At 34.9% G+C, this 69,635-nt stretch overlaps 6 protein-coding genes and 1 long non-coding RNA gene across 9 annotated transcripts; 4 read left to right on the top strand and 3 right to left on the bottom strand.

The window, feature by feature from the left end:
- Positions 1-7,457: 7,457 nt before the first annotated feature.
- Positions 7,458-9,529, top strand: LOC140821792 (salicylate carboxymethyltransferase). The gene is given in 5 exon segments (XM_073182436.1): positions 7,458-7,689; positions 7,903-8,087; positions 8,089-8,317; positions 8,426-8,686; positions 8,992-9,529. Coding segments are annotated over 5 exon segments (1,104 nt in total). The 5' UTR covers positions 7,458-7,614; the 3' UTR covers positions 9,346-9,529.
- An 853-nt stretch (positions 9,530-10,382) lies between these two features.
- LOC140821676 (protein MICRORCHIDIA 2-like) lies at positions 10,383-21,767 on the top strand. 2 transcript variants are annotated; one of them, XM_073182246.1, is made up of 18 exons: positions 10,383-10,782; positions 10,886-10,960; positions 11,227-11,261; positions 12,290-12,368; positions 12,450-12,539; positions 15,165-15,240; positions 15,714-15,792; positions 15,914-16,042; positions 17,644-17,742; positions 17,843-17,950; positions 18,440-18,589; positions 19,491-19,583; positions 19,866-19,917; positions 19,993-20,104; positions 20,758-20,908; positions 21,101-21,174; positions 21,323-21,365; positions 21,551-21,767. In XM_073182246.1, exons 1-18 carry the CDS (start codon positions 10,449-10,451, stop codon positions 21,659-21,661), a joined length of 1,890 nt encoding a protein of 629 aa, XP_073038347.1. In that variant the 5' UTR covers positions 10,383-10,448; the 3' UTR covers positions 21,662-21,767. The 2 variants fall into 2 exon arrangements, with proteins under 2 accessions (XP_073038347.1, XP_073038418.1); XM_073182317.1 differs by lacking the exons at positions 10,383-10,782; positions 10,886-10,960; positions 11,227-11,261 and adding an exon at positions 12,065-12,084.
- Positions 21,768-28,364: 6,597 nt separating this feature from the next.
- On the bottom strand, positions 28,365-30,541 carry LOC140810400 (protein SHORT INTERNODES-like). The gene is made up of 2 exons (XM_073168268.1): positions 29,382-30,541; positions 28,365-28,993 (listed from the first exon to the last, which is right to left on the bottom strand). The coding sequence occupies exons 1-2, from the start codon at positions 30,037-30,039 to the stop codon at positions 28,596-28,598; spliced, it is 1,056 nt and encodes a 351-aa protein (XP_073024369.1). The 5' UTR covers positions 30,040-30,541; the 3' UTR covers positions 28,365-28,595.
- A 1,301-nt stretch (positions 30,542-31,842) lies between these two features.
- On the top strand, positions 31,843-37,099 carry LOC140821864 (probable methyltransferase PMT27). Its single transcript, XM_073182558.1, has 8 exons — positions 31,843-33,464; positions 33,673-33,822; positions 34,243-34,513; positions 34,614-34,724; positions 34,804-34,978; positions 35,461-35,733; positions 35,832-36,026; positions 36,116-37,099. The coding sequence occupies exons 1-8, from the start codon at positions 32,100-32,102 to the stop codon at positions 36,330-36,332; spliced, it is 2,757 nt and encodes a 918-aa protein (XP_073038659.1). The 5' UTR covers positions 31,843-32,099; the 3' UTR covers positions 36,333-37,099.
- Positions 37,100-37,672: 573 nt separating this feature from the next.
- LOC140821944 (glutaredoxin-C3-like) lies at positions 37,673-39,949 on the bottom strand. Its single transcript, XM_073182665.1, has 5 exons — positions 39,831-39,949; positions 39,465-39,723; positions 38,394-38,467; positions 38,158-38,256; positions 37,673-37,914 (listed from the first exon to the last, which is right to left on the bottom strand). The coding sequence occupies exons 1-5, from the start codon at positions 39,910-39,912 to the stop codon at positions 37,859-37,861; spliced, it is 570 nt and encodes a 189-aa protein (XP_073038766.1). The 5' UTR covers positions 39,913-39,949; the 3' UTR covers positions 37,673-37,858.
- LOC140822017 (uncharacterized) lies at positions 38,498-39,458 on the bottom strand. Its single transcript, XR_012115893.1, has 2 exons — positions 39,319-39,458; positions 38,498-39,091 (listed from the first exon to the last, which is right to left on the bottom strand). It is a non-coding gene; the product is annotated as an uncharacterized lncRNA (long non-coding RNA).
- Positions 39,950-59,162: 19,213 nt separating the features above from the next.
- On the top strand, positions 59,163-60,698 carry LOC140822161 (GATA transcription factor 7-like). Of its 2 annotated transcripts, XM_073182925.1 has the most exons (3): positions 59,163-59,318; positions 59,445-59,749; positions 59,853-60,698. In XM_073182925.1, the coding sequence occupies exons 2-3, from the start codon at positions 59,447-59,449 to the stop codon at positions 60,477-60,479; spliced, it is 930 nt and encodes a 309-aa protein (XP_073039026.1). In that variant the 5' UTR covers positions 59,163-59,318; positions 59,445-59,446; the 3' UTR covers positions 60,480-60,698. The 2 variants fall into 2 exon arrangements, with proteins under 2 accessions (XP_073039026.1, XP_073039077.1); XM_073182976.1 differs by lacking the exon at positions 59,163-59,318 and having other exon boundaries at positions 59,347-59,749.
- The last annotated feature ends 8,937 nt before the right edge of the window (positions 60,699-69,635 follow it).

The following is a 69,635-nucleotide window of genomic DNA, read 5'->3' on the forward strand; positions in this document are numbered from 1 at the left end:
ATTCATGAAAAGAACTACCCTACGCATGATCTTGAGCTTGCAGCAGTAGTCTTCGCACTGAAAATTTGGAGACACTACCTTTATGGGGAGAAGTGCAAGATATTCACTGATCATAAGAGTTTGAAGTACTTCTTCACCCAAAAGGAGTTGAACATGAGACAACGCAGATGGCTCGAGTTAGTGAAGGATTATGACTGTGAAATTAGCTACCATCCGGGAAAAGCTAATGTTGTGGCAGATGCGTTGAGTAGAAAAGCTGCAGTTATTACTCAATTATCTCTTCAGAGACCGTTGCAGTCCGAGATACAGCGGTTTGAGCTTACAGTCTATGCCAGGGGCGAGGCCCCTAATCTTGCCACACTCTCAATACAGTCGACTTTGAGGGATAGAATCCGAGAGAGTCAGTCCACTGATGAACAGTTGCAAAAGTGGAGAGCTAGAGATGAGGCCAAGGGCCGGAACTTGTATTCAGTGGTGGATGGTTTAGTTCGCTATCGAGATCGTCTATGGGTTCCTAGCGACAATTCTTTGAGAGAGCTTATTATGAAGGAAGCCCATGACTCGCCATATTCCATTCACCCGGGAACTACGAAAATGTTCAAGGACTTGCAGTTGTTATATTGGTGGCCAGGGATGAAGAGGGACATCTTGAGGTTTGTATCCGAGTGTTTGACTTGTCAGCAAGTCAAGGCAGAGCATCAGCGACCGGCAGGGAAATTGAAACCACTCCCTATTCCCGAGTGGAAATGGGAAAACATCACTATGGACTTTGTAGTGGGACTGCCGAAGACGGTTAAGGGTTTGAATGCCATTTGGGTGATAGTTGATCGTCTTACGAAATCAGCTCATTTTCTGCCTATTAAGACGACATTCACCATGGTTCAGTTTACAGAGTTGTATATTCGAGAGGTAGTTCGCCTGCATGGGATTCCAGTTTCTATTGTTTCTGACAGGGATCCGAGATTCACGTCATCTTTCTGGAAAAGTCTGCATGCAACGATGGGGACCAAGCTACTGTTCAGTACAGCGTTCCACCCTCAAACCGATGGTCAGTCGGAGAGAGTTATTCAGACTTTGGAGGACCTTCTGCGAGCTTGTGTTATCGATTTCCAAGGCAGTTGGGAATCGAGGTTACCTCTAGTGGAGTTCGCCTACAATAACAGCTTCCAATCATCAATTGCGATGGCTCCTTTTGAGGCACTCTATGGAAGGAGATGTAGATCTCCTATTCATTGGGACGAGGTTGGAGAAAGAAGGGTTCTTGGTCCGGATGTTATTGAAGAGACAGCGGAGTTGGTAGTCAAAATTCGTGAGAGAATGAAGACTGCACAAAGCCGACAGAAGAGTTATGCGGACAAAAGGCGAAGGGACTTAGAGTTTGCAGTGGGCGACCACGTATTCGTGAAAATAGCACCTATGAAGGGTGTTATGCGCTTTGGCAGGAAAGGCAAGCTTAGTCCAAGGTTTATAGGTCCGTTTGAGATATTGGAGAGGATTGGGACACTAGCCTATAGAGTGGCGTTGCCACCAGCGCTTTCAGGAGTTCACAACGTGTTCCATGTTTCTATGCTTCGAAAGTACATGTCTAACCCATCACATGTACTTAATTATGAGCCTCTTCAATTAACTCCTCATATGACATACGAGGAAAGACCTGTCCAGATCTTAGCACGTCAAGAGAGAAGACTGCGTAATAAAGTCATTCCAATGGTCAAGGTCAAGTGGCTGAATCACTCGGAAGAGGAAGCTACTTGGGAAACCGAGAGGGACTTGTTGAGTCGCTATCCAGATTTGTTCGGTAAGTTCTAAATTTCGAGGACGAAATTTTATTTAAGGGGGGGAGAATTGTAAGGTCCAAAAATTTAGACGACGTAATCCAACTGCATGCAAATCTAGAAATTTTGAAAAAATGAGTATTTTATTCTAATTACTATTAAATTATGTGACGAACATGCTTATTATGATTTTATTGTCATTGTTGCATGAAAATACATTTTTTTAAAGGTTTATTCAGGTGACGATCGAGGAACGGAGACCGGGGGCTGTATTATGTGGAAAAAATGTTTTAATTAAATAATTAATTTTAATTATTTAATTTAGGGGAGTTGTTTCTTATTCTTTTTAAAATCAAGAATTTTGAGGTGATTTAATACGCCGGGACTAATTTTATCGGTATTAGAATTTTTAACAAAAACTCGATCTTTTAGCAGTCCGGCTATTTAATTCACTAATTTATTTTATTATGAAAACTTTTTTTAAATTTTATTTAGGCCTAGCTTGCACTAGTGGGCTTAATTAAATTTATCTAGCCTTAAGCCTAATTATCTTTGAGCTAGCTTATAAATAAAAGTGAGATTAACCTAAACCTATTCACTCTCACTCACTTTCACGCCGCCGAGAATTAGACAAGAAAGAAAAGAGATTTCTCTCGGCAGCTTCATCTCTCGGCGTGAGTTTGTGGCTTGTTCTTCACGGTTTGTGTGCGTATAGCCTCGGTTCCTCTCCGTTCATCGTCGTCGTCGGTATATCGTGCGTATATTACGCAAAGGCACGCTAACATCTTCCCTTTTCTCATCCAATACATCATATATCGATCGCTGAAATGCATGTGTACAAATTGTGAAGTTTTATTACGGTTTTTACGTATTCGTGTTGCGATCTAACATGTTCTTGTATCGATTCATGTCATGCTTGTTTTAGGGGACTGCCATGGTGTTACTTGTTGTCTAGATAATGTTTTCGGGGCAAGACACAACCTCTTGAACGCACCACAACCAGCAGAAACAGAAAATAACCGAGGGAACCATAGGCAGTGGGTTGCTGTCTTGAGTGTTGGGGTTCGGGTTCCATGAGGGGGTGGCGGGCTTCGCCTAGGCAGGGGCCAGGGCTCGGCCAGGGGCTGTTCTTGGTCCAGGGAGGGTCCTAGCCATGCTAGGATTCAGTCTGAACAGCAGGGAGGAGTCCTTGCAAGCAAGGACTCCCACCCGTGAAGGGCACAAACCTGTGCAGTTTTCGTGAATCAGTCCAGGGGTGAGGGCTCGGTCCAGGGTTCAAGGGCTGGGCTGGGACGAGTCTTTAGGGTCTTAGGAAGGTGTGGGGGTGACTGGTTGGGGGCCTGGGCTCGTGGGCTGGGTCCTGGAAGCAAACCAAAGAAACCTGCCACACTAGAACTCTCGGCCAGCATAGGGTATTGTTGAAGGCTCACGTTTTCTTGGTGTGGGTCAGGGTCTTGGCAATTTTTAGTGACCAGTAGGCTAAACAAACATGTTGGGCACCTTTGGGCTCGGTTTGGTTCGGGGGTAACTCGATAAAATTAAGAGATGGCTCGGGGTTGAAATTCGAGTGTCAAAATGAGTTTTAAAAATAAAGAAAATTGGAAAACGGCTCACGAGGGTCGGGTCGTGGTCCATAAAAGCTAAAATAATATAAAAAGACTAAATTTAGAATTTAGGAATTTTATATTAAAGTTTGGTATTTTTCGGGATTAAAACACCGTTAAAATATCTATTAAAAGATAAATTGAAAAGTCTAAGTTTTAAGCCAAATAAAATTACGAGAAAATTCTTATAAGCTTAAATATTTATTTGGGACATGTTAGAGTCATGAAATCAAGAAAATAGTCGATTTTTGTAAAAAGTCGAGTCCAGGGGTAAAGCGGTCTTTTTACACCTAAAATTAGTAACGGTCATGGCAGTGCCCTAAATGCAGTTTTTATGTTATTATGTGAATTTTTAAATGCTTATGAATTGTTCATGATTTATTTATGATTTATTCATGATTTATTTTAAATGTCCATGAAATTTTATAATTAAAATTGACATTTAAAATACATGGTGCATGCTTGGTTTCAAAGGAAAATATATTCATGCATAATTTTATAAGGTGATGAAAACATGAAAAATATTGAGGAAAGTGAAGTAATTGTGACTATGAGGAATTCAGGATTCAAGTTTATGATCAAGATTAGGCCAAGGCTCAGTTGACGATCTTGTGTCGCTGATGTCCCCGCCGCCCAGTACTGTGGTTTCACGTAGATGGTACCATCGTCATGTCATGTCATGTCATATCACGTCAGGAAAGTCACAATTAACGATCTGAATTCAATCAAGAAAAATATAATGTTATGATCATGAAAAGATTCACGTCATGTTATCACGTCATGTTATTATATCATGTTATCATGTCATGTTAAGCTCAAGGAAAGAGGTAAAGGTTCATGTTCCTGTTATGCATTTCATGAAAATATTTACGAAAATGTTCATGCTCAAGTTTATGCATTTTCATGAAATGCTATTTTAAGTACAAGTAATTTCACTGCTGCATGTGATTTTATACACGTATTACTCGTTACAAAGATTTGGTGTGTTGAGTCTTTAGACTCACTAGGTGTGTTGGATGCAGGTGATGTTGAGGGAGGGCTTGACGTATGAGATGACTGGACTGAAGGTGCACACAACCCGAGGACCAGCGCTTCTATTGTTTTTCCGCACTCATGATATTGATTATGATTTTACGTTAAAGGATTTTTAAACCATTTATTTATGCCTTAGAGTGGTTTTGGAGAGGAAAATACGTTTTCCCGGTTATTGCTTTTTAGGTTCGGTAACTCATGCGATTATTTTGATTTATGACGATTGCAATTGATTTTTAAATGCTAGCTAGCGAATGTTCTAGATCATGGACAAAAATATTTTATTAAAATATTTTACAAGGACGAAAAAAAAAAAAAAAAAAAATTTCTAGTACTTTTTAAACACAAGAGCATGGGACGTTTCAGGGCCTATATCCATGGTTAGATCACTTCCCTAGCATGTCTAAGACGTGATTAAGTCGCCCTTTTGGTGGCTTTGTCCATGGTGCATCGGTTTTTAAATCAAAAGCAAGAACATCCCCCATTTTGAATTAAGTCGCCCTAACATTTTTATCTGTTGTTGAATATTTTCAACTGGTTATTTCTGCAAACAAATATTTACTTCCGCTGCCATTTTGAATATCAAACTTTGTTTATCGGTTTAGTTGTGAATGAGGCATTTTAATTATTTTAAAAAGAAAAATTTTTAATTTTCCGCAAATTTTCAAGTAAGGATTTTCGGGCCGTTATATATATATTATTTATCTTTCATCATCAACTCTTTCAAACCAATCGCAGAATAATACATATATTTCTTGACTCATGAGAGTGATGACGAGAATCTATAAAATGAGATAATAAATTGAATATATATAAGAGTCAAACTCATTTTACTCTTTCGTGAGCATACCTTAGTTTTCCTAGTCGATTAATAAAATTATTTTACTTATTGATATCCGAAGTCAATTTTGTTTAACCTACTGAATCATGATTGGAAACTACAAACATTAGGTCACGATCAAGGAGATACAAACTTATAGTGTTCGCAATAACATCTATAAGTTTAAACTAATATCGATTTGTCTTCTTCTGATCGATGAACTTGCAGACACAATATCACACTCACACACACATGAAACAATATAAAAATATGCAAAAAGATTTATGTTGTTCGACGAATTATGCCTACAGCGACAAGAGGGTAACTAATATTTTTATTGATGAACAAAGATTACAATTACGTAACCGATATCATTCAAGAACAAATAATACAATCTACTCCTTTCCAGGTGCCAACTCGTGAGACATACCTTTACACATCTCACATTGTTTGAGAACTTTCTCGATACATTCTTTCTGAGATAATCCAAGAATACTTCGAGAACCTCGAGAGCGATCTCGATGTATATGGATATGTAGTGCAAAAGATGCATCACCAATATCTTTTATCTCAAAATTATTAGCTAGAAATATTTGAGTGCCGTGTAACAATTCTATATTGTTGCTAACAAATATGATGTCATAACATTTAAAACTAGAAAAATATGCTTACACCCACAAAATTTCACCATCCCCTTACGTGCAGCACGTTGTTGTGAGCATTTGGTGGTTCTCATGCATGGACCACAAGTGTTTAAGGTCGTCGTGTCACAATATAGTCTCGTTCATTCAATGAATGAGACTCTGCGAGGGAGAGGGTCTCGACAATAAATATATGGCTAGCTCAACATGCTTGCATGATAAGCATGTGATTTAAGAATATCGTTCACAACAATCAAAATCATACTTGAATAAAAACGAAATAACATAAAAAAAACCTTAAAAATATATTTTTTTAACGGTTCAGTTCCGCTAAAACCAAGATTTTTTGGTTTAACCGAATTTCTATTTTTAATTATTTTTATTCATTTTATCATAACAAAAAAATAAAAAATTGATTTAATTTCGGTTCAGTTTGGTTAACCGAGCTAAAAAATTGAATAAACCAAAAATCCAAAAAAATAAAATGTAAAAACCGAACCTCAAACGAATTTTTATTTTTTTTTTAGTTCGAACAGTACTTAACCGAGCCGTGAACACCCCCCTACACGAATGTAGGATTAATGAATTTTAAGTACTTCAGTATTATAAAAAAGCCAATTCAACAACAAACTCCTTGGCTTGGACTGTCAAAGATGACAATGTATTATAGAAGAGTTTTAATGAATCACGCAATACTCATCACTCTACCTAGTAGATTTGCAAGGACCAATCGTTTCACCTGGGTTGGGGCATGACATTGTCAGGGTTCTAACTACATTTGCAAGGACCAATCGTTTATTGAAAAATCTAGGACGTGCTTTCTATCTGATATATATCTCTCTCACTCGGTGCTACAGAAAAATTTAACCTCAAATCACCACATAATTTTGCAGTACTGATTCATGAAAAAAAAAATTGAACCATTCATGATATCTCTATTTCAATAAATAAAATGTGTTAAGAGGGTTAGTTCAAGTTCTTGATTAACAAGATGACAAATTAATTCGATGTTACTCCCATTAAATATTATATTTTTAATAAATAACTTAAAAATTGTAAAATTTCCAGTAAATTCATTAATATATTTTAAATTTTATAAATAACAAAAGAGGTTCAGGAAAAAATAAATATATATATGTAAATGTTTGTTCTTTAATTTTATAATTTTTAAAGTAATTGACATTGTTAAGTTTAAGAAATATAATGGTTTAGTATTGCAAAATTTGTAGTTTCTACGTCTTTCTTAATTATGTATCTTTCAATTTTTGATAATTTCAATCTCTTTTCATTGGGATTGCTAATGTATATTGGGGAAAATTTGTAAAATAAACTCGATCGATTATTTTTTTCAAGAAAATGACATCCTCAAATGTATTTGAAAATGTATTTGAAGAGATCATTTTCCTAAAAAAAATAGTTGACAAAAGGTTAAAAAAAATATCTCTGTTATACTTTACACACCAACGCCATGTTGGTTCCAGATAGTTGTCTTATCAGAAAGGACTAAAATTAAAAATAATAATAAAAATTGTGGACTATAACTGAAATTTAATAACATAGAACATCAAAACCGTAAAAGATAAACTGCATGACCAAAATGCAAATTTCAGAAACAATTATAATTGGAACCACGAACGATATGCTCTCGATACCTTGTCCTTGCATGGAACATCCATCTATAAATAGCCCAATGCCTCCTCCTCCTTCGGACACACTTTACCAAAAATAAAGAATAACTAATAATGGAAGTAAAGCAAGTGCTTCACATGAATGGAGGTTTTGGGGACACCAGTTACGCCAGCAACTCCTTGCTTCAGGTATCATGCATTCTTCATCCAAAGCCTGTCAACCCATAATTCGCTTAACTTTTTCTCTGTAAATCTCGAATAAAAACGTGATTTCGTTCTAAATTTGAAGACCCGGCCCATTTTACTCGTTGAAAGCCAATGTTTCGGCGTGTGGACTCAATTTATAGTTTTCAAATAGCTTTGTTATTAATTTAATAATATTGACATGCATGATGAGTGCAGCGAAAGGTTATATCCATGACAAGGCCAATAACAGAGGAGGCCATAACTGAACTTTACATGAGTATGAATGCCCCCAAGAACTTGTGCATGGCTGAATTGGGCTGTTCCAGTGGACCAAATACGATGGTTGTGGCGACGGAGATTGTCAAAATCGTTCGCAAATTATGCTTGGAAATAGGCCAGCTAGCCTCCTGAGTTTCAGATACATTTGAATGATCTGACTGGGAATGATTTCAACTCTATTTTCCGGGACAATTTACCGATGTTTCGACTGGAGTTACAAGACGAAACGAGTCGTGGCCAATTCAGTCCATGCTTTGTGTCTGCGGTTCCTGGATCATTTTATGGCAGGCTTTTTGCTGCAAACACTCTGCATTTTATCCATTCCTCTTATAGTCTTCATTGGATTTCCAAGGTTCGTGGAACACGTTTCGGACCTTCAAACTAGAGCCTGATACTTTAAATATTAACAAGTCTGGACAGAATCCCTTAATATAATTTCCAGTTGTTTCCTTTTTAGCAGATTCCAAAAGAGGTGGAATTGCTGAACAAAGATAACATTTACATGGCAAGCACAAGCCCACAACAGGTGCTCGACGCATACTACAATCAATTTCGAATCGATTTTTCGACTTTCCTCAGGTGCCGTTCGGAGGAAATCGTATCCGGTGGAAGAATGGTGTTAACTATTCTGGGAAGGAAAGGTGAGGATGCTTGTAGAGAGGGATCATGCTGCTATATTTGGGAGAGTTTGGCCCTCGTTCTCAAACAAATGGTAGCTGAGGTATCCTATAAAGACTTACCTTGTGCATAATTTAATGTATTTGTTTGGCATGTATAAATTTATGATCTACTAAGGATTCACAAAAGTGGTAATAAAAATAATGGAAAAAGTATATATTTTTTCTATTGTATTGGTTTTGATACATTGAGTCGAAAAAATTTAGTTTCGGTACATAACTTTTAATTTCCAATTTTTGAGAAAAATAATGTATTTTATTTATATGTTTCTTTAACTCAAAAAATATGGATAAGGATATAGAAATATTCTAGCAATTTCAATAAACCGTAGTCAAAATTTATTCGTAGGGACTGATAGAAGAAGAAAAGCTGCATTCTTTCAACATCCCTAATTACGCACCATCTCCTACAGAAGTGGAGGAGGAGGTCGAAAAGGAAGGTAGCTTCGGCATCAACCACCTCGAGACTTCAGAAATATCTTGGGCCGACTGGAGCAAAGGCTTCCGTTCAGCTGAAGAGCTTGATTGGCACAACGTGAGCCGTGGCATGAGAGCCGTGTCGGAACCACTGTTATCCAAACATTTTGGAGGATTCGTAATGGATCAAATATTTGAAAAGTACAGCGAAATTCTCCGTGATTGCTCGAATAAGGAACCGGAAACGATATTTGTCAATGTCACTGTCTCCGTGACGAGGAACTGATCGAAAGTAATTAAGATGGCCGAGGGCCCATTATATATAATTATCGTAATATATATATGATATGGTTGTGATGCATGCAATATTTCTTTGGTGGCAGTTTCTTTTCTCTTGTGAAATATCATTGAATTGAAACAGGTTAGTTGTGTACCGTTTAATCATGGAATAAGATCGAAATTATATGGAATCTCTAAGCTCGTCTACATGCAAGCTTAGCTTCTTTGATTGTGAAATCTTATGTTTTTATTAAATGAAATTACAAGAGCGAGTTGTAGAGAAATTCATATGCATTTTACTCTATAATTCAACGCTTTGGCTTCGAGTGTCACGATAATACTTGTGTGTCAAGGGCAAAAGAAGGGCTTTGGTTGTGGTTTGAAGAAAGGCTAAATAAATTGACACTAGGCAATCCAAGCTCTGACCCATGGCCAAATCATATAACCATGAATGAGACTAACTATTTTTTTAAAACATTTTAACGGGAAATATAAATATTAAAGCTCGAATTCATTCAAAGGACATTTGCAACTCAGGTGTACGTAGGCTAGGGGCTTGGGCGAGGAAGATAACACGAGTTCGAAGCTGATTGATTCATGACGTCTTTCATAACGAAATTTTCAATTTTTTTCTTCTGAGGTCTTATTTTAACAATAAAATCTAGCAAAATATTTAGTTGCGAATTTTGTATATTGACTATTTATCATACATATATCATTCACATATCAATTATTTATCTAAAATAAGTCAGATCATTAAATTAAAATTACAATATTATATATTTATATTAATTAATTATTGGAAATGATCTATTATATTATACATTTAATAAATATGTCTCTTAAGTTCGAGTGTTGTTGATGACGAATATTTTTTCTAATTTATTTAGAGAGATTTAATTTATTTATTTTTTTTTGTTGTAATTTTAACTCAAAATAAACATATCTTGGGTATATGCTCAAATACAATCCAATCAGCCCAACTAAACCGATACTTAATATAACAAGATAGGTGAGCCGGAAAAGAGTTTTAAGATAAAAAAAAAAACAAAAGAATAATTCCTTACATAATAAAAAGCAGAAAGGGCGCACCAAACATCCCTCGATTTCATGTATTTCGATTCAAAATTCCACAAAATGCTGCCTAGACAGCACAAGCAAATACCGACCGCCGCCGATATAATTGATATCGACAGCAGCGACGATGAGTCCGGCAGTGGCGTAGGCGGCGGACGCGGTGGAGGAGTTTATGCTGGACTAAACGCTGACATTGCTAAACTATCAAACGTAGTAAAATTGCAGACCAACGAACGTTTCAATAATCAGTCTCCACCCGTGATCAATAGCAGCGCCTCTGAAGCCAATTATCGACATCTAGACTCTCGAAGTTTCTGGAAAGCTGGAGATTATGAAGTTGGCCCAACTAAATTTACTTCAGCTCAAGGTCAATTCTGTTTTTTTTTTTGCCTGTATTATTTTTTCGTAACTTCTTGCTTATTTCTGTGATATAAATTTTGGGGCCTTATGGTTTATAATGTGCATTGCAGGTGATCTGGAGCATGCACGTGTGCACCCGAAGTTTCTGCATTCAAACGCTACTTCTCACAAATGGGCATTCGGAGGTAATTGATGAATTGAGGCTTATCTTTTGTTGAAGTTTTACCATTTCTAAGAGTAAACAACTTGCAGTGTGTGTGTATTTCATCTAACGCGAGGCGCACTGTGATTTCCTGTTTTCTCCCCAATTTGTGTACTCTTAGGAGATTTTAATGATCTAGCTCTACTGGAAACAGGCCAATATCTGGCACTCCTATAGAAATAGGAGAAAAAACAAAACACGACAGACTAATTATGAGGGAGATTCTAAAATCTCAATTCTTTGTTGCAGCCATTGCCGAACTCTTGGACAATACAGTTGATGAGGTAACCATATTATCACCCTACTGTTCCAATCAATTTTTGAATGAAATGATATAAATTACATATAATTTATGAGGCATAATGACTAACTTAGCATGAATGCTAATGGGTGGGCCTTAAATGTTTCTTCTTTGGTTATCTTGTCAGGTATAATGATTACTTATATGCCTCTTGTTCTTGTTTTATTTTGTTACGAGACATGTTTTGGTGGTCTTGCTTTGTGCTTATGGAGCTTGTTATGTTGTAATAATCCTCTCTAATTTCATCTCTTATTCCTTATCTGGATGATATCAGTTTTTAAAACTTGTCACTGTGACTAGAATCATCATGCAAGCTTCTAATCTGCAGTGACTAGAATATATACTTTAAATTAGAAATGTGAAACATACAGGTGCATCTTTTAGCACGTGCAAGCATCTTCTTGCTTCCTCGAGTTCAAAGGCTCTTTATAGTGGCCATTATATCATATGGTAGTATTTTCATTTCTTTTTTTCCTCTTAAAATCAATTCACTGATCTTATAGAATGGGCCTTAAATTGTCATCTGTAATATGTATTTTTGCCATTTTGTGATGTTTGGGCTTTATTGAACTTACTGCTTTAACCGAAGCAAGTTTACTCAGTTGGGATTTTTGAATCCCGAAATTGTCATCGGACAGCATGACAATGGCGAGTTTCCATGTAATGAGTAAGTTATGTTCGTGAAGTTTCCTCCTAGTCCTAGTCTGGAAAAAAACGATAGAGTTGTATTGAGTTGATGGCAAAGCATATACTCTCTAGAATTAGAGTCGTAAGCATTAGTTGGAATCTTGAATAAGCTATTGGAGGTAACTCTTATTTCTGTCTTGAACACGTGCTGTGAAATTGGTGTTGGCGTGGGTATGATCATTATAAGGATATCTGTGCGGTGGAATGTTTAGAGCTTCACTAAATAAATTGAGCAACCATATAAGAACTGAATTGAATTAAAAAGTTTTCAATTGGTATTTGGTGGGGTTTGTACGATTTATTTCGTTTCTGTTTGTTATCCAGATAGGCAATGGTGCAACTTTTGTGAAGGTTGACCGGACGTATAATACGAAGGATAATTCTCCTGCCTTACTTTTCCAAGGTACTGATCATTCCGATTTTAACTTCACTATCTATGCGTTTTTTCAAATTTCGGATTTAAAGTAGTCAACATCTTTTGCAGATGACGGGGGTGGAATGGATCCAGAAAGCATGCGTAAGTGCATGAGCTTGGGATATTCTTCAAAGACGTCAAACACCACCATTGGACAATGTAAGTGTTGCTTCTTCTGCAAATCCCTGCTAATTACTACTTTTTCATTGTTATATTTATGTGTGCACCTGTACCAATTTCTCAGCTCTTATTTGTGCAAATGTATGTCGACTAATATTCCTACTAAGGTTTGACTTGGTTCTCCGACACTGTAGGCTTTGTCCCCTTTGTGAATTGTGAGTGTGCATCCTGTTTTTGTGTTTTACACGATCAATATTCGTGAAAGCATTAGTTTATGAACTATCATCTCTGTTCGTGCCATAATCGTTGATTATAGATCAGTTCAGGAATCTTAAATATTTTTAAATTTTGCGTGTGCATAACTAATGATTTTTTTTATGCCCATAATTTATGATGATGTTTATCATAAATATCATAAGTCAGAAACTCAGAACCAAGCATTTGGGACACCCACCTCGCGATAATAAAGAGTCAAATAGAGTTAAAGTGCTTTTCCAAAGGACATTACGCCAAATGAGAAGTGATACCGGCCAAAAGTGGAAAGCCCGCCAATTGAAAAAACGCATATTGCTAAAGGGCAAGCAAAGCACAGTATGAAATGACAAACCACGGTCCATACGTATCCCAATTCCTCACTTTGGTCAATTATCCTACACAGCAAAATCTCTATGAAAAGAAGGCTTAATGGAGCATACTCATATGAATCAATGATGAAACATCGTGTCTGTCATACTCAATTACTTATCAATAGCTAGAAAATTCTCAAGCATCATTATTCAGTATTCACTTAATTTCTGCAACTTCATACTATTCAATCAATGGCACATTCAAATCTCTGTAAATACTTGTTACCTCTCGCATGTTACCAAGCTGTAATGTATCTTGAATGCAATTAGGGTTGCCTAAAAACTCACTCTTCAAGGGGTCTCTTTCTACATCAAATTAGACAAGGCATAATCATCAATCATTCTCATAATGTTATCAAGTATCGACCCACTTCTTAGTGACTAGACGTTAGCACTAAAGTATAGCATTAAACCCCTTGTTATCTTTATTATTATAAGGTTACACAATTTAGTGGCTATTCAAATTACTCATACATTTCAACAACACAATCTCAAGTTTTGATAGCTTTGGAATTTATACAATAAACCAATCTCTCCAGCATATTTAAGCAAAAATCCAACTCAGCAAAACCTTACCAAAATTCCTTTGCTTCTTTTGCTAAACTGGAAATGGTCTTCCAAATCTTGCACAAGTATCAATGCAAGCTCAACATGTCATTACCAACTAACCTTCAAAATGAGACTCTTATGTAAGACATACTTGTGTCAATATGTAACCTATGGGCTATGGCACATAGATCATTGTTCCGAGTTTGGATTGTCAAGGATGTTAAGTGTAGAGGATGATGTGCTAGAGAGGAGGAAATATGCTGGTGTCTATCCCTAAAGCTTTTGGAAGTTGGCTATGGTTGAAAAGTGACACGAAGTACACTTATATTTTTTAAAATCCTGGAAAAATTAGGCTTTTAAAAAGATCTGCAGGCAGGACCACAAAATTAAGCCATTTCCATGGCAGGTCCGTGATAGTTCGAGAAATAAAACCCTAGAGGCAAGGCCCCACAATCACCTTCATATCACTTGCAGCCTATTGGTTTTGATACAAACCTCCCTTACCTTAGTGCATGCACCTCTGTGGTTGGACAAAGTAGACCACCGTGGACCCATGGCACGTCCATACCTGGTCTGTGGCACGACTCTGACACTGATCCATAGACCCATTTCAAATTCATGGCATGTCTGTGGTCGCTCCAGTGGCTAATACATCTGAGATACAACTTTCCACATGCACAAGTGTGTACAGGTCCTGTGTCAGAGACGTGTGAAATATACATGATTGCATGAACTCATGCACACATATGTTGCATTGTGCCTAATGCATTGGAAATTAAATAAGAGCAGATATCACAGAAGTATATGCCTTTGGTCATGAAACTTGTCTAAGCATGTCAATGAGAATAAGCTATCCTGTTTGAATCATCTCATTCTGAACTTCTTTAGTGGATATTACTCTCTGTTAAGAACCTTCTGTTTGGGTTGAGCTATGGCATATTGAACTGAGATTACATAAGTAAATCAAGTGGCTCTAGATTTCAAAGCAAACCCTGTGCCAAACAGTTCTTTTATACTAGGATTTTTGTTTTCATTTGGCGCATATATACTAAAGATTGCAGTTAAGGTTATCTAATCAATGAATTTCAGTATCAACTGAGCTAGTTGGACTAAGAAAGTATTTTGCTGTGAGGTAGATTAGAAATCTCTATAATGTTCCAGGTCTTATAGATTCTAATCTTCACCATGGAAATTGGAATCTCATATGCCTTTTTTTTTCATTCTTTGTATTTGTACTATTTTCTTGTATTGTTTTGTTTCCATTTCTTATGGTCTTTGTAAAACTATCCCAAACAAATTTTTTGGTTATTTTGCAGTTAATGAAGATTCCCAGTTAAATAGTTGAATACAGTTATTAGTTATTACTGATCTGTGATGAGTCTGTCAAAGCAATAATTAAGTGTCATTTGTAAATAATTCGCATGAGTTAGTAGATTGCTAGCGTATTCATCTCTCCTGACGTCGAAAGCCAAATCTTTTCTCATGCTAGATGGTAATGGGTTCAAAACAAGTACTATGCGACTAGGAGCCGATGTCATTGTTTTTAGTCGTGCATCGCGATCGAGGTAATATCTTTCTTTTCAATTAAGTCCTGGAGTTTTCATTATATCTTTGCATAAACAAACATGACAGAGTCACTCTTCGTTCACTTGTTGTGTCCATCGTACTGACATTTATACGTGGAGTTATTATTAGTTTATGTTTTAAGATTTTTCAATTTTATTCCAAAATATCTATATGTTTGTGAATGGCTCGATGACTTGGGATCTGTATGTGTGTAAGAAATAATGGCTTGGCCATCTGTATGTGTGTAAGAAATATGGCAATGTACAATAGAAGTAGGAAAGAAAATATTATCAAGTTCATTTAATTTTGGAGGTAATTTGTTTTCTCATCATGTGCTTGCGCATGTTCTTATTTCCGAGACATAAATCACATCAGTATTTTGTTGTTTCACGTTATAACTCATGTTCGCATGTTGATTCAATCTCTCTGCATTTAACGTGATCTGACTTGAGTTTGCACTTTTATCCTTCAGTCAAGCCACCCAAAGTGTCGGTCTTTTGTCCTACACATTTTTGCGGAGAACAAGACAGGACGATGTAATCGTTCCAATGGTAAACTCTTGATTCTGAATATCTTAAGCTTTTCTTTTGCTGTCATACGCAGTTTTCAATAGCATAACCTTGAATGTTCAATTATTTCTCATACTTTTTGAGATGGAATTATATATTGCAGATTGATTTTGATATCTCAGATAATTGGGCACAACCTATGTTCTATAGTTCCAAGGAGGATTGGTCTATGAACTTGAGAACCATCCTTGAATGGTCTCCATTTGCAACAGAAGATGATCTTATGCTGCAGGTTAACTTTACAATGAAATGCAAGATTCTCTGCGTCATAAATGTTTTGGTTTTTTGTTGTCCGTGCTGTGGAGTTATTGCTTATCCAATGCCACTATGTTTTTGACATATGCTTGGTGCAATTATGTCTGTCTGCATGACAGTCAAATGTTTCTAGCATATAATATAATTTTTTATCTTCCATATAACCTAGCAAATGCTTACTTACTCAGCCTTAATCTAGTATATTGTCAGTTTAGACTTTGTACTGCTACATTTTCTCTATAACTCCCTTCACAACAACCCGATCCCACTTGTTGGGGTTCTGTTGTAGCTCCAGCAGAGGTCAAAAGGCATTTGACTGAAGCAAATGGAAGCACTAATTGTATTATGAAACACCTACCGATAAAGCTGACAAATCCACCCTATGGTCACAGGTACAGTGCTATGGCCTCTTAGGTTTTACGGAAAGCCATCCGCCCCTCTTTTACACCTTTGAAAAGATGTACAGACTCTGAGGTTTCCATATCACCCGGGGTACACTGTTCTCTTACAGCCAATTGGTCATGGCTGTTTTCTGCTCTTCCAGAGAGTATACTGAGCTTCTTCTTTCTGAAGCAACTAGGTTCATGGTCCGCAACGACAAAATGGCTCTGCCACATGTCTACTGGTCCTGCTGTCGCCTTCTGTTTCCTTCTCTGTCACTCCAGTTTCTTTGCCTCTTTTGGACTTCTTTCTACCCCCTTTCTGTTTCATTACTTAGTCAGTTCTTTGTCCGACGATTGTTGCCTAACTGGCTGTTGATCTTTAAATGGCGGAGCGACGTAACGTTGGATATGTTCTAGTTTCTTCGTAATTTGTAGAGAAGATCTGCTTTCTGGTGATGCTTGATACAAGATTTACCTAGGTGCATCGCGCACGGGGTAAACTTTGATTGAGGTTGATCATTTATTGTAGAAGAGATTTCAATGCTGTTTTGATCTCTATGCTTAGACAAGAGGAAAAATTGATCCCTCTTCTACATTCGCTAAGAGGATATGTAGGATTCGGGACGTCAACAATAGATGATTTTTTTAATTATATTTATTATTTTTTCCTCACACCCCCGATCATTCATTGTGGGGAAACAAATACTGTACCATTTGGATTTGTTGGTTACCCATAACCCACCTCCTGAGAAATGAGATTGAGACAGTTACAAATAATGGCATCATTTTCTGAAACTTAGTTGCTTGTATTGAGTTGTGTTTTTCTTTGCATGTGATGTGCCTATTGGATTTTAAGTTAGTCTGAATTTTGTCAGAAATACAAGGTGTTTTTTGTTCTCCATCTTTGATTTTTTCCCTTCATTTCGATTTTTTATTAGGGATATCATTAAAAGTCTTCACCTCCTCTAAATATTCTATTAGTGTTTGTGGGATAGCTCATACACAAACTTTTTGGCACTCAAATATGATGTGATATTCTGGAAATTTCCAAAAGTTCTAATATTTACCCACTGAATTGTGGAGTATTTATATGACAAGAGTGCTGAGAAAGTTGCACATAGTCTTAAACCTTTATTTTCCTAATTGGCTTGTGATTTTGTTGTTGTTTCACATCTATTTTTTCAATTTATTCCAGTTCGACAGTATTGGCTCTCACGGAACAAAGATCATAATATTTAATCTCTGGATGAATGATGAAGGCATTTATGAATTATGTTTTGATGATGATGATGAGGTAAACCAATTTCTTTTTTCAGTTTGATCATAGTGCTTGTCGTTTGCAGTTTGCAACTAGATTTGGTTAATCTATATTGTTCCTTTGTTAATTAATTCAGGATATAAGGCTGAGAGACGAAGCTAATCAGGGAACTATGTCCAAAACGTACAAAAGAGTCCTTGAACTGCAATCCCATATCTCTTACAGGATGCGTTACTCATTAAGGGTGGGCACTTTTATTATGTTTTTCAGTTATCTGTTAAAACTTTTTGTGGTTTCACCTGTTGGATATCATTACAATTTTCTTTTAAGCCTGAATTGTCAAGCCTTTTCAGACTTATATTTGGAAAATATAGCTGTTCTTTAATTAATCTTTTCTGCCAGTTGAAATAACTAGTCCGTAGTCTGTTCCACTTTAGTGTACTTTTTTCAAGTTCCATTGCTTTACATTACCTAAAGGTTTTATTCTCCATTATGTTTGATTTCTAAACCTTCATTTTTCTTGGCAAACTGGAAGTTTTTAACCATTGTACCACATTTTGCAGAGTGTTTCCATACTGTTTGCTAATGTATTGTCCCCATGCGTCAGTATTTATGCATTATATGCATGCTGCTAAACAAATATGGGCGTGTATCTGGAGCTTGTTCTCTTTGTTTACTTGCATTGATTTATTTGCTTAAGTGATATAAACTGTGTTAACATGTACTTTCCCAGGCATATGCATCCATATTGTATCTCAAAAAGTTTATCAACTTCAAAATAATTTTAAGAGGGAAACCCGTCGAGCAGTACATTATTGCAGATGACTTGAAACACTCAAAGGTAGTCACGTACAGGCCAATTTCTGGTGTGACATCAAAAGAGGTATGGCATCCTCATCTTTTACAATGTTGAAGGTATAGTCTCAGTTCTAGAGGACCTGAAAGAGTTTTTATTTCGGCTACCACTTGCTAATTGTGTATTTTAAAATTTGAAGTCTGGAGAGAAAAATGAAGTGTCTATCTTTAGAATGTTATTTCTAAATTTGCAACATCAATTTCTGCTGGAGTTTTGTTTTATTGAGAATTGCCTATTTTCTGTTTCTTCAAGGACTTGCCTAGAAGAACTCATAACGATACAACAATTTATGTAAATTGAGTACATTAAAAATGTTAAACTGGCCTTTTCATATCTTTCTATTTCTATATGAACCATGAGTTCTTTTCAGTCTGCCAATGCACTGGCCACCACGGATGATTCTATGTTAATTTTTATTCCAATTTATAATGTCTGATTGTCTAAACATGCTTTGATGGTGTTTTTGCTGTTGGTGGTTGATGAGTTTTAAGGGGATCATAAATCCCTAGATTCGTGGTGGTGCTGGTGGTGCAGTTATTCTGAACTGGACTGGAATATGCTTATAGCCAAAGGGTAATGGGTATAAATTGGGTGTACAACTTTAAGGTGCTTGTGAAAGGGGGGAAAATTCGAATTACAAGGATGGTGGATTGTCAAATTGTGGGTCTTTTTTTTTCTGTCTGTAGAGTTTGAGAATTGAACTTTCTAATTTACCCCAATGATGTTAATTCTCTATGGCTATACAAGCATTTGTAGATCGTATTTAAAATTACAATTAGTATATGAACCATTTGCAGCAAGTGTTTTTTACATAAAAGATGCAAAAATATGATTTTGTTTTTTCTTGTTGATGGAAATACTTGTTAATTGTTTGTTTAGCTAAATATTTAGAAACTCATGGTACTGAATTATCACATGGATGGTTTAGGTGATTGTGGCGACCACCATTGGTTTCATTAAGGAAGCACCTGGACTTGGAGTTTGTGGATTCAATGTATACCATAAAAATCGTCTCATCAGGGTATGGCATGTTATTAATTGGAAGATTATTCTTATGACTTTTAATCTTGTACATTATGGGTGTGTGTGTATATATATATATTTCACCAAGTATGTCACTGATATAATTTTACTCAGGCTGTGGTGAGAAATAGTATGTGCTGTAAAATAATTCCTTGGTAGAAAGTTTGAACTCTGTGAGCTAACAAGTTGTCTTATTGTAAAATTCCAACTCTGAACATAAAATTTATGGGTGCTATTGAAGTTTGATTGTTTATTATTTAATATTTCTAACTTGTAACAGCCCTACTGGAAAGTGACTGCAGATGGGAGTTCCAAAGGACATGGTGTTGTTGGTAAGCTAGTAGATCTAAAGTTACTCATCACATTTTTTCCATCCCAGTGCTCTGCAACTAACTTTTGGCATCCAGGAGTTCTCGAGGCAAATTTCATAGAACCAGCACATGACAAACAAGATTTTGAGAGATCGTCTCTCTTTCTTAAGCTGGAGTCGAGGTTGAAACAAATGGTTGTGGACTTCTGGTACCCATGTTTTTCCCAATGCTATTCTTTTGATATAATCAGTGGTTCTAATTTTGACAAGATTTCAAACTTTCCTTAGAACCTCGTGATTTGCTTATTTTTTAGTTGAGTTTTTGTAAGTTAACAGTAATGTCTTTTGGTCAGAAGCATTGTACTTTTATTCAAAATAATAATTTTATCTCACAACTTATTTAGTCATTGACAAATTTGTTCGCCTAAGACAGTCCATTTTAGTTAACTAATAAATGTGAATTATGTCCACTCAATGTCCATAAAAACTAATGACATGTTAGCAATCAATGAAATACCACCATATCTCAAATAATTAGTTGTTGTCGATGCTGCATACAACAATGGAGGCATCTTGCCATGTATGCTTTCCTTTACCATGCACAATCACCGTAAATGACAAAGCCATGGCAAGTGCACCTTCTAAGGGACTCTTAACATGTGTTTTGTACTCGATCGATTTCCTCAATCTTCAAGATTTTCCCTCCCCTCTGTGTTGTTGGAATATGTTCGCTTAATTGTCATCATTAGTTTTTAGTGTTCCCGTCTACCTTTCCATATGTTTAGATTATTTCACTTCTTTTTATATTAAATGCTTCAAGCAGTTGTAGTCTATGGTGAACTAATTTGTTATGATGACACAGGAAAGCTCACTGTCACTTGATAGGACACCCTCCTGATGGCACGCAGAGGAGTGACTTCAAAAAACAATCAGACACACAGCATCATGTTGAAGTGGCGGATACTGATCTACATTCTACTGGTTTTGGTGCAAATCTGCAGCGATCCAGCACAGTAAGTGGAAAAATCTATTGTTGTCTTGGTGTTCGAAAGTTTGTATACTCAAGCACATTGTGTAGTGGACTAATGAGTAGTACTCATTGTTTTGCACATGTTCATACACCACTTGACCACAACGGTGGTGATTTGCTCAATTTAGGGATACCTTTTCAGGTGTCTATCACTGTTCAACTCAACTGATTGCAGGGTTCTGTTCTGGAAACGCATATGGATACATCACTTGATCAGATATGTGAAGAGAACATTCAGTTGGTCACGAGGTAACTATGAGGATCATATAGATAGGCTGACTTATTTTTTTATATTAGGGCCATTGAGGTCACCAACACGTGTTTTTGTGTCGTTATAGTTTACCAACTTGGATTCTTTAGGGCCCTAATATCATTCAACCATGAACTTTCCCAACAGGTGTGAGGAGCACATCCAAAAGGAAGCTGAACTGAAAAGGACGGTAATTAATTTAGTTTCCATTATGCATCATCAGTTTATTAGCAGTTAGATAAATATATTAGTTGTGACAGAAAAAGCTAGTACACCTTTTTTTTGTAAAGTCTGAAATGCTGGTGCACTTGAGTTTATTTAGTAACACAGAGACATTTTAGTAAAATTAAATCTGTTGTGGTGATATATAATTAGATTGGGGAACTGGAGAACGAGTTGGAGGAAATCAGAAACAAGTGTGCTAGACTATCGGCTCACTTGGGGCTTCAGAGGCGGCAGATACTTATGTCCAGTAATGGATCGTAGGACGTAATTGCGATTGTTCTCATGGATATATAACATTCTGTAAATGATGCAATTCAAGAATCTGTACATACGCTACGGATATATGAGAATCGATTGAACTTTTGAATTTTCTTTCCGAGTTTCCATTAATTTTGTCAGGATTTCAGATGAGGAGAAATATGAATGGCTGGTATCTTTGCCATTTTCTTAAAATCATTTCGATTGGTGTGCTAAAGAAGCAATAGACAAAGTGCCTGCACTTATTGGAGTTGTGTCAAAGTTGTTCATCAAATGATCAGTAGAGTATTGGAAGACATCAGTCTATTAAAAACTTAGAAACAAAGAAAAATGGCTCCAAATTGTAAATTTTTCTTTGAATATGTACAATAAAAAAAAAATTTAAAAACTTATCCATAGTTTTCGATGGCAATGTCATTCTAAAGAAAGAGGTAGAAAAATAAAACTCAATTTATTAGTGTAATGACTCAATGATTTCAATGCTAGTATAGATACTCCCACATGCTTGGATTTACCCTGTCTAGAGTAGAGGCTAGAGAGAGCTATGTGTAGGATGAACCACCGAGTGATAAAAAAGACAATCAATTCCTATATTCTAAAATTTAGTCTACAATCATAGCCTAAACCAAATTTGCAGTGCTTATTTACATTATTATTTAATTTGGTGAACGCATCAATGATTAATCATGAAGCTAAATAATTGCACAAAAATCCATGTTCTTCCTATATATATATATATATATATATATATATATATATATATATATATATATATATATATCTCTGTGTGTGTGTGTACTCCGGTCTCTCTGTATAGGTAGCTTAGCTTTGTTAGCTTGACATTAATTAATGGAGACAAATATATTCGTAATTAAGAAAATGGCTAATGAGTGGTTTCATTATTTCAAGAAAAGCTGAAATACTTTAATCAACAACTTCACAGAAAATACTTTCTTGGACAAAAAGCATAAAATCCATCAAAGAGAAAAACCTAAAGAAAATGAGACAGCTTAATAATTTGGAGTCTAGATTAATCACTTGATTCATTCTCAAACAAACGGATCCGATCGAGCCTTTGAATTGTAGAGTCTGAAAATTGATCTCGAACGAAAGGATAAAAAAATTTGCACGAATTTGAGATAAGAAATGATTCAAGTAGAACAAGAGCCATCAGATCGACTTTTAAAATTTGGAACAAAGAAAACAAAAAAAAAAAGAAATTTAAACTGCGAATATTATTAGCTCAATTTATTTCATTCACATATGGGATGTCTACAGAATTTTATATTAACCGTGCATTGTCTAATTACATCTATATTTTAGATAAGGTAAAAACTTGTCTGATACGGTCTTACGGGTCGTATTTTGTGAGACAGATATTTTATTTGAGTCATCCATGATAAATTAATATTTTTTATGCTAAAAGTATTACTTTTTACTGTGAATATCGGTAGAGTTAACCACTCTCACAGATAAAAATTCGTGAGACCGTCTCACAAAAGTCCTACTCTTTAGATAATGTGTTCACTTCACTACATATAATAATGTGGAATTTAATCAAAAAAAAGTTGACCAATAATTTAATCATATATATATATATAAATATTTAATCATATTTTTACGAGATATTAATGTTTGGAGATGCAAAAGAATGCTAGGAGGGCTACCTTTTTCTCCTTTTTGTTGCTCGAGGAAAAATCTTGGACATGAAAAAAAGTAGATGCAAGTGTAAAATATGTTATGTTGTTTGTTTCTTTGGCATTGAAATGTGGACTAAAATAAATGGGAAGTTAAAGTTTGTGTTTCCATGGTGCATAGCTAGGTCGTACGGACGGTTTTGTACATTGAGAAACTAAAAAGTTCCTTCCAAATTTTGACCTACTTTCGGCTACATGTTACCACAAGGGGGACTAACATTCATGCAATGCATGTTCTTTAGATTATGTATCGTCCTTTTGTTGTGTTAAAATATTAATAAATCAAATTAATCCACTTTTCAGCATAGTTTCACTTTAAAAATGTTGTCAACGATGATGTTTTGAATAAGATCTCGAATTCGAGACTCAATTATAACTAAATCATGTATTTTTCAACTAAAAAAATAGTTTCGAGTTTTTTTTCCTTTGCAATACCACGCAAGTACCATGATCAAGATTTTACAGACCCCGAAATCAAGATCTTTTAAAGAAATTAATTAGGTAAATTTACATTGATAACATTTTTTTAATCTAGCTAATATGCGAAGTTTGATTATTTGATACTATAGGAATGGAATTATGAGGACTGGGGCTGAAGAGAGGTGGAGAGTGATCGTCGGTGTCATGAGATTGTAATGACAATGAGCGGCTCCTGACAGGCTTCTAGGTAGAGGGAACATGAATGAATCGATCCCACACCAGAATGAGAAGGATTTCGAGATTGTTCAATGTAATGGACTGTACAGTTGAAGAGGGCTTAAAAAATTTGATATGTATTACTCATATCAAGAAGATGCATCTTCTTTTCGGTGGCTCATCACTTAAGAACTCCAAAATTAAGCGTACTTGACTTGGGGCAATTTTGGGATGGGTGACCCTCTGGAAAATTTTCTAAGGTGCGTGTGAGGGAGGACATAAGCACATTGGAAAGATCCGTCTTGATACAATGAGGACAATCGTCGAATCTGGAGCGTTACAGTAATCGTCAATCCTCAAATAACCTAACTCTACTTCCGATAGACCTCGGCTAGTCACCTTTCCCGGATGAACTTAGGCAAACTTGTCTAACGACGCATCTGAAACAGAAATAAATTTCAAGGCAAAGAACGAGTTGCCTACTCAATCGCCATGTTGGTGCTTCATTGGTGGCACGTTAGCAATCCCGATAACACATTCTCATCACACAAAAATAGTGAAAACATAATTCTAATTGTAACTCTAAGATTTACTTATCGAAAAACATATCACAAAGAATACTATTTACAAGATTTTACAGCCAATATTTGATTAAAATAATGGCTACAATGATCACATATACTACTATGAGCTGTTGTGAAATAGGTATCATCGTCCAATTCAAGATATATACCACTTGGGAACTCATTATATATAACAATAAATTACATATTTTCTTTATGCATCAGATAATTAAACATGAAAGAAACATAATCGATATCACAACAACAAATCATTTAATCAATCGTGCTTGGTTACTGCTGCATCGTTTAGGTACTAACTAAATTTAACAATATATCAGATTGTTCATCTTCACATACATTCCTGCTCGATATCGAACATACGTAATCTCATACCTTTCCTTCACAAGGATAAAGAACAACCTCATTCGGCTCACACAATTGCGGATTAATATAGTGTATTATTAAAATTGAGAGGTTTAAAGAAACTAGTTTTGATGTCATTATATATATTTTTACAAACTGAAACTAACTCTCTTCTCAAATTATAAATATTTATTTTTATTTAATAATAATATCATAAAAACATATTTTCATAAATTCATCTAACTTATAACTAACTATATCCTAATAAAATATTTTTTTATCTTTATCTTTTTTAAAAAAATTTGTTAATGATCATTCATATCAATCATAACATAAAAATTGTTAAAAATATATTTGAATTTTTTAATCTTATTATAATCTATAGATTTTTCCAAAAAAATTATTTACTAGAAAAAAACATAAAATGAAAACTTAAGAAAGAAAAATTCATGTGGGAAAACGAAGACTTGAGAGAACAAGGGCATTGCTATTTTTTAAGGGGTTGGGACTTTTTCGAAGGATAAATTGAATCAAATAGATGAAACAATTAAATGGTGAAATAGGAATGAAATGCCATATTTTATTTTGGGATTGGGGATTTTAGGTGAGAATCCCTAGATATAATATATATTATTTTCCTTAAATAATCACATCTCACTCACTATGCCAGATACTTTCTTAAGAAGGAAAAAATTCCATTTGCTTTTGTTTTACTAGGCAGACACCATATGTGCACAAAATTCAGTGACATTTGTTGATGTAAATGCCTCGACGCAATTAATTACACACTCAAACATGTACACCTCTATATATACATAAACAAATACATACATATACATATATATATATATACACACACACATACACACACACACATAATAGTTTTGTTGTGTCTTGCACATTAATTTTTATAAATATTTATTTTATAACGAATATTTATTTATAACGATGCAATAAACAGCTGTTATTTTTTCTATGTGTATTGGATAAAGTCTCAAACTAATGCAAAAGTCTACAAATAATGCTATAAATATGTCCGACAAATTCGTCCGATAAAATATTGGTAAATAGAATTGAGCTCGTAATTAATTTTAATATGCAATGTAGCTTCCACACATGGTGCACTTAAATAATTTGAGAGAGAGAAGGCAAGTGATGGAAAACAAGTCACAAAATTTAATGCACGTATAGAGTATTGTGGCCCTTTTGAAGTCACATTTGAATTGGCAAAACTTACTAAAAATGAATAAATTCTAAAAAAATATTCGATAACATCATGCTGCTCGATTTCTTCTGTTGTTTCTTATGCATAGTTCAAAAAAGTTAAAATATTCGGATATTATTGTCAAAAAATCATTCATAATTGGCTACCTTGATGAGTTGAGATGAATTAATATCCATCATGGATTTTGTAGGGAACTACAAAATGTATAATACCTCCGTCGTCAGACGAAGTTATTATAAGCTATTACGTTATCTCAAAATTTGTTCATTGCAGTTTACCTCACTAGCGTGATTTATAAGCTATTACGTTAGTTCAAAGATTAACCAACTTCATAAAAAAAAAAATGGTTGATCGAGGCTTCTATTGTCATAAAAAATTTAAGTTTTTGTTTAAAATCGGCGGAATTGAGGTTCATCAAGTCAATATCGGCAAATATTACTCATTTCATTCTATCAATTGAATTAAAATATATGCACGAAGAGTTTTAGGGTTTAAGGTTTTTTTTATTAAAAAAACCAGGCTAATCAATTTTTTACAGAAAGTTTCTGTAACAAAAAATCTTATTTTTACTTGTGCTTAAATATGTTATATCAAATATCTACACATTTGGCATTTGGGGCAATTTGGAATATAATCTAGTCAAATAAATTTTTTTATTCATAATATTCTTTGACTATATATATATATATATATATATATATATATATATATATATATATATATATATATATATATATATATATACGACCTTTATATTTGAAAAAACATGCATGGTAATACACGTGGGACAATGCTTAAAAAAAGATATATACCAAAAATTTCCCCTTAAATTATTCACCCAATTTTCTTTTTAAAACCTCGTCATTATATTATGATTTTCTTTTTTCTAATTTACTAATAATTCAAAATACATTCCAAGTGTAACATTTAATTGTATTTAACTTAATACAACTAATTTAAAATAAAGTATATCCGTAATAAATCAAACATTCGTCACCAATCTTGCCAATGAAATCTTTTTCTTGTTGGAAAATTTTCCATGTTATTAATCTAAGATGAAATTTTTTGTTGGAAATTTGAATAAAAATTATATGTCATGAATGTGGGAGTGCCTTTTGGTTCTCCACATTCTTGAGTTGGTTGTGGCTCATTATTGTGGAATGTCTTTTGACTTTCCACATTCTTGAGTTACTTGAAAACTTTTGGCTCTTCATATTCTTGAGTTAATGGGAAGATTAATTGAGTTAATTAATCTTGCATGACTCTTGGTATGCTTTTTGGGAGCTTATAAATAGTGTGCTCATTTCCCCATTTCAAAGTGCATGAAAATCTTTTCTCTCAAGTATTCTCTTGCATTTCATATTGTTAGCTTTTCTTTTGGCCTCCGTTAAATCTCGGTGATAAAGTAAAGGTACGCTTTCAGTTCGTCGTAGTAGTGTCTCGTGCTAAGTCACTGCTGGTTGTTCCGTTGTATCCTAGGAAACAGACGTCCAAGTTCATCCTCGAAGCACATCTCGGAGGGGACGAATCTGTTTTAAAGACACTGTATTTTCATACAGGCCTCGGTTTGCTTTATTTTAAGCATTGTGCTACTGTTTTGTTCATACTACTAGTTCGTTGGTTTTAGTATACCTTTCTGTTTATTCCATACCTTTTGTATAACATTTTTTTCCAAACAAAAGTAAAGAGCCGCTCCTATATATTTAGCTAGAAAATCAGAAGAAATGCATATATTAATTAAATAAACGAAAAACATTTGTCAAATCCAGCAGGCAAACTTCCGGAGAAAATGGGATTTCAAAAGCCACTTTCAAAGTTCAAAATAACCGATCCAGAAATTAAGCGCCTCATACTGTCATACACATGCAGATGAAAAAATTCAACCTTGACTAAAAATTAGTATTAAGTTGAACATATATTTATGAATAAAATATATATTTTATTGTATGATCTCTAAAATCCAATTACGATCTTTTTCTATAAGTAATAATATATTTTTCAATGGTTCAACGTCAATCACGAAATAGAAACAAATCACTTTCACGAACCAAATGTTTCGATAAGGTGATATATTTTCTTGAACACAATTATGATAATCGTTTTCTTAAAAACCTAGTACATATACAAAATTTGCTAATAATAAATTTATTTTATGAAAAAAATAACTTGAAACAAAATATGCATCGAAATCTGAACATTAAATCAATCAGTGTTGGCAAAAAAATCAATCAGTCATCCCCGCATTTCATGCTCTTTTTTTTGTCCTTGTTCTTGATCAGTATTATATTTCATTTCCTACCTCAATGGGGTTTATGACAGTAACAAAACATCCTTTTTCGCATACATAATAATAAATTTAAGTTTTGATTACTGAATTTAACAGAATGCAATTAAATGGGAGTTTCTTCTTCATGGTTTTTTTCTTTTCTTTTTTGGATTAATCTTCTTGGATTTCAAGACCTTGGGGATGGGAAGAATTGCGTACCAGCCATGAAGCTGTTAATGGGAGATGAATACAAAGAAGGGTCAGGATAAGGTGATGCTGTTGATGAGGCCGGGACGCCACCGCCGGAGGATGCGGCGGAGGTGGCAGTTGTTAAGTTAAGTTGCTGAATTCCTACAGCTGCACTGAAAGATCCACCGCCGGAAGAGGCGGTGGTTTCCCCCGCTGCCGTGTAATGGGTTTGATCAACGCCTTGATCATAAAGAATGCCTTTGAATATATGGCCGGAGATGTTGACTTCAGTTTGATAAGCGTACTGATCTTCGCCTTCATCAATGGCGCTCACTCTCACGCACCGGAAAACTGCTTGTGAGCTCACTTCCGCTGGGAAATTCCCTTCCTCCAACCCTAAAAAACACGCGGCATACAAAGTTAACAGTCACGTATAATCTAGTGAGATTTACTTTGAAGTCATTGAATTTAAGTGCTTGAAAAAAGGAATCTTGATCATGTTGAATAGGGTTTTCCTTGCAAAAAGTACAAGGCCATACAATGTCTTGATTGAAGGGGAAAAAAGAGAAGAATAACAAGAAGAACCTTTATGTTATGTGTGGTGAGGATGGCGGATACAAAACAGACAGTAAACCAAAAATCTTTCATACAAAAATGTGAGTTGATGCGATGTGATATGAACCCCGTACCATCTTTCGCCGATTCTTTTCTTTGACGTTCAATACAGAATCCTATACTTGATGGGTGAAGATTGTGCAGAATTTTTCGTCTCTTAAATTATTACCTGAAGCGCTAAAAGGTACAAGTGACATTGAAGCGGTAGGAATTTTGTTGTCTCTTGGCCTTTTCCCAGTTTCTCTGCCACTATTTTGATCTTGCTGCCGCTGTTGCTGATTCTGTGGTTGCGGTTGCTGTTGCTGTTGTCTTTCTCTTCGTTTTGCTGCGGGTACCCAAGTACTCTTAACATGAGTTTGGCATTGAAACCCTCGATTCTTACAGCAAGTTCTGCACCTCATATTAGCGCAATCTTTCTTGGCGTGATTTCCACAATCTTGACAGCTGAATCCCCCACCTGATCCACTACTTTTCATGGTCAAGAATCCCGATCTTGGAGACCCACGATCAGATACATTGAACCCACTTACCCTACTAGGCCCCACGGCAAGCCCCCCCGCGGAGGCGTAAAGATCGTGATGTGGGTTTCCGAGGCCACGCTGCAGCAAGTCCGCCGCTTGCGGCTGTGGCTGTGGTTGCCAGAGTTCAAAACCAGTACCCTTGAACGAAATATCCTCGTTTCTGTACAAAAACCAGCTCTCTGGATTGATTCCAGCCGGTGGGTTGATATTCTGGGCGCTGTTTTCTTGATTATCATCAGGGTTGCTGCTGGTTCCTGCTCCTCCTCTCCGTCCTCCACCGGCTCCTAGTGAGAAAAAACCAGCCATTTCTTATGGATTAATTGCGACTGACAATTGTCCATAGCATAGCACAGCTGAAAAATGCAGACTTAAAAAAGACGATGCGCAAAGAGGCACGCGTTAAATGGTTCTTCCGCCGCAGAGAACCCTTTTCGGGTACCTTGAAAAGTGGGTTTTCAGCTTTCAAACCCAAACAAATTCTGGGATTTGGATGAACAAGAAAAGATCAAGTACCGTACTGCTATTATCATTTATTTCTGCCAAAAATGACATCAGTTTGTGCATGTGAAACGAAGATCGAATTGAATATGAAAATGGGTTAGGGTATTAACAACAATAAATGCAGAATTTTGGGTGTGAGAGAGAGGGAGATTAAAGGGTATTTTGTATGATTTTTGCAGCTTTTTGTTTGCTGAGAAGAGAGCACTTTTGAGACAGTAAATTAAATTTAGGTTCCTTCAATTCTGTGGCTGTGTTTCTTTGTGTGCAGAATTACAGGTCTGCCACGCCGCCATGGCCTCCCCCTTAAAGCAACTCATTCTCTTTCCCTTTTCTCTCTAAGCAACAGCTACACATTTATATTCTCCTTTCATTCTTCACTCACCCAATTGAGTTTGTTGCTCATTTTTCTAAGTAAAAAAATACAAGTTTAATGTGATTAATTATAACATATTTTATATCCATGACCGATAAAAACTAATATTTTTTTATTGACATAGTAATTTTAAATCCACGTTAATCAATTATTACTTACATAAATAAATATCAAGTTAACCGATCAATTATTTTAACAAAATAAATATAAAATCGATTCAGAGTTACGCTGAAAAAAAAAAAAAACTATTCATGCTGGTGAATTCTAGTTCAAGTAATGCATGCGTATTATAAATTGTTTAATTTAATGATAAATCAAGATTGAATTTTTTTTAAAAAAAAATTCCGTCTCTTTCAGTGAATTTGAATCATAATGCGTTGAAATTAAACATACAAAAAATTAAACATACTCTATGTCAATGTTTTTATCACATGATGTCGACTTCTATTTAAATTATATCGATAGAAAAAATAAATATTATGACAAATCTGATAATATAAGCATAAGCAGTAATATGATCGAAATTGACTTTAAAATATTTAAATCATATGAATACTAAATATTTTGTGTAATGACATTATATTACGATAAAATCTTAAAAAAAAAATAATATCAAAGCTAAGCAGGGGCGAAACCAGGATTTTTAATTTGGGCGGGCGAAACTAATTACTATGCATGCATGCATGAATTTTTATACGATAACTTCATTGAAAAAGAAAGTAATGTGTGAACATACATAATAATAGTAAAAAGAAGCCCATAAATTTAAGCAATCTAATAAAAAGAAGATTATTATTTTAATATATCATTTTAATGGATGTCCAAATTTATGCTTACCATTTTCCAATATCTTTTTCATTTATTAATTGATTAAATTTTAGAGATTGATTGAGGTGAATAATGTAGATTATTAACCAATATCATCTTTATTACTAGAACGTTAATGATTCAATTATTATCATTTTAATCTTCTAAAGAGTTTTGAGTGACATTTTTTCCCTTTGTTTAAAATTTAAAGGTAATAAAGATTTATAATGGAGAAAATTTGCCAAATGTTCGAGAGACAGCCTAACGAAGTATAATATATTTGAATCTTTACAAGATTGAATCTTAATTTTATTTAAGCGAAGAAAAAAATATTTTGAACCATAATAAATAAAATAAGATGAATAAGACACAATAATGAAATATGCATCTTTTTGTATAATCACACTTGGAGGGATTTGGATCCTCTACTGTGTTGAAAACACAGCACCAAGTGTTGTGCACTTTTTATACGACATGATCATTTCGTTTAATCTGACAATTTTTTAAATTTATCTCATATGGTGTGATGTCCAGAAGATGATCACGTAATCATCTCGTGTAAAAAATACACAACACCAAATGTTGTGTTTTCAACACAATACCAAATCCCACTTGGAGGGTGTGTTATTTACTTTAATTTTGCATGGAAGAATAATAATGCTGTTGTCCTAGTCTCGTGGATCTTATGCTGACCTTTCTTTTACACTCCTCTCTTACCCACAAAACTAGCCGATCTCTCTCTCAACTTCCATTCATTCATTTGTGTCACCATCTTCCTCTCGTTAATGTCTGTATTCAGTGTCCGTTTTTGTGTATCTTAGAATCTCTCATGGCGACGAGTAAACCTCGTGGGAGTAAGCGATCCTCAGGCACGTCTTATTCGTCCACAGTTACAACGGTAGTCTTTGTAGCATTGTGTGTATTGGGGGTATGGGTTCTAGCATCAAATTCCTTTTCTCCACCAAAATCCACCTATCGAACTGCCGACAAAGTTCCACAGCAAATAACATCCCAAACTCATCACTCGAAGCACAACACGAAGAAAGATGATCATCTGATTACTGAAGACGTACCTGGTGAATTGCCTGATGATGTCGTCAAACCGGTTGAGCCAAGCGAGAAGGATGCATCAACTTCTGATGATGCAGATGCATCGAATAACGAATCCGTTGGAGGAGGAAACGACAAGGAGGAAACGGAGGTTCTAGATGATCAGGGGAAAGAGCATGTAGAAGAACAAGAAAACCAAATAGCCTATGAGACGCAAGTTGCTCAGGAAACAGGCACTCAGAATCAACAAGATGAACGAATGAAAGAAGAAAATCGACAGTTCGAAAGCAAGAAAGATAAAAATGGTGATGATCATGCGAGCATGCAAACGCAAGATTTAGAAGATCCGAGAGTTCAGCACAGATCACATTTCGATGAAACTTCAAAAGTTGGACAAAATCAGTTTTCAGATAAAGGAGACAATCAACAGCAGGTAGATTCACAATTGCCACAAAAGCAACGAGAAAAGCAGTCAAAAAAAGACCCAAATGGGGCGATAAGTGATGATCAAATCCAACATGACGAGGCATCTATAAATTCAGTTGAAGATGGCTCAGATTTGAAAGAATCAAATGAAAGTAATACAAAAGAAACTAATCAGGATATTAATTCACAAGAAAATAATCAAGAACTCACCAAGAAAAATGATGACAATACCTTTTCAAATGGGGAGAACACGGAGATACCAAAAGAATCTGTAGAATCCAAGAAGGCATGGTTTACTCAAGCAGACCAGTCAGTGAACCAGAAGGAGAGACGAAAGACTGGATCAAATGAAAAAGATAGCAGCATCTACGGTTATACATGGCAGCTGTGCAATGTATCAGCAGATGCAGATTACATACCATGTTTGGACAATCTGAAAGCGATAGCAAAAATACACAACATGAAACACTACCAACATCGTGAAAGGCATTGCCCTGAGGAGCCTCCTACTTGCTTGGTTCCACTGCCAAAGGGGTATAAAACGCCAATTATGTGGCCTCAAAGCAGAGATAAGGTGTAGTCACGCAGAGAACATTTACGCCTTTAAATTTAGTCGTATTCATTGCTATTTATTATATATTATTATCAATACTATATTACCGCAACTGCCGATGCTATTATTACCACTACCACACTACTATTAGTTTAATATTGTTATTGTATGTCACTGCTATCATTATCATGATGACTTTTTAGTGCGTGTGCATGTCTGGTGGTGGCAGATATGGTACCATAATGTACCACACACATTGCTGGCAAAAGTGAAGGGGCACCAGAACTGGGTGAAGGTAACTGGAGAATTCCTCACTTTCCCAGGTGGTGGGACACAATTCATTCATGGAGCATTGCATTATATTGATTTCATACAAGAGGTAAGATATTTTACCAATGATGAAAACAAAGTATGTCGCATTTACTAACATGTAAACCACACATTTGATTCGAATAAATTTGAAAAGACAATATACGCGATGAGTCATATGCTCTTGACATAACACAAATAATGCCTATGGTAAACTCCGATGAATGCGTTAATTCTCTAACTGTTATTCTGGACTCCATTGAGTGAGTTGCTTACCTACTGAAAACTTCTTGGCTGATTCTTGAAACTCTAGAGGGTTTTCTTTTGTAGGAAGGGATTTGATCTATGGAGTATTTGAAGAACGTATTATAAATGGCGCCAATTTGGAAATGTTTGATATTCATTACAATAAAACTAAATTGATCGAAGATAATTTAACATCCACTAAAGTGAATTCATCAAGACGTGTCCTAAATATAATTTGTTGTAGGCAGTGCCAAATATTGCTTGGGGAAAACACACTCGAGTTATATTGGATGTTGGCTGTGGAGTGGCCAGCTTTGGAGGTTATCTCTTTGAAAGAGATGTGATTGCAATGTCTTTTGCCCCCAAAGATGAACATGAGGCTCAAGTCCAATTCGCGCTTGAAAGGGGAATACCAGCAATATCTGCTGTGATGGGTTCTCAGAGACTGCCATTTCCTAGTAGTGTATTTGACATTGTGCACTGTGCACGTTGCCGAGTCCCTTGGCATGCAGATGGTTCTCTATTTCATATTATTCTTATGTATCAATATTTTTTCATCTTGTAGCAAAAGTTAGAACAATAAAATCCATTCTAAAAAATTTGATTCTGATGAAGGTGGTACTCTGCTTTTGGAACTAAATCGGGTGCTTAGGCCAGGAGGTTATTTTGTTTGGTCAGCAACTCCTGTGTATCAAACACTTGAGGAAGATGTAATGATATGGAAAGGTGGTTATCTTCAATTTTTTTATCTTATTTTTTTAAAAATAGAGCTAATCTATACCATTACATGTTCTCTTCCTCGTAGCTATGTCCAACCTTACAGCTGCCATGTGTTGGGAGGTAGTCACAATTAGGAAAGATAGACTGAATTCTATTGGTGCTGCTATATTTCAGAAGCCAACCTCAAACAATTGCTATGAGAAAAGAGGGCAAAGTGAACCCCAAATGTGTAAAGATGATGATGATCCGAATGCAGCATGGTATGTCCCCGTGGTTTCCTATGATTTAACACTCCAAAATTTATAATCTTTGTGCAATAGGAAATTTAATCATTTTTTAGCGAGGAACGTATTGGATGTCCTTGTATTAGCAAAAGTATATTTGTGCTTCAAATCATAAGACAAATAATTCAATAAGTTTACATTAGAGTTTATTTGGCTATACGACAGATTAGCGTAAAACCCAGTTAAAGTAGCAGAGTTGGCTTTTAAATTTATGAGTGAATGAACTCGTAAATTAATAAGCTTCGAAATGGTATGATTTCCATTAAGAATTGTTATAAGATAGCAAACATTCATCCATATTTCTACCCAAGGAAAAAACTCCTTAGCACTTACAGGTCTTGGAAGAGGCAAATTAGCAGGAACGTGACAGAGGCCTCTGTTGCTTCAACATATTTACCGTAACTTCTCTTCTGCCCTGCAATTTGCATCCAGATAACAAGTAGGATGATATCTTTCAGGTACGTACCTTTGCAGCCATGCATGCACAGGGTTCCAATGGAAAAGGACAAGAGAGGATCACAATGGCCAAAAGAATGGCCTAAGCGGTTGCAAATACCACCATACTGGCTAAATAAGTCGCAAATGGGAATTTATGGAAAGCCTGCTCCAGACGACTTTGCATCAGACTATGAACACTGGAAGAAGGTGGTCACCAAGTCATATATGAGCGGTTTAGGTATTAGCTGGTCCAATGTGAGAAACGTCATGGACATGAGAGCAGTTTATGGAGGGTAACTAAACACAGTTATCAGCTTGTTTCAATAACTACACTATATATAGTCATTAAAAGGATTCAAAAGCAAAAACTGACACGGAGAAATGCTTACAGGTTTGCCGCAGCACTGAAGGACCTCAAAGTATGGGTTATGAATGTGGTGAACGTAGATTCTCCAGATACACTTCCCATAATCTACGAACGCGGTCTTTTTGGGATATATCATGACTGGTGTGAATCCTTCAGCACATATCCAAGAACATATGATCTCCTACACGCTGATCATCTTTTCACAAAACTGAAAAAGAGGTACTGTTGGTTGATCTTAGAATTCACTCATATTACAATTTATACTTGAAAACTGTAGGTAGGACGACTGATTCAGCTGACACTTACAGGTGTAAACTTGTGGGAGTCATGGCAGAGATTGACAGAATCGTCAGACCAGGTGGCAAACTGATCGTGCGCGATGACTCCAGCACAGTCGGAGAAGTGGAGAATTTGTTGAAGTCTCTGCATTGGGAGGTCCACTTAACCTTCTCAAAAAACCAAGAAGGGATACTTAGTGCGCAGAAATCTGATTGGCGACCAGACTCCTACACAGCTCCATCTTGATTTTAGTGCAAGAATATTATTACCTGGGCAGCATGAAAAGATTTCTACTGAGGCAAGAATTCATCCTTTCGGAAGTTCAAACACCATTTTTATCAGATTATACAGAAGACGAGATTTTTGGGGCTCCCATTTTCTTCTGGTTCTCATTATTATTTTTCGTTCCAAAACACAACGAAGCCATATCTGCCGTATATCTATACCGATCATGACACAGGAGACACAAACTTTGTATTTCATTTTGGTTGCAGGATTTTAAAATTTTTATATGATATAAGTAGGCAGTGACACGGAACTTGACAACGTCGTGCACTCTTTTTAAGGAAAGTCTGAATCGCATTGCCTGAGAACCCTCTAATGTGGTCACCATGGTACTTGCAAAATTTAAATATTATTTGGATCAACACATCCTCCAGTAGATAAAATAACGCACACAGATCATGAAAATCCAATGGTATTCAGAAAATAAGCTGCAAATGAACCAGCCAAAATCTGAGCCTCCGAAATATTTATTGTTAAAGGGACCTAAATAAACACTTCATATTTGTGCATGCAATCGCCTGCGCACATGAACGGCTTTCTTTTCTGAGCTACATAATGAATATCACAAAATCTAACATTGTTAACGAAGACTACAGCCAAGGACAAAATAAAACTTGTGTTCATAAGTTTCTATGAATCTCCACATGATGAGCACTTCAACATTCGTCAAAACCATCAAGGGCAACCAATGTCACTCAAACTTAGAGTGAAGTAAATAGGGTTCCTAGTAAGGGTGTCAAAATCATACACGACTCACCAACCTAACATGGTTCAACTCGAAAAAAATCAGGTTTGAGTTTAGGGTTTTCGGGTTGGACCCGATAGCTGACCCGAAAAAAATTATCATGTAAGGTTAAAGTTTACCCGAAAATTTTAATTTTTTTTTAAAAAATAATTAATAAATATTACTATATTTTATATATTGTATGTTTGAAAAAATATTTATTTTATATTTATATCATAAATTTTCATAATTTATTATTTATTTTGAACATTTTTTATTGTTTAAACAATTGTTTATTTGATTTAATAAATAAACTTTATTTTTCTACAATTAGACTTTCAAATTTAAATCATGTATATGAGGTAGATTTTGTTATTATGTATTTAAATTACGATATTTTTTTTAAATTTTCTTTTAAAAATTTTTTTAAAAAATTCAAAATCGGGTTGATCCGGCTTCGGGCTGAGAGTTTATGGGTTCGGTTTCGGGTTCAGGTTGGGGTTGAACAATTTTTGAATAGTACTATTGCTCAACCTGACCCAACCCACTCAACCCACCCGAATTGACACCCCTGGTCCCTAGAATAAACTCTTACATCATTATGAACATGGAATTGATGCATTCAACAATTTCATTGCCTTGAAAAGATATCATGAAATTCCAGGTTAAAGATCTTTCTATATTTCTAGATCATATTCAGCCTCCCGAAAAGAACAACTTCAAGCTTCATTTATATGAGGTTGGCTCACATGGAGACGTCTCCTCAAGCACTACTCAGAAGGTTTTGCAGTTGACCACTCCGAACTGCTGCTTGGAGATCTAATTTAGAAGATAAAAGAAATACCGATGTCATTCAGTTGCAGCAAAGTATTCTAAAATAAATTTCAGTTCACTTGAATATATATTAAATAGATATTCATATTTTTGGTAAAAGCTTATTTCATAAAAGATATAAAGAAACAATTTTAATTATTTCCTGACTTCACTCGATCAGGAAAAGGATAATATCATTATATTACTTCTTCACAGTATATAGCATTTTTAAAATAAAAATGAATCTACCATCAGAGCCACCAATGTGTTTGCCATTCACAAATACTTGGGGAACGGTTCGTCGGCCAACCAGATCCAAAAGAACGTCCTGAATTACGTACCCATCATCTACATGTCATGATCAAGGAAAAGAATCAGCAACTGCAAGTCCTGTTGTGATGCAACAGAAAAGCCAGATCCCACCTCATGCAAATCTAATTAGTGAACATATGCTAATAGATAAAATGGGTATACATTACTCATACCTCGAAGATCAAGCTCCACGACAAAAGGATGCTCAGCAAGTTCACTGAATATTCGCTTGGCTCGCAAGGAATATCTAGTCTCAGAAAAAAACCGTAAGAGTGAATAAATAGCTTTGGGGCATAAGAATAACTCCTATGCTTGAAATCTGCAGATTGGGAGTAAATTTTCCAAATTTGTGCGCTACAAAATATAAATTTAACATGTAGAAGCTAAAATAGAATTTGTTAAACCAGTTTCAGACACAGTTTTTCTAATTGATGAAGCACCAGATCCACCAGCAATCACACATGTTCAGATGCTCCAAAGCCAATATTGTAAAATGTAACATAAGAACAAGCCATCACTGATGGCACCATATCAAATTTAGGACCAAAACCACTTGAGCTCCGCCTTTTGGTATCTATCACTTTCTGACTTAATTGTCAAGATAACACTGTACTCTCTCAGTTCTCAGCCATTTGTAAGTCTTACCGTGAGTTATTGCAGTTGACATGAAGCTGTGGATCACTAAATTCATTCACTTTCTAATTGAGAGGAAGCTGTGGTTAGGTCATTAAATAACTTAGAAGATATTAGAAGAAGTTATGATTTCATGTTTCTCACGTAATTGGGAACCTTTGCATGATGAAGAGAGGTTGTAAAAAATTGACACTAAACATTCTACCATCGGGTTAATAATTTCTTGCTCGATCACCTTCTTTTACAGCAATTCACAAATGCTCGGTCCGTAACAAAAATGACAAAAAACTGTGATAGGGAGAAGATCAGTTACACTGAACCAAGAAACGAAACACGCTTCTTCATTAATTCTTCAATCTAACAAGTGCACTGAACCAAGAAACGAGACACACGTCTTCCTAAATTTCACCCATACACACTCAATTATACAATCTTAACATGCTGTGAAGATCTAAAAAATAACACTAATTCCCTTCAAATTGTTATTCAACTAGTAGTTGCAGTTCTCAGCACCGCTCCATTTTTAAAAAAGAGGCGAAAAATATCACTCTTAACATCCAATATATGAAATGTATCAAACACCGGTAGCGCGCCAGGGTGACAAGACTTACGGGCAGTAGGATTTGGAGAAAATGGCAATCTTGTTAGAGTATATGACATTCTGAACAAAAGCTGATGCAGAATTGGAACCTAGGGCTTGCGGAAGAGATTTTCCCAGCAGCATTAAACAAGCCAACGCTGTAATTAAAACCGAGCGCCGCTGCAAACCCACTTCCGGCATCCTGAAGACGTAATTGCTCTCTCTTTCGGGTTCGAAGCTATAACAACAACTGAGTTTCACAATATATTTTAGGGGCAAAAAATTTACACCTGCGATAATCAAGATCGCAGCACCCTTACCGTCAATTTGAGACAAAAATTGAATTAAAGAAGCTAATAAATTTTCAAAATGGGAAATTTGAGAAGAAATAGTGTACCCCTGGAGAAATTGGAGCGCGCGAACAGAAGAAAAGATGAAGGCAATGGGCGTAGCTGAAGGGCTCTTGACGATCCGTTCATACTTTCCTTACATTCTCAGAAAAGTTTTCGACTATATATATTATGGCAAAAACTTGTGCCGGTCTCACGGGTTTTATTTGTAAGACGGATCTATTATTTGGTTCACCCATTAAAAAGTATTACTTTATAAGCTAAGAATATTATTTTTTAGGCAAAAACTTGTGTAAGACGGACTCACGGTTCATATTTGTGAGACGGATATCTTATTTGGGTCATCCATGAAAAAGTATTATCTTTTATGCTAAAAATATTATTTTTTATTGTGAATATGGGTAGAGTTGACCCGTCTCACGGATTAAGATCCGTGAGACGGTCTCACATGTAGGGATGTCAATGGGGCGGGTATGGGACGGGTATGGCTAAACCCAAGACCCACCCCATGAAGAAAACTTAGACCCATTACTCACCTCACCCCGGTTAAATATTCTTCCGACCCACCCCACCACAAATACGAAACGGGTCCGGGTAGACCCGTGAGACCCGTGAGACCCGAATTTTTTTAAAATGAAAACAATAATATTTTTTTCACATGACTGAATTATGAAACAAAAAATTTTCTAAATAGAATTCAATAGAAAACTAATTCATATCTTCAACCAAACTTAATAATAAAAAACAAATTATTTTTATGACATAAAAAATTACATAAAAAAGAGATATTAGCATATAGTTAAGAGACGGATCTTACATGGACTTACTCTATTTTTTATTGTAAACATGGGTAGAGTTGACCCGTCTCACAAATATGATCGGTGATACGGTCTCACATGAAACTCACTCACATATTATTACAGTAAAATTCATTTAAAACTTATTTAAAATTTTAAAACTAAAATTTTAGTTTGAAATATGTAATATCATAAACTAAGACTCTAAACGAATCAAATATGTTCTTAAATTTTTTGAGTTTGCTTAAAACATATGTTATTCATATTTGAAATTATTGAATTTCAATCGAATTCGAAATTTTTTTTTAATCGAACTTAAGTTGAAATTATTTTATTCGAGAATTTTTATTTAAATTATTTATATAATAATTATTTCAATTTTAATGCTTCCCAATGCATTGTCTCTCTCATTAACAAATCGAGTTTCGAATATATCTATTTGAATTCGAACACGAACTTGAATACTGAAATATTCTTCGATTACACTCGTTGATCAGACTTTGAAGACACTTATTTATCTAATGCGTGGTAGTACCATATTTCATATGGATATTTCTTACGAAGATTATAGGTCTATTTTGGGGAAAAAAAAATTAGACATTAAAAACATAATTATAACAAAACTAACCATTATACTTACAGTCATAGAAATTAAACTACATTTTACAATTCTTGTCTATACAAAACATAACCTAAAAATAATTAAAATGACAGTATGATTACCGATGAAACATATGTGATGATGGTGTGACTCTATAATAAATTTCGGAAAAGAGACGAGAGAAAGTGAAGTTGAATATTAGAAATTGTATTGTGTTACTCAAATGACTTGAAGAATGTTTATATTACTCAATATTTTTCATATAGACATCACAGTATTTTATAAGGACACCTATACTGAACACCAATGAGATGTTAATATCAATGCGATCCACCCACTTGTGCAACATGATGTGTTTGATACGTTCACATCACTTCATTTTCTTTTTTTTAATATTTTTTTTATTTTAAAAGTGAAAGAGTGATTCTCGTTAATTACATGTATTTATATCTATAATATATATGTATAGTATTTATATTAAATAATAATATTTTAAATTTTGTAAATAATTTGAAATTGAATTTATTTACTTTTAAATAAAAATAAGATGAATGACTGGACAACTGAGACCTAAAAACAATGAGTGTTAATGTTAAAATGACTATGGGAGAATAGATGTGTTAATATAATGCGTATGTGACACGTGGATCCTTACGATTTTTGATGAACTGATGCGTGTTATAACAATAACGAATGCGGATGCCTTAATGCATGAATTCTAAAATTCATGTTCGACTGAATTCATGAATATTATTCATGTGCTCAACTTTATGTCAAAAAAAACTCCTCAAACTTGAACTTTCTCAACTCCCAGCATAAGGCTACCATCTTAAAAAACTGTCAGATTTTAGGGGATTGGTAAATAGAGTTTATTTTGACATATGTAGGCAGTTATAATAAATTGGAAAGCGCCGACTAAAACCAGAAAGTAGGTTTTTTTTAAAAATATTTTTTTTTAGAAAATTCAAAAATTGTCAATTATGAACACACACACATATATGTAATATTTTGTGTTCAATCTAATAATAAAAAAATTTGATCATAAATCATAATTAATCTATAAAACTATAATACTATCATAGAATTAATGAAAAACCAATCTATTATCTCCCCGGTTCAATGAAATGTACATTTGAGTTATGAGTTCGATTGTTAGACAAATCTTTCAACTTATGAGTGTTTATTTAACATTTAATTTTCATTATTTAAATATTTGTATAATTTTATAAATATATTTTTTTAATAATGTCATGTCTAGAAAAAGAAGACTTGAGTTAATTTCTACGTACAATTCTAGATTCTTTGACATGCACAGCACGAAAAGAATAGTTTGCAGTTTCAGGAATCTTTCAGTAAAAATTGTTCGAATCATCATCACATAAAAGTAAAACAAAAACAAAAGTTGACCAGGTATTAGGCTTTTAGTACCTGCAGATTACAAGTACTTTGCCAAACTTAACTCTGTTAATTTTCTAATTAATTACTTTAGCATAGATTTTACTTCAGATGATAAAGTTTCTGCCCTAATATCAAATACATCTATAACTTATTTATCTCAAATTTTACGCTGAAAAAATAATTCTTAAAATATTCTCTAATATTATGTTTAACACAAAATTGAGATTGTTTCACATGTTAATTTTGATCCGACTCAATTGATAAAATAATATCGTTTTTATGTCAAAATTATTATTTTTCACTCGAGTTATATAGATCAATTCGACCTGTCTCATAGATTTACAAGAGATTTTTTGTTCGACTGTACTTTCGGTGCGCTATTCTTGCACAATAGTTGACTCATTCGAAGAATTGGAGATGTCGTTAATAATATCAATTTTTTTTAAAAAAAAAATGTTAAGCTTTAGATATTGAAGTATGCATAGTCCTAGACAAATAAAATTCGTACATAGATACCATGAATAATAGTATATTTTATACATATTAGTAGTTTTAATAATAAACTAATACTAATTTATGCTTCTTTTAGGTGTTTACTAGTTAATATTAGATATATCCATTCAGTGAAAAATAAAGTAATTTATTGAAAGCTTAAAGAAAATTGAAATTCAGATTTGTAGTAATCACTAAAAAAATAGTAGATCTTTTATGAGAAAGATATATGTGAGATGTCAATTATGTTCATATTTATAATAATAAGTAATATTTTTGACATAAAAAGTAATATTTTTTCATAGGTGACCCAAATATGCCGTATGTCTCACAAAATTGACTTTTGAGATCATTTCATAAAAATTTTCGTGGGAAAAAAAGTTTTTGTTGTGACGATTTAATAACCGTTTATGTCGCTACAACTCCTGGTTTCTTCGGCAGATCTCCTTCTCCTCCATTATAATTATTATTGAAACCGTCTAATTTGATACCAAGTGGATTTGAAATTACCTCAATTTTTTCTATCCATGCAAGCTAAGGCATTTGAAATCCAAGATCTCAAATCTATCAATTCCGCGCACTACCTAAAATTTCCGACATTTGATATTCTATATATATTTTGTTGTCCAAGCTGAAAAACCTATAAACATAGGTAACTTTGACGCACAACCTATTACATGTTTTCCATGTTGTCAAATTATAATTTTAATATGCTATATTTTTATTTTTTGGGGGAAATTTTTTTCCGCTTTGACACTAATACGGCGTTAGTAGTGTCACATTAATATTTCTATATGAAAAAATGATTGAAATTATCAAAAAGTTAAAGATGAAAGACTAAAATAAAAATTTGAAAAGTTAGATGACGCAGCGTTTCCCATATAAATATTCATATCATCCGAGTGAAGTAAATTAGATAACTTATCAAGTCAGAAGTAACCAAAAAGATCCCCAAATCACCTAACCATCCTACCTCTTATATATTAAGCTCGTCTTCTTTGTCTATCTTCCTCTATTAGCTTTCCAGTTCTCTTCTCGCTGCCTATATATTTTCCACGATTATAACAATCTCCAATTTCTGTCTAGTTTTCAAAGTTTTTTCCTCAATCTTCTTAACTTATCTCATCAAAATAGATCTCATCAATGGTTGATATATGTGAACTTCCATGGCTAACTACACCAACAAACAGGTGAATTAATGATTAAAATAAATAGTGCAAGACTCATGGCTGGTGAGAAAGGATGGGGAAACTGCTACCTCCCACATGCATTTATAGTTGAATATGCTATTTGAAAAATGCAAGAAGTACATTCCAACTAAAATATTCTCTCATCTTTTTACCATCTCCATGTGAATTTTAGGTACGTCCATCTAAAAATTAAATTAATGGTAATTAAACTAAATGCAATAACTATTAGGTACAACTAAAAATCATGTTTCAAATATAACACAAAAGCTACAAATCTTGTTTTGACGGAGCAAGGGTCAGACAAATCAATCTCCATAACCCATTCATTCACGGGTGTCAGTTTATCAATGAAAGAACTTGGCACAATTTGAAAATCTTCAAGTAATAACAATCTTTTACATTCAAATATTCCATGCCAATTACTTGTCAGCTTCATGCCTACCTAATCACATACACCATAAGCTCACGATGTATCATATCAGGGAAGAAAAGATTAATCTGCAAAACAAACTATGATTACGCCAAAATTCACTTACCTAAAAATGTGATGCGATCCTTGTATTACACACGCGTTATGTGCACTGTACCCGACTGTTAGGGTGTGTTGAGACCGTTAACGACGTATATTCAATGGAATTAAACACGTATCACTGTTTGTTTTTTGGTAGAAGTTGTTGCATTTTCTAAACTCAACTTACATTCTGTGGCATTACGTACAACAACTAGGGTTTATGTGGTAGAGTGGGATTTGATTGTACTTCGTCATGTGTCACACTTGCATCCCCAAAATAGGTAAAGGACCCCACATATATTCGTGTGAGGCTCAGAAGATCCAAGAACTTCCATCGGACTCGGTGTAGTATGGACTTTTCTGATTAGAGTCTATGGTCATATTTGGCTCATTTAGTTTTATTTGTGGACTTTCATGGAACTGTCTTTGACATCATACAAATATTTCACTCACTTGCCACAGCAAAACGAGATATGATACATTATATTGATAACCGTCTTTATGCCTAATTTAGCAAAAATAAGATTGCAATAAGTTTAAAATATAACATTATAAATCTTTTCAAAACTTACTCCGGGTAAAAAAAGGGTGTTGGGTTGCATACAAGTGTTTATATTCACATCAACTCAAATGGAAAGCAACTCTATAAGTAAGCAACAAACTGATCAACAAAGGCCCCCGTTGTGGTTCGTGGGTGGTCCATGTACCCGTAAAAAATTCACATCAACTGATCAAGTAGGAACAGATGCAAGGATATAGGCACGGTTTGAGCCATCTTGATGTTTGTGGTGGTACCTTGAAGATAGCCACTACAACAAAAACGCTAAAAGACAACAGATAAAATCCGTTATCGTAGGTTATTTAAAACTGTTGACTAAGTTGTCGCTAATTAACGACGGTTTAAGATATATCGTTGCTAATTTTAGCGACGATTTTTGACTAAACCGTCTTTAATTAGCGAAGGTTTAGAGAAACACCGTCGCTAATTAGCGAAGGTTTAGACATAATTCGTCGCTAATTTTTTAAGTAAAATAAAATATATATAATTTAATAATTATACCAAAAAAACTTATGATCTGACTAAGCTAATAATATTTGTGATCTTAACTAACACTTAGAAATTTACCAAGAATTGAAGCGAAAAAACTTATTCTAAATCGAAACTAAAATCGTGTAAGAGAGAAAAATTTATCGTGTATAGGAAAATTGACCGAAAATGCGGATATTTATAGACAATTTGTGATGGTTTTTGTATTAGCGATGGTTAAGCAAAAACCGTCAAACCGTCGCTATTAAGCAAAAACCGTTAGATAAAATTGTCGCTATAATAGCGACGATTTTTTATTAAACCGTCGTTCATAGCAACAGTTAAGCAAAAATGGTTGCTATCAACTGTCGCTATTAGCGACGGTTTTTGTTTAAATTGTCACGATTTTTAAAATAGCGACGGTTTATGCAAAACCGTTGCTACATATAGCGACTGTCACGCCCCAGTCCGAGCCCGCGCCTTCGTGACTGCACAATGGGCCCTATAACAACTACTTTGTATTCGTCCTTGCTTTACGAAAATGATTAACTCAAGTTGCTATAGATGCACATTGTAAGCCATTATAAACTCATTTTAAATATTTCATTTTTAAGATGTGGGACATCACAATCACCCCTCTTTCAGAACGCGACGTCCTCGTTGCGGCCTGACTCCTCGATCCACCAGCGCCGAGAATCTAGAGGTGGCTCATACAAGTTCAAGAGGTGGCTCCCGTCATGTAGCACTTTTCCCCGCAGGTTCAAGAAGTGGCTCTCATGCACGTAGCACTTTGCCCCGCATAGCACTTATTTCTCGGTGTTCCATGCCGGTGACCGGCTCTGATACCAATCTGTCACGCCTAGAGTCCGGGCCTGCGCTTGCGTTACTGTGCAATGGGCTCCTATAGCAACTACTTCGTATTCGTCCTTTCTTTACGAAAATGATTAACTCAAGTTGCTATAGAAGTCCATTGTAAGCCATTATAAACTCATTTTAAATATTTCATTTTTAAGATGTGGGACATCACAGCGACGGTTTATTAAAAATGTTGTTATTTGTCCAAAAAACACGCTAATGCACAATGGTTTTCTAAAATTGTTGTCGTTTGTCCAAAAAAACACGCTAATAGACAACGGTTCATAAAATCGTTGTCTTTGACCCTAAAAAACACTAAAAGACAATGGTTTTTAGAAAACCGTTATCTTTGCTTAAAAAATGGTAAAAAACAACGGTTTTCACTAAAACCTTTGTTAAAAAGTAAAAGACAACAATTTTTTGTAAAATCGTTGTCTTTTAAGTGTTGTGTATTCAGTATTTTCTTGTAGTTTGTAAATGAACACCAAAAGTTGAGGCTAGTGTCGAACACTATGTTCTTGCGAAGATTTTGCCCCGCTCTTGTATTGACAATATTCTCCCAAAATACAACTTCTCTTGTAATTATAACAAAGTAAATTACAAGTTTTATAACCAGGAAATGATATAAACTCTCTTGCTTTCAAGATGGAAGAAATGTTGATAAAATTAATGCAAATGTGTCTGCAGAATTTTTTCAAAATTCAAATGCTTTTAAATGTCCTTTGATCATGTACTTAATGTTATAAATCTATAGAGACATGTTTTTTCATCATTGGGATTTCCCTTCATCCAAAATTCAAATGAAAAACATCTGGAGACACCAATTTAAATGATTGGATCACTGTAACCGCCGTCAAACAGCACTTTAAGCGCCTAGACGCCACTTTTTGGGCTCCTCCCTCTCGACTTTACTGTGCATCTTCTCCTGTGCAATAGTAGAAATAGCAGCCTCATCTGCGGCCTGGAATTTTCGATGCTGCTTATCGGGTGCTGAAGCTCCCCTTTTAGACACCTTAGCGTATCCCTTGTTACTTGGGAAATTCCCAAGCAACTTTTAAGGCACAAGTTTCTTTTATTTTTGTTCGATCAAGTTTTCTCATTATTTTCTTTACTTAATTTATATTCATTAGGCTCAAAACATTCCAACAATCTCTCACATGAATGAAATCAAAGTATGAATGCACGTGAAAGTTTACACGAAAAAATATCACATCGCTTTTGGCTTTGAATGTTTCTTAGCATAATATGGTCAGATTTACTAAGTCACAAAGTGAACTAGATGTTTTGAACTTCTTGGTAGTTTGTGTAAAATCGAACCGCAACAATAACTATAGGGTAATTTCCTTACAATTTCTTTTTATTTTTTTCGATGTATGTTTTGGACATAGAATATATCTTGGCTTCATAAATATTTTGTTGAGACGGCTAACTCTCACACTTACATATGTTATCTCTCTTTAAGAATATCCTACTATACTTCATATTTTATATGCAAATGAATCATTAAAAGTATAAACTTATCCTCAATAAATTTTTAGGAAAAACCATTTTTTGTGCTCAGAATGAGAATAAAGTAATTCTCAATTGCTAGCACAAGTCTTCATGATTAAGTTTTTCCATTGATCCAATATCATGAAATCTCCAATCAACAAGGTTGGGTTTTTACTATGAAAATTTTATTTTGTAGGTTGAAACTCATTCCTCTTGACAAACTATACCCTTGATATTTTTTCAAGATTTTCATAAGCGGATCTGTCAAGTTATCCTTAGATTAATATACTCCATAGTGATAACTCCACTTGAGATCAAATGTCACAGGATATTGTGTCGTCGATGAATATGACGAGACTTAGTAATGTACATACTATTTTGTGCCATGCAGTTGTTGGCTGACTGCCAATATATATTATTATTGTAGGCACAAGTTTTTTCCAACAAGGAATATCCTATAGAAAAGTTGTGAAGCCATTATAGTTCATCTGCGGCTTTATCTAATGCTATAAATTGAGATTACATTATGAACCTAGCAATGCATGTTTGTTTGGATGACCTCTAAAAGACTATACCACCACCAATGCTAAAAGCATAGCGGCAAGTGGATTTGGAGTATTTGGTTTTATAAATTCGGTTTGTATCATTTTATCCTTCTAGCACTTCATTATATCTTGTATATTGCAAATCATACTCTAAAGTGTGTCTTAAATATCATGTAACCTTATAAAAGCCTTACAATTAACCTCACTAGGATTGCTTGTGAATGAACTCAATTATTTATCGCACAGATGATGTTCGATCGAATACCCTTAGTGATGTATATAAGACTTTCAATAACTCTAAAATATTCAGATGGGATATTGGTTCTCCATGATTCTTATCCAAAATGGATGCTCATGATCATAGGAGAATTTACTGGAGAAGAGTCATAAACATTAAACTTTTTTCAAGATTGTCTCAATATAATGAGATTGATATATGACATTCGTTTATTAAGTTCTAGATATTTTAATCTCTATTATGACATCATCAATGCCCATAAGCACCTCTCTTGCACACATAAACGCCTCCCTCTCGACTTTAGTACGCATCGGCGCCTCTCTTGCACGCAGGGAGGCGATGAGGCGCCTCTAGGGGCCCCTAAGCGCCCCTCCTATGCTATAGGAGGCGCCTCTTCCAGGCCGCTTGTGGGAGCCGAGATGTCCCTTTAGACGCCTAAACACCTCCTCTACTATTTGAAAAATTCTCAAGCCACTTTTAAGACATGTGTTTCTTTTCTTTTTGTTTGATCGACTTATATTTGTCTTTTGTTTTTTGGCTTAATTTTTATTCATTAAACTCAAAACATTCCAATTCATGCCAAATTTGCATCAATGGATCAAATAAAAGTTGTCGAACTTTATGGAGGATTTATACAGCGATTTGAATAATTCAATCAGGACATCATATGAAAACATACCTACATACTACATAATGTTAATGCAGAAAATTAACGTATAATAATTATTATATGTAAGAATATGATTTATTATTATTAATTATTAGTATTAGTATTATATTTATTAGGTATTATAAAGTGCAAAACATTGAAAAACATGAAGTGCAAAACATTGAAAAAAAACATGAGTGCAAAACATTGAAAAAAAACATGAGTGCAAAACATTGACAAAACATGAGTGCAAAACATTGAAAATCAAATGTGCCAAAATTGACTAAAATAAATAAAATATATTAAAGTATGCATCAAATTGTGGAAATTATTTTAAAATCTTGCCTATAAATAGATGTATTGAGTTTGAGAGAAATCACACCAAAACCTTTCCATCTAGAGCAAGCTTGAAGTTTGAAATCATCAATCTTTCTTGAAGTGAAATTTAGGAGCAATAATTCTGTTATACTTCTGAAAATTCGTTCCATCACTTCCGACCTCAGAATCCGATCTTCACCGTTCATAATACACTTTCATATGTTTTAAACATCATATCAAAATTTCAGCCTCATCCATACGGTCAAATTTTGTGAAACCCTTCGGCAAAAAAACTGCTCGGATTTCAAACGAGTTTAGCTAATTTACGGATTTTCGGACGATAAATTCCAGCTTGTTTCTTCCATAATTTAGGAGCACCTTTCGGTAAGTGGGCTTATGTTTTAAAGTATTTAAGTATGTTTTCGAAAATTCGATCGACATGATATATTCCTTCGATTTGATATATGAATATTTTGTTTCAATATATTGTTAAGCATGTTTAAATCAATTTCAAGTGCATGTTCTTTTCGTTTCAAAATTATGTTGTCTTTGTTTCATGTTATATTCTAATATATATTCTTAAACACCAAATTGGTGTATTCTAAGAATTATGTTTAAAGGCACTGTTATGATTCAAGTTAGAAATGGTAAAAAGGAAAATTTTCCTAAAACATGATAAGATATGACAAGTTTATGGCCCTGATGCGGTGGGTAATAATAACCGATATATGGCCTCACCCCTTAGAGGAATTACATATAGGGGACTGATCAGTAACACCATGGATAATAAGATGAAATAACAGTGCAATACGAATAATTTATGTCTATATGCATATGCTAAGTTATGTTTGCTCATTGTTAATATCATATCTTGATATGAATAATTATTGTGACATGAAATTCATTTAATATTTACATAAATATATATAAGTTATGTCGTATCTATCATTTTATTGTTCCGACGTTTGTTGAGACACGGAAAATTTCGAATGGTTAAAGATCTATATATGTATATCCTTGTGTTATTGTGATCGATCGGCCCCCACTTGCTGAGTATTTCACAAAATACTCACCCTTACACCTCTCACTCCCAGATAAGAATGAAAAACAAGTTGAAGAAGAAGAGCAAATGCATTTCTGGGGATGGTAACGAGGTTTCAGTTGATCAAGACATACTTTGGAATTTGACTATCTTTTATTTCTACGTTGTTCGCTTCCGCACTCATTTATTAAGTTGATTATGTTGTAAAGACAATGTATGTTTTATGAAAAGACTGGTTTGGTTGTATACTGTACTACGAGGCTTGTTGATTTACGATTGAATAATTGTAAAACAACGCCGGATGTCAACTCACCCCGGTATCGGGACGTGACATTTAAGTGGTATCAGAGCCCTCCAGGTTCATAATCCGGCTGGGAAATTGCCATAGGAAATTTGACAAAGTCAGTTTTTGGCAAGACCCTAGCGACTTCCTACCAATGAACAATATTCACTGTTCTTATCGTGACATCTGAAAATCACCATATTCTATTGTTGAAGCATCCAAAATCACGTTTTGCCGTTTTTGGTAATAATCGTGAATATCATAAACTCCTTGTTCTAAGCCTTTCCATTGGTTTTATTTCAGGAAATGGCTTCCCGTACTCGTGCTGAAATACCCAAACGTATGCGTGAACTCGCTCTTAGTAACCACGAGATTGCGATGGCAAACCTTAGAGCTCAACTTTATGAAGAGCAACAAAAACACCAAGAGCAATTGTTGGCCAAAGATTTGGCATATGAAAACTTGAAAAAGGAAAAACAAGAGTTAGAAGAGATCAAAGACCATTTTCAGGCTGACGTACAAAGGTTTGCTTACTATCTCAACTCAGAAGAGAAAAATCACGAAATGACCAAAAATAAACTAGAGGCTTCCCAAACAAAAGTCCTTGAATTGAACAAAGAACACCAACAAATGCTAGAAGAATCCCAAGCACTCCAGTCTCAAATTCAACAAAGTATACTGATGGAAAATCAACGTCGTCAGCAAGATGAGGCCACCATTCAAGAACTACAGAATTCAGTGCACAATTTGACTATGCAAAATGAACAATTACAGAATTATGTTCATCATCTTGAGGATGCCATCATTATGGCATTGGAGCCGGAAGTAGAACCGGTAGAAGAACAGATGGAAGATGAAGTATTAGGAGATGGCGAGGTTTTAGATGATTGAGTATTTAGTGTCGTGACTATTTGTAATAAGGATTGATAATCCATTTCCTTTCTTTTACTTCTTATCATTACACTTCTGAAAACTTTGATTTGTATTGCTTTTCCTTCTCATTGGAATCAATAAAAAGTTTATTTGATCTATTCCTTGATTGATTTCATATTTGAGTTAATCTTCAATATTTTTGTACATAATTATTCAAACATCTTAGAAATTCTCATGCGTGTAGGAAATGACAGAGAGACCCTATCGTAGAACCGCAACCCGCGATATGCCAATCGCAACAATGATTGCAACAACAATAACAACGAAGATACACCACCAGCAGCAAGAGTTGGCCTTAGCAGAGAAGATTTAATGGCCATAGCAACCATTGTGGCAACAACCATCCAAGGAATGAGCCATGTAAATACCAACACTAATCAGCCACCACCACCTCTACCACCGAATGGAATCAAACACCATTATGAATCTCTTCGGAGGAATCGAGTCCCAACGTTTGACGGCAACCCTGACCCAGAAGTTGGTCAAGGCTGGCTCAAGAATATTGAGACACAACTCCAATTGCTTGAAGTGCCAAATGAACTAAAAGTGACTGTGGTGACACCATTCCTAGAAGAAAAGGCGGCCAAATGGTGGGAGACAATCTCAACAAATATGACAGAAGTCGGACCAATCACATGGCAAAGATTTCGAGAAGCATTCTTGAAACAATACTATCCACCAGAGTTGAGATTAAAATTGTTGAGTGAATTTGAGAATTTTACTCAAACCCCGGATATGTCTGTTGTGGAGTACACTTCTAAATTCAACTCCCTTGGAACCTATGCTCCTGCCATCATGGCAGATGATATCCTGAAGATGCATCGTTTCAAACGTGGTCTGAACAGCCGTATCCAATCAGCTCTGGCAGTTTACCAACCCACAGGTTTTGATGATTTAATGGGAGCAGCCATTAGAGCTGAGACTGATATCAAGCGCCGAGAAGATGAAAATAAAAATAAACGACCTCTCACTGGACAATCTTTTCAAGGTAAACAACCAGTTAAAAGGTCAAACCAATCAAGTGGACCATTCAAGGGAACTCCTTCCAATTCAACTACGACATTCTCAAGCATAAAACCGTGTCCATTATGCAACTACCGACACATTGGAGAATGTCGAAGGAACACTGGTGCTTGCTTCAATTGTGGGAAGATGGGACATCGAATTGCTAATTGTCCTGAACCATTAAAGAAAATGACATGGTCAAACACTAATGATACCCCCAACAAGCCAAAGGAGAATAAGACCAATGCTCGTATGTTTGCCATAACTCAAGAAGAGGCAGATGATGCAAACGATGTCGTGGCAGGTACCATTATAATCAATAAAATTTCAGCTTATGTGTTGTTTGACTGTGGTGCCACTCATTCATTTATTTCTAAGAGATTCACTAAGAAGTTAGGGCTTATACCAGAGATACTTGTTGAACCTTTTAGAATTGCTACTCCCACCAGTAAAACAATTGAAACACATAAGATACATCGGAACTGCATAGTATATATCAATGAACACACATTCAACGCTGAATTGATTCAAGTTAACATGGTGGAGTTCGACGTTATTCTGGGAATGGATTGGTTATCCAAGAGTCATGCAATAGTAGATTGTCGGCATAAGATTATCAAACTCCGAACTCCAAGCCAAAAAGAAATCACATACCATGGCAAGGCTAAGAAACGTAAATCCCTCCTTTCTGCATCTCAAACCTGGAAAGCCATGAAGTCTGGAGAAATAGTTTATCTAGCAATGGTAAACGAAGTAAAAGAAGGAGTCGAGCTCAAGATAGAAGATATTCCAGTGGTACAAGAATTTTCGGATGTCTTTCCAGAAGAGCTACCTGGAATGGTTCCGGACCGTGAGATAGAATTCGAGATTAACTTGGTACCAGGTGCCACACCAATATCAAAGGCACCCTATCGAATGGCTCCAGCAGAACTCAATGAACTAAAAGAACAACTTCAAGAGTTGTTAGACAAGAAACAAATCAGACCAAGTGTCTCTCCTTGGGGAGCTCCAGTCTTATTTGTAAAGAAAAAGGATGGAAGTATGAGATTGTGTATCGATTATAGAGAACTCAACAAGATCACAATCAAAAACAGATATCCTCTTCCAAGGATAGATGATCTTTTCGATCAACTCAAAGGAGCCACAATATTTTCCAAGCTTGATTTGAGGACAGGATATCATCAACTGAAGGTCAAACCAGAAGACGTTCCAAAGACAGCTTTCAGAACAAGATATGGTCATTATGAGTTTACGGTAATGCCATTTGGATTGACAAATGCTCCAGCAGCTTTCATGGATCTCATGAACAGAGTATTCAAGCCATATCTCGACAAATTTGTGGTGGTATTTATCGATGACATTCTCGTATATTCCCCAAGTGAAGAGGATCACAAAGAACATCTTCACCTGACTCTTCAGATGTTAAGAGAAAAAGAGTTATACGCGAAATTCAAGAAATGCGAATTCTGGCTAAAAAGTGTGACTTTCTTAGGCCATATCATTTCAAAAGAAGGAGTATCTGTGGACCCTAAAAAAGTGGAAGCAATCACTGGCTGGCCGATACCTAAGACAGTAACTGAAATTCGAAGCTTTCTAGGATTGGCAGGTTACTATCGAAAATTTGTTGAAGGTTTCTCTTCAATAGCTACGCCTCTTACAAAACTTACACAAAAGAACTCAAAATTTAACTGGAGTGAGGAATGTGAAAAGAGCTTCCAAACGCTCAAGGAAAAGCTTGCATCTACACCAGTATTGGTTCTACCCACTGAGGACAAAAGCTTTACCATTTACAGTGACGCATCAAAAGAGGGTTTAGGATGCGTACTCATGCAAGAAGGAAGAGTAATCGCATATGCATCAAGACAATTGAAGCCGTACGAGAAAAATTATCCTACTCACGACCTCGAACTAGCTGCGGTAGTTTTTGCCTTAAAAATTTGGAGGCATTATCTTTACGGCGCCAAATGCGAGATCTTCACAGATCATCAAAGTCTTAAGTATTTGTTCACACAAAAAGAATTGAACATGAGGCAGAGAAGATGGATTGAATTGTTAAAAGATTATGATTTAACAATAAGCTATCATCCGGGCAAGGCAAATAAGGTAGCTGATGCTTTAAGTAGGAAAAACATGGGTAAAGTGATCCTAGCTTCACTTTCTGCACAACCATGCCTTCAAGAAACAATCAAATTAAGACAAAATCAAGATCCTACTTTGACAAAACTTAAAGAACAAGTCAAAGAAAAGAAGTCACAAGATCTTCATATAGACGAGAAGGGAGTTCTGTGGATGAAAGGACGATTGTGTGTACCAAACATCGAGAATCTTCGACAGGAAGTAATGTCTGAAGCACATAAATCAAAATTTTCGGTCCACCCCGGCAGTACAAAAAAGTACAGAGATTTAAAGAAAAATTTCTGGTGGAGCGGAATGAAGAAGGATGTAGCAGAATACATCTCTAGATGCCAGGTCTGTCAACAAGTTAAAGCTGAACATCAACGGCCTGGAGGACTTCTTCAACCCTTGGAAATTCCAGAATGGAAATGAGAACATATTTCTATGGATTTTGTAGTAGGTTTACCCAAGTCTAGGCAAAGTCATAATGGAATATGGGTAATCGTAGATAGACTCACAAAATCTGCACATTTTCTACCTGTCCGCATGAATTATAATCTGGAAAAATTGGCTACCATATACATGGACAATATTGTGCGATTACATGGAGTTCCGGCAAGCATTCTGTCTGATAGAGATCCAAGATTTGTATCTCGGTTCTGGAAAAGTTTTCAACAAGCTATGGGGACTAAGGTTACTCTCAGTACAGCTTATCACCCTCAAACTGATGGCCAAACAGAGAGAACAATACAAACCCTTGAAGATATGCTACGGGCATGTGCTTTAGAATTCAGGGGTAATTGGAGTGAACATCTACCTTTAATTGAGTTCGCTTACAATAACAGTTATCATAGCAGTATTGGAATGGCTCCATACGAAGCTCTATACGGTCGAAAATGTAGATCACCTCTGTACTGGGATGAGGTAGGAGAGAAATCCATAACTGGGCCTGAACTTGTCCAAGAAACCGTGGACAAAGTAACAATCATTAAAGAAAGACTCAAAATTGCTCAAGATCGACAGAAAAGTTGGGCTGATCTAAAGAGGAGACCAGTGGAGTTCACAGTTGGAGAAAAAGCCTACGTAAAAGTTTCTCCCATGAAAGGAGTTGTTCGATTCAATAAAGCTGGGAAATTACATCCTCGATACATAGGACCTTTTGAAATTTTAGAAAGAATCGGAACATTGGCATACAGACTAGCATTGCCACCAGATATGTCAAGAATTCATAATGTATTTCATGTTTCACAATTGAGGAAATACATCCCAGATCCAAGTCATGTTCTTGAAACTGGACCGCTCCTGATGGAAAATAATCTGAATGAAAAACTAAGATATGAAGAAGTTCCAATTCGAATTTTGGACACCAAAGAACAAGTATTAAGGCGACGCAACATTTCCTATGTTAAGATACAGTGGTCTAATCATACCGAAAGAGAAGCTACTTGGGAACTAAAAGAGAAGATGTTCGAGCAATATCCCTATCTGTTCGAAAATCTAGAAAACTCAAGTTTCAGGGACGAAACTTCCAATAAGGAGGGAGGAATGTAAGAATATGATTTATTATTATTAATTATTAGTATTAGTATTATATTTATTAGGTATTATAAAGTGCAAAACATTGAAAAACATGAAGTGCAAAACATTGAAAAACATGAGTGCAAAACATTGAAAAAAAACATGAGTGCAAAACATTGACAAAACATGAGTGCAAAACATTGAAAATCAAATGTGCCAAAATTGACTAAAATAAATAAAATATATTAAAGTATGCATCAAATTGTGGAAATTATTTTAAAATCTTGCCTATAAATAGATGTATTGAGTTTGAGAGAAATCACACCAAAACCTTTCCATCTAGAGCAAGCTTGAAGTTTGAAATCATCAATCTTTCTTGAAGTGAAATTTAGGAGCAATAATTCTGTTATACTTCTGAAAATTCGTTCCATCACTTCCGACCTCAGAATCCGATCTTCACCGTTCATAATACACTTTCATATGTTTTAAACATCATATCAAAATTTCAGCCTCATCCATACGGTCAAATTTTGTGAAACCCTTCGGCAAGAAAACTGCTCGGATTTCAAACGAGTTTAGCTAATTTACGGATTTTCGGACGATAAATTCCAGCTTGTTTCTTCCATAATTTAGGAGCACCTTTCGGTAAGTGGGCTTATGTTTTAAAGTATTTAAGTATGTTTTCGAAAATTCGATCGACATGATATATTCCTTCGATTTGATATATGAATATTTTGTTTCAATATATTGTTAAGCATGTTTAAATCAATTTCAAGTGCATGTTCTTTTCGTTTCAAAATTATGTTGTCTTTGTTTCATGTTATATTCTAATATATATTCTTAAACACCAAATTGGTGTATTCTAAGAATTATGTTTAAAGGCACTGTTATGATTCAAGTTAGAAATGGTAAAAAGGAAAATTTTCCTAAAACATGATAAGATATGACAAGTTTATGGCCCTGATGCGGTGGGTAATAATAACCGATATATGGCCTCACCCCTTAGAGGAATTACATATAGGGGACTGATCAGTAACACCATGGATAATAAGATGAAATAACAGTGCAATACGAATAATTTATGTCTATATGCATATGCTAAGTTATGTTTGCTCATTGTTAATATCATATCTTGATATGAATAATTATTGTGACATGAAATTCATTTAATATTTACATAAATATATATAAGTTATGTCGTATCTATCATTTTATTGTTCCGACGTTTGTTGAGACACGGAAAATTTCGAATGGTTAAAGATCTATATATGTATATCCCTGTGTTATTGTGATCGATCGGCCCCCACTTGCTGAGTATTTCACAAAATACTCACCCTTACACCTCTCACTCCCAGATAAGAATGAAAAACAAGTTGAAGAAGAAGAGCAAATGCATTTCTGGGGATGGTAACGAGGTTTCAGTTGATCAAGACATACTTTGGAATTTGACTATCTTTTATTTCTACGTTGTTCGCTTCCGCACTCATTTATTAAGTTGATTATGTTGTAAAGACAATGTATGTTTTATGAAAAGACTGGTTTGGTTGTATACTGTACTACGAGGCTTGTTGATTTACGATTGAATAATTGTAAAACAACGCCGGATGTCAACTCACCCCGGTATCGGGACGTGACATTATATTTGTAGTTTCATTTTAAATAAAATAAACAGTCATTATTATATTATATATTGTTCTGTCTTCCTTGTCGTAGGAAATCTCGAGAGATATATGTAAGCAAAATTAAAAAGGGTAGAGCGGGAAAGCACAAGAATCCTCGGCAACTTTAAACTTTAAAGAATGTCCACCTATCAATGCGACCAGTTAACTCACACATATTAGTCAAACGAGCGATTCCATTTTTTAAATTCGAATTCAAATTTCAAAATAACAATACTAAAAAATTTAAATATAATTTACCAATTATAAAGTCAATATTTTAACATAAAAAAAGTCGATTTCTTTCAAAGTAAGTACAATTTACCAATTATAAATCAACATTTAATATCGTAATACACAACGATTATCATTCTTTTACATTGCAAAAATCATTAAATGAAGGATTATGCAATTTGATGTCTTGAATCCAAAAGGGCTATAATCTGATTTCGAAACCTCAACCTCCATGCTGATTTTATATTGTCTGTACTATTAATTTGTTATTCGAATAAATTAGACATTTGTTACATTTATTTAAAGAACCCTGTCCTATATAGTTGCTAATATCATATAAATCAATCCAATTCTTGAAATCTCATAAATAAATTACAAAATATTTTATAAATAAATATATATTTGGTAACAAAAACTAGGCGATAGACAAAATAAAAGTAGAATAAAGGAGGAGGGGAAAAGAAATGAAACAGGCACTTTTTTTTTAATAAATTTTTCCTACACTGTAATAATGAAGAAGTAGGATTTATAATCCGTTTTTCCCATTACTTTCTTCTTCTTCTCTACCACAGTACTCCCTTCAAACTCAACAGTTTTTTCCATTCTTCTCTCCTGTCGTTCACCTTTTGCTTCAGGTGTTCCTCCACATAACTATCTCAATTATTCAAAAAAAAAAATTGTTTCTTTACTGTGAATTCTATATGAAGGAGCGATTTCATGTGCATTTTTGTTCTTATCTGCATGTGGGTCTTTGTTTGTAGGAATGGAGTGCGAGCTGGGGGCCTTGAAGAGCGCGTTTGGGCCGGAGGCTGCGGCGGCGGCGAAAGCGACGCCTTTTGGGGATGATGTCTGGGGTGTCCACGGCGTTACAGGGGACGACTTCTTCGTTGACGAGCTTCTGGACTTTTCAAATGGGTCGTTCTCGGAGGGAGAACCGGAGGATAAGGAACAGGACCAGAAGGGAACAACGTCTGCTTCTGAAGAAAAAGTAGCTGCACCTGAGAAGCTTGCTCTCTCCGGCAATGGCGATTTTGGGCCTCTTCCCTGCGCTGAGCCGAGTGTTGCGGTAGTCCCGACGCGAATTTTGTGGATTCCAATGTGAAATGAAACGTTTTTGCGGATGAAAAACTGAAAAGATTGCTTCTTTTTTTTCCTTCCTTTTTTTGTAGGCGGAAGGTTTGGAGAGTTTGGAATGGTTATCCCAATTCATCGAGGACTCGTTTTCCGATTACTCCATCGCCGGAGAATGGCCTCACGGTTCGACTGAGCATCTATCTATGCCGGCGGCGGACGCCCGGAAGGCCAGCTGTTTCACGACACCGGTTCAGACAAAAGCCCGGACGAAGAGGGCCCGGACTGGAGTGCGCGTTTGGCCCATCTTGTCCCCTTCACTGACAGAATCCTCCACCTCATCCTCATCCTCAACCCACTCCACGACGTCGTTTCCACCCCCAAAGCATTCGTTGGGAAAGCTGCTCTCCAAGAAACCTGGAAAAAAACAGGCGGAACCCTGCGGCGCAGGCGGCGTGGTCTCTCAGCCGAGGAGGTGTAGCCACTGTGGGGTGACAAAGACCCCACAGTGGCGGGCCGGCCCTCTGGGTTCGAAGACTCTGTGCAACGCATGTGGGGTGAGGTTCAAGTCGGGCCGGCTCCTGCCCGAGTACCGACCCGCTTGCAGCCCGACCTTCTCCCTGGAGCTGCACTCGAACAACCACCGGAAGGTTTTGGAGATGCGTCGGAAGAAGGAATCGGAGATGGAGGCTGCCGGTCTACCATCGCCGGTTCGAAGTTTTTGAAGAATTATATCCGATTAGCGTTAGTTGAGAAATACATAGAGCATTAGTTGAGAACCGGATGTGACTGTACCCGGTTTAGGTGAGCCGGTTTAGCTATTGTACATTCTTTTTTACGTTGGAAAAAATGGTTTGGTGCAGTAGGTTACTAGCTGGCCTTACTTACCGAGGAGAGATTATAAAGTTTAGAGTATTTGTTTTATTAAATTCTTACTTATCATTTCCTAAAATTTATTTTTTTAATGCTAATGACTTACAGTTGACACTCATTTTTTTTTTAAATATATATAAATTCTATAATAACTCGTAAGCAAATAAATTTTAGATTTAGGTTTATTCTATCAAAATGATATTATTAATTTTATTTTATTTTTTTTAAAAAAAGATAACATAGTTGCAGTGAAATTGTCGGTTGAAAAGAGAAAACGTAAGGAGGGTATTAAGCGGCACGCCACATATCACATTGGTTGGGTGGGAAATAAATGGTGTTGGCGTGAGGTTTAAGCATTTTTAGCTTCCCCACCTTCTCAAATTCAAGCACTAGCTAGCATTTCCAACTCAAAAAACAAAGTTTTCTTTCTTCAAATTCTCATTATATTTAAATAAATAATTTAATCAAGCATCTTAAATTCAGTATGTTTCTTTCAGTCATGATACTTAAATGAGCTAGTAACACTTGTTCAGATAAAAGATAGGTCTCACAACATCGACTCATGAGACCGTCTCACAATAGTTTTTGTGTATTTGAATTTGTATAATATCACATTTATTACTAACACTTTTTATGGTATAATCTTGAATGTTCTCTCTTATTACAAAAGAGTGAGATTTGAATTATTTTTTTTTAATAAAAAAAATCAGTATATCCTTATCTTTGGTAACATTGATAAATTGATTTAAGGATAGATTGACCATAGTAATTAGTGTGACGATGAATTTGTGGATGTTGACATGGACCACGTTGGCTTGACTACAATGCGATGGGTTTCGATATACACGATGTAGAACATCCGTTGCGGTGTACAAACAGCCGAGTTGGACGATGGGATGCACACTTTTGCAAGCCATCAATGAGTAAAACAAAAGAAAAGGCAAGAAAAAAAAAAGAAGAAACAAGGGATAAAAGAGGTGATTTCAAATTATAGTTTTTGAAATGATCCCTCAACTATTTGGCATCACTTGATAATAATTTATTGAATATATATTATCTTTACTTTATTATACACATTGTAATTAAATTAACATTAAAAAAAGGTAAAACCTTTTGTGAAACGATTTCATGAGTCGTAGTTGTGAGACATATATCTTATTCGGATCATCCATGAAAAATATATTACTTTTTATGCTAAGAGTATTACTTTTTATTGTGAGTATCGATAGGGTTGACCCGTCTCACAGATAAATATTCGTGAGACCGTCTCACAAGAGACATGCATACTCTAAAAAAAATCAAGATTTACACCAAAAGTGGAGGGATTGTTACTCTTTTAGAACTTTAAATTGTTCGTCAAACGGCTCTCCACCATTATTTTTTTATATATTAGCATTTGTCCGTTTGAAAAAGACTCGAATAAATGTTACCTAGGCCACGTTTGATAAATATGTTATATTTATTTAAATGGTAAAGTTTTAATTTTTTTGAGTAAGGGACTTATTTTTTTTATTGGCATGCATGATAGAGAGGCATTAAAACATAACATACCATGTCCCAACACATCATGTGATTGTCCCAACAATTAATTGGAGATTGGAGACGATGAAACTTTTCCTTCTTTAAATTTATTTTTTTTAAAAAAAAACTCGTTATTTTACTTTTTTCGTATATTATATCTTTCTTCTTTTTTTCCCCACGTACCAACAATCATATATGTTAGGAATTAGGATGTTTGTACAAATTGATGTGATTTTCTTACAATCTTATCCATTGGAGTTATTTACATGACTGCTTGTGAGTTACAAAGACTTCAGTTTTTATTTTTGTTTCGATCCCGAGACCTCATCTTAAATTAGGTTTCGAACCCAAGTCATCACCAAAACTTTGTGTTTTTATCATAATACTAAAAACTATGAAAAATTAGTAAATTTTGCGAATGATAATGTCGGAATTGGAAAAAAACACCAAAATTTTAAGTTTCTAATATTACATGTTTACTTATTTCTTGTGGTTGTAGGGTTTTCATTGTCTGGTTTGTTCTTCTCGTAGCCAATATTTCTTTGAAATGCTTTATCTCGAGGGAGTTGGACATGCGTGATAAGAAAATTTTAATCTGGTGAGCAAAATTTGTTTTTAAATAAATATTTGAAAAAAAAATATGCAACACATTTTATTATAAACATCTGGGTAAAGTATACATCACATAAAAATCTAAAATAGAAATAGGGATAATCAATTTAGCCAAAAATTGGGCTTTTTATATATATAAAAAAATCATTTAATAGTTAACATGCCAAAAAAACAGATGCTACATATACCAAATATGTTGAAACATTTTTTTTTAAAATAAAACTAAAAAGATAGGTCACTTGTGAGACGGTCTCACGAATCTTTTTTTGTGAGAGGGGTCAACTCTACCGATATTCACAATAAAAAGTAATATTCTTAGCATAAAAAGTAATACTTTTCATGAATGACTCAAATAAGAGATCCGTCTCATAAAATACGACTTCTGAGACCGTCTCACATAAATTTTTGCAAACTAAAAATTGAATTGTTAAACCCTTTGGTCCTCTTTCTTATCAATATGCACAAGGGAGTGATGGTATTGTTGACCCTAGGCCTATCAGGACCAACCCATTAAAATTATTTTGGGCCCACTTCGGTCCCATAATGAATTGGATTGGATTTTATCGATGACTCGAATCAATCCAACCCGGGAAGATAAATCATTTCTAACCCATTCATTTTTGTTTTTGTATTTTTATAATTTGCAATCCGATGGTGCTAGTCGTGATATTGTTGAAAACCAGAAAGACATATCATCAGAGGAGGAGGGATGACAATGAAACGGAACGGAGATAGGTTTGTCATCCACATCTCCGTTTCAAATAATCGGTTCTATTTAATAGGAAAATCTCTATACTCGAATATGTGGAGTTGAATCACTATATCTGTTTTTATCTCCACTTTAAGACACCGTTTGGTTCGTGTGATAGGATAAGTAAATGATATATAATAATAGTGATTATAAAATAAAATGTAAGGATACACAATACATTATGATAAATTATATGATGTTGACATGAGTTTAACTTGCTTGATTATTTTTGTTAATTATTTACTAAAATGTCATCATCATATATTAGTTAGTAATATATTCTTAAAATGATTGAATAAATAAATAAAATATCTAGAATTAATTGATTTAAAAAATTACAAATAAAATTTTAATATTATATTAATTATTAAATTTTCATTAATTTCAATTTTCGAAAAAAAAAACTAAAAAACCGATTAATATTATAAAAAATAATTAAATTTTGATAATAATATAAATATGCATTTATTGTGATAATTAAAATATTAATACAAATTTGAATAATAAAAAATGGTTAATAAAAATTATAATATTACAGTTAAAAATAATGTAATAATAAAAAATATGATCAATAATAATTAAATTATTTATAATATTAGTCAAATTAAAAATTATATTTAAATATTATTAAATTTTTTGAATCTATAATTATTTTAAACTTTAGAATATTAAAAAAAAATTAAATTAATCAAACATAATCCCTTCTCTCCCAAAGGATTATATAATCACCCACATGAGGATAATAATGCATATAGTGCGGGCCGGGTGCGGGCTGAACGAGCCTATCACAATCTTAATCATGCACACCAAACACATGATAAGTGAAGGATTAACAATCAATCCCCCCTTATTATGCACACCAAACAAAATGTCCAAGTAATCAAATCGACATCCATAAAAAGAAAATTAGTGCATTTAATTACCAATGCTTTAACATTGGCCTTCAAATTTTGAATTAATGTTTAAAAATTCATATTCATTCTTCGAAATTATCCCTCACAGATAACGACTCGAGAGACCGTCTCACAAGAAACCTACTCATTGTTAAATATGTTTCGATTTCTCATAGATAGTTCAATTCAAGATTTTCAAATAGAAATTTCCTAAACTAAGTCGAAGGGTTTGGACAGATACCTATCTTTTAAAATAATAAAAGTAACTAACCATTTGTCTACAAACGAGACTTGGCCCGACTTGACTAGCTCATGTACCATATCTATTGCTCTTGGAAAATGATCGCAATCGATCTCTTTGTAGCTCATCGATAGTCTCAAATCAGAGTTATATTTGGACTATGGAAAACATATATGTTGAAAGTTTCAATTTTGCGTATAATTATCCACTTCCATTATTTGATTAAATTTATGTATGTTGAACCGAATAAAAATTAAATGAAGCAAATAAACGAAGTAAAATAGACACAAGGTTTTTTTTTTTTTTTTTAAAGAGGGTAATTGAATCATGGCTCAATAAACGAATAGTTCACTATTCTCAAAAGATTTATACAACCACTCTTGGATACAAACAAAACAACACACCCACTCTCGTAGTTTGTCACCTTAGTAGTTGATCTCCTCGGAGAATTCTTCAGTCTCACAGGGTAGCTAAATAATGATCGCCAAAAACGCGCTCTAGAAATGTGGCACACACAACAATTGACTCGTTTCAAAAGAAGATTATGATAACTTGAAAATTCGCATGTAGACACATTTAATTGCTCAAGATGATGATTCATGATATGTCTGACGAAAAGTCGCGTATATTGAAGAATTAGCTCAATAGACCAAACCATACAAATTAATTTTGGTAACATCGGAATCATATTTTCTATTTAATTATTTTCACTAATAGTTTAACAATTTATTATCCTATTTCAGCTTTCGTTCTGTTGCGTGGCTAACGCTGAGAAAAGAACACTAACAAAAGCTATAAGATGTAATTGGCCACCTCAGTGTTAGCCCAGGATATGTTGGCCCAACAACTTAAAAAGAAATGGACAATTTTAGCGTGTATGTAAATATTATCCAAGATCATATATACAACTCTCAGATATTTTATCAAACTGATGTGAGACAACTAACAAAAACGACCAAACAACTAGGACATTGGACTTTATCTCTAACTATATTCTCGATCGTCGGATTTTGAAAATTAAATCTCATTGAATTTCATCTTACCTAGTACTCTTTACGGAAATGGTGAATGACAAGTCAGTATTCAATTCGGTATTCATAGAAGTGATTAATCATGTATCCATATATAGTATGCCAAACAGATTAACTAAGCATGATTTTTGTATGAAACAAGATTTCGTTAAAGCGACAAAAAAGTAGTTTATTGTAATAAGCAAATAAATGATGGTAAAAAAAGACCTACACTTATTAGTTTCAACATTGACTTTACAAATATTTAATATTTTTTTAACGAGACCGGACCCTAGCTACATGGAGATACACACGGCTCCATGTATGTCAATGGATGTGTCCGCGTGTTCAAGTTTTTGGGTAAGGCATGTAGATTAGGGAGTTCCGACAACGATCGCAGACGGATCGTGCGTGGGTCCGTAGTGTGATGAAGTTGTATACTCACGTATAGTGCATGCATACTATAGAAAAGTACTCCGTATGGTTGGACAATAAGCTAGTGAAGGTGCAGCAGCAGCACCCACGCGAAGTCTTCTGTTCACCAGAGTCTTTTTATCACAAAAATCGTGGCGGGGTCATAATAAATTGCATGCAGCACCTAAATTATAACAACTATCTCAAATATATATTTAAAAATCCATTTCTAAAACTTTAATAGAATCTTGTGAGTTGGGGAAGTTGGTGAAAATTTTGAAAAACAAAAAAGAATCGAGAAAGCTGCAGTAGACATCCATTTCAGAGGTGCTCCATGCTTAAATCAACAAAGGAAGTTGGAGCGCATATTACAGTTAGATATGCCATGTATATGTTGATATGCCCACTTCGCTCCACTTATATTGTAATGATAACGCGCCGTATCCAGACTAAGCAAAATGGAACATGATTTTATTTTATTCTTTTATCTTTTTATGATCTATACACACCTATATTGATCTGCGAGAGTCGAGGTTTACCCAATATGCATTGAAGAACAACGGATACGGAGTATCACACCATAAAAAAATTAGTATTTTGTTATGATTCTTTTTTGTAATATATTTTTTTGAAGCTAAATCGTTTAATGTACAAATTTTTTTCGTAATTTTACAGCATACTCGGAATCACGAAAAACCAACTAGCTAGACTACTGTTCAAGAATTTTATAAAATATTTTTGCATTTTTTATTTTGTTTTCCAAGAATACATCTTGATGGAGCCCTTGCGCGATTTTACCATGCGTTCTTCTAGTGAAGGATGTTTAATTAGTGAAGGTCGAACTGCCCGAGCCTTTTATGCCATCAGTGGCGGAGCCACATGCTAATATACCTGGGATGATCCAATTTTTTTACAAAAAAATTATATATAAATTTTGTTTAATTTTGAAATAATATGATATTAGTCTGGGTAGATCAATTTAAAATATTAAAAGATTTTAGAATTTAAAATTTTAGTCCGGCAGAGCCATATTTCTGGCTCCGCCACTGTATGCCATAGTCAGATTTATCCGCCTATATCCTCATTCCGGTATCGTTTCCATACGGGCGTTGAAAATGAAAACATCTATTTTAAAATTTTATAATTTAGCTAGAGTTTCACTACAATGAGACATTTGCTCGCGACAAGAGAAGTGGAAAATTTACCAGCCATATGAAAAGTTGACGTTGCTGAATGGATATCTGCAATGTTCATGCAAAGTCAAATGTAAGTTCACTATGGAGCAGCTAAACGAGTGCTCTCATGTCTTCAAGGAACAGAGGACTATGGCATGTGGTGCATATCCATGCCTGGGTCAAAATTTCTCTGTCACTGTGAAGCCCCAAGACCCTCTCATCCATCACCAATTAACTTTTTTTCAAGTTTTAAAACATTTCAAACAAAAGTTAAATTGCAAGTTCATGGCTACAATAATTTTTAGTTTATGGTCATTATGCTGAAAATTATGATACATTCACTTATATCGCCTACAACATTTATTACAAAATTCTTCATATAATCACTGATTAACTTGAGCGTCGGAGTGATCACGCCGGAGAATCTTCCGGCGCCCATTAACGTTCTTTGTCCCTTGAAAGTGCAGGTTTAAGTGCCCGAGCAATCATCTCCAGCTCATCAACTCGACCTGGTGCAATCACCTATAAGGCTCTTACCCGATTCACCCGCTCATCATCATTGTAAGTGGTAAACTCATATATCCTGAATTGGATGTCGCAGATGTGATATCAGAACCTTTAAGTTATCATATGTGTATATATATGTGTGTGTTTAATGTTAGTTTGATAATACATTTAAAACTACTCATATTTGTTATTCATATCTTAACAGAGTTCTCATTTCAGGATGACAGAATCTAATAAGATCCCAATATTATTACTGAACAAATTGAAGTAGCCAAGTTAAAGAAAGAAAATAAAGACTTGATATGTCAAGTAGATATGTGCCGAGAGCACTTTGATACCTTTGGGACAGCTGAGATACTTCATGGATTCGTGGAAGAAAGAATGAATGCTGATACCCAAGCATACGAGGGAGAGATTGGACACCTACTATACAAAAAAGTTCATACACTATTGTATATTTGTTGGATATGCATGAGTTCTATGATCGAGGTCTAAGAAGTTTTCTGGGATGAGTATCTCATCCTACGATTCACATTGACCACCTGATTATAAATGGACCTGACCATTCTTATCAGTCGATTCATGGGAGGGATCGAACCCGACGTTATCGGTCCTTCTTACACAGTTAGGGTGTGAGAACCGAAATCTTTTAATAATATAATGAAATAGTTGTAAGGAAAATTTCTGAGATTTTATTACTATATTTTTGGGTACACATATTTTGAGGAGATATATTGGAATGCATTGGAGATTCAATATTAAGTCAAATATACCATGCAATTTAGAAGCAAATCTCCTCACCTAATCCCTATATTTTCGAAATATTGAGGGGCAAGTGATTAAGGAAGGGATCCCACAAAATTGGAAGATAAATCAGCAACAATGGCAAGGATGTTGGAGTCAATATTAGGAGATTTGACACGATTTTTGGTATGATTTTTGTGTCAAATTTAGCTCCACCCTCTTCCCCTATAAATAGTGCACCAACCCTACTCATTCAAAACACAAATTTTCGAAATTCCTTGCTGCAAATTTCGAGAATTCGGCAACTCTCCCTAGCCGAAACTCTGCCCAAATATCGTCTCAAGGTTAGCCTAAAAGTCGAGCCGAAGCACTGTCCGAGCCGAGCATCCACGTTTTTAGCAAGAAAATATACTGTAAATGGGCTGTTTTAAAATTTATAATTTCGGTTTATGCATATGTGAGAAACTTTCGGTGTTTGGTTTAAAAATACGGTCGAGTATCGTCGTTTTGTCTATACGTTTTTACGAACTTTTGGTACGTTTATGTTTGACACTGTGAGGATTCCCTGAAAATGGGTGGAATTCCAACATATGGCCCTTAACATTGGGATAGAACTGTTTTATGGCCTCGCCTCCTTAGAGGATTAAAACTTAGGGACTGACGTCAGTAAACCGTTAAAGGTGAAAAATCGCAGTGTTATTATGTTATGGAATTTACGTTACGATTATGAAAAGCGTGTTGTACGTTTATGATATGTTTCGAAAGTGTTATTAAATTGGTTATGTTATGTTCAAAGTCCCCCATTTACTGAGTATTCCCAAAATACTCATCCCCCTTACTCTCCCCTCCCAGATAAGTCCGAAGAGCAGGTTGAGGACGAAGAGACGGATCAATTTTGGGGTTGGTGATTTGCCAGATTAGTAATAGGCTTTATTTCGAATTTCTGATTTAAAGAATTGTAAGACGCTTCCGCATTATTTAATATTTCGTTGGATTTCGTTATTGTAAAGACAATGTTTATTTCGTGGAAATTATGATATATAAACTGGTTCGGTTTATACTGTGCTACGAAAGGCTTGTTGTTTCGATTGTGTGATTGTTAAACAACGCCGGTGTCAAATCCCGAGTTTCGGGGCGTGA

Source organism: Primulina eburnea, chromosome 1 (assembly GCF_022965805.1).
Source record: "Primulina eburnea isolate SZY01 chromosome 1, ASM2296580v1, whole genome shotgun sequence".
NCBI classification, from domain to species: Eukaryota; Viridiplantae; Streptophyta; class Magnoliopsida; order Lamiales; family Gesneriaceae; genus Primulina; species Primulina eburnea.

Bases quoted from the DNA above. Each gene is read 5' to 3' on its own strand.
- LOC140822161 (XM_073182925.1), top strand. From the start codon at position 59,447: ATGGAGTGCGAGCTGGGGGCCTTGAAGAGCGCGTTTGGGCCGGAGGCT. The intron at 59,750-59,852 runs GTAGTCCCGACG...CTTTTTTTGTAG, and splicing joins GCGCTGAGCCGAGTGTTGCG to GCGGAAGGTTTGGAGAGTTT.
- LOC140810400 (XM_073168268.1), bottom strand. From the start codon at position 30,039: ATGGCTGGTTTTTTCTCACTAGGAGCCGGTGGAGGACGGAGAGGAGGA. The intron at 28,994-29,381 runs GTAATAATTTAA...CGTGTTTTTTAG, and splicing joins TGTACCTTTTAGCGCTTCAG to GGTTGGAGGAAGGGAATTTC.
- LOC140821676 (XM_073182246.1), top strand. From the start codon at position 10,449: ATGTATTTCGATTCAAAATTCCACAAAATGCTGCCTAGACAGCACAAG. The intron at 12,369-12,449 runs GTACTGATCATT...CATCTTTTGCAG, and splicing joins TCCTGCCTTACTTTTCCAAG to ATGACGGGGGTGGAATGGAT. The intron at 21,175-21,322 runs GTAACTATGAGG...CTTTCCCAACAG, and splicing joins AACATTCAGTTGGTCACGAG to GTGTGAGGAGCACATCCAAA.
- LOC140821864 (XM_073182558.1), top strand. From the start codon at position 32,100: ATGCTGACCTTTCTTTTACACTCCTCTCTTACCCACAAAACTAGCCGA. The intron at 33,465-33,672 runs GTGTAGTCACGC...TGGTGGTGGCAG, and splicing joins GGCCTCAAAGCAGAGATAAG to ATATGGTACCATAATGTACC. The intron at 33,823-34,242 runs GTAAGATATTTT...AATTTGTTGTAG, and splicing joins ATATTGATTTCATACAAGAG to GCAGTGCCAAATATTGCTTG.
- LOC140821944 (XM_073182665.1), bottom strand. From the start codon at position 39,912: ATGAACGGATCGTCAAGAGCCCTTCAGCTACGCCCATTGCCTTCATCT. The intron at 38,257-38,393 runs GTATGAGTAATG...CATGACATGTAG, and splicing joins CGTGGAGCTTGATCTTCGAG to ATGATGGGTACGTAATTCAG. The intron at 37,915-38,157 runs GTAGATTCATTT...CTTCTAAATTAG, and splicing joins ACACATTGGTGGCTCTGATG to ATCTCCAAGCAGCAGTTCGG.